This window comes from Thermobia domestica, chromosome 9 (assembly GCF_964235325.1).
Source record: "Thermobia domestica chromosome 9, izTheDome1.hap1.1, whole genome shotgun sequence".
NCBI classification, from domain to species: Eukaryota; Metazoa; Arthropoda; class Insecta; order Zygentoma; family Lepismatidae; genus Thermobia; species Thermobia domestica.
In genome coordinates, this window is record NC_137462.1 from 122,328,593 (window position 1) to 122,389,540 (window position 60,948).

A 60,948-nucleotide genomic window follows, 5' to 3' on the forward strand; every position below is an offset into this window, starting at 1 on the left:
AATTTCGTGCTTTTTCTGCAACAGTTTAGAAAAAGCTTCTTTCTTCTGCATCCGCCATGTTGAATTCATCCTTCATTCTCAACATTCTTCCTCTGAATCAACCATGTTGAATTCGTCCTTGATTTCCAACATTCATACAAGTACATAAGATACTGACATTTTATGTATCAAACTGCCACAACCTAGCAAGGTTTGTGGCTCTATGTGGAACGCTTGAGAAGGAACATGAAATAATAATAATAATAATAATAATAATAATAATAATAATAATAATAATAATAATAATAATAATAATAATAATAATAATAATAATAATAATGGAATTCCTCTTTTGTTAATACGCGCTCGGGTGAAATTTCTAAATTCATGGAAATTAATGTGATATTCATATCTCACATATATCAAAAGTCTTCATATACCAAATTTTGATCATGTCTATTTTGGTAATCAAGAAAATCTTTTCTCGCTCCCTGCGTTTGCCATATTGATTTCTCAAAAGTGGAATTTTCACAAATACACGAAAGTGTAACTGGATGTAATCATTGGCGCTAATCTGTCTTCAACACTGGGAGGAGAAAGACGGATATGACCGTTTCCATATTTTTTTTTTTTAAAGCGATGTTCAAAATGTTTATGAAGTAGAAAAATAATGTTATGGAGGATCAGGGGAGCACAGATGTCTTCAACATTGGAAGGCGGGCAGATTTGTGGCTTATTCTAGAGGGGATATGACTCATATTACGGTAGATGAATCTGATTTCTGAAGTAAACCTTTTGTATATTATACACCCTCCATTCCAAAAGAAACCGAACTTTTGAAAACAAATAGTACCACTAGTGCCATCTGTTGTAATATTTTACCGGTAGATGGCGTAGTCCCTCATTGACAACTGGTATAAATGTCATGACATTTGGATGCACGGCAACAAAGTTATTGCGTTTCAACTGTCAGTGTGTTGTGTACATCAGTCGGAAAATGAGTTTCAAACAACGAGCTGCAATTCAGTGTTGTGTTAAACTGGGTAAAACTTTTAGTGAAACGCACCAAATGCTACAAAATGCATATGGTGATGAGTGTCTATCCCGTACGCAAGTTTACGAGTGGTTCAGGCGATTCAAATCGGGTAGAGAGACGCTGGATGATGACGAAAGATCAGGCCGTCCCAGAACCGGATTATCGGAAGAAAACATCGAAAAAGTGCGTGAATTCATCAAACATAACAAAAAATCGTCGGTGAAAGTTATTGAAATGGAATTAGGCATTCCTCAAACAACCGCATACCGCATTTTGACCGAAGTTTTGGGCCTTAAGAAGGTTAATTCGCGTACCACACAAACTCACCGAAGACCAAAAACTTGATCGAATTGCGCATTGCAAATACATCGTTCGGCAGGATCGAAACTTCTTGAAATCGATTGTAACTGGTGACGAGACGTGGTGTTTTGAATATGAGCCCGAAACAAAGCGGCAAAGTGCTGAATGGAGAGCGCCGGATGAAGGAACACCCAAAAAAAGTCGCTTGGTGAAGTCAAAAGTTAAGGTGATGCTGATTTGTTTTTACGATTCAAAAGGAATTATCCACAAAGAATTTGTTCAGCCCGGCCAGACAGTCACTGGAGAGTTTTACTTGGGCGTCATGAAGCGTTTGCTGGCAAGAATTCGTCGTATTCGGCCCGAATATCGCGAAATCGGCAGTTGGACTCTTTTGGACGATAATGCACCATCACATCCGATGATCCGGTTTTGGGACGGCCTGATCTTTCGTCATCATCCAGCGTCTCTCTACCCGATTTGAATCGCCTGAACCACTCGTAAACTTGCGTACGGGATAGACACTCATCACCATATGCATTTTGTAGCATTTGGTGCGTTTCACTAAAAGTTTTACCCAGTTTAACACAACACTGAATTGCAGCTCGTTGTTTGAAACTCATTTTCCGACTGATGTACACAACACACTGACAGTTGAAACGCAATAACTTTGTTGCCGTGCATCCAAATGTCATGACATTTATACCAGTTGTCAATGAGGGACTACGCCATCTACCGGTAAAATATTACAACAGATGGCACTAGTGGTACTATTTGTTTTCAAAAGTTCGGTTTCTTTTGGAATGGAGGGTGTATATCAGGCGATGTAGATGAAGTGGCAGTCGGACACAAATCATCACATTTCTCCCCGAAGAACACTTTATAATCAGATTATTGGGGGGACTGTGTTCTTTGAGTGTCCCCTCCAGCTCCAAGATTGGGAGAACATGACCCCCTTATCCCCCAGGATTTGCGTCAGTGAATGTAATGTTCACTTATTACGCGTAGAAAATCCTTTATATTCCAAGTTTCGTGATTATACATCTAGAAGTTAGAAAATTGCTTCCCGTCCCTTTCCGTGCGCGATATTGAATTCGTGCAAGTGAATTTGTATTCTGAAGCAAGAATCCTCCATATACCAAAGGATGGATCATGATAAAGACCATTTTCTGCCTATCATTGGATTGTTATGAAAGTTGATACCTGTAATCTATACCATATTCTGCGTGAAAAGTCGTTTAAATTATGTTGAGATCATTTCTGATTGTCCCTGCAGAGCGTCCGGGAGTTACCTCTGACTCCAACCTTCGAAAAGTCGAGGTGGGTGCGTGACAGTAGCGTAGCCAGGATGTGTGTTTGGGGGGGGGGCAAGTGCTGTTATAGGTACATATAGAAAAATTACAAACAAAAAATATATAAAGATAAAAATATATAAAAAATTACAAATATCACAGTACCAAAGTACATTGTCGGACCTCTTTGGGGGGGCCGGCCCCTCTGGCCCCCCCTTCCCTACGCCACTGGTGCGTGATAAGCGAATTTGTGTGAAGAGCGGCAACATGACGGAAAAATCCGTAATAATATTTTGTTTTACTGATAAATACACACAAAATAACCAAATAGCAAGACCACAGGTTTATTTGTTACATTATGAGAGCAATTTGTTTAGGAAAAAACGTGTTCGTTGAACTTGTATTTTGTCATCAATATTCGTTTTCGGAGTTGTATTAACAATAGAGCGGACACTCAGAAAAACACCAAAACTATGTCAAACTGTAGTTTGATATATCTACTTAAAAATACTACAAACTCAGGTTGTTCTGGAAATCCGCTATATATGAAAAGAAACTTTGCACTTTAAGTCGCATAAAGTCGATGTTAATCCACAGTGAAGCAATAAAAAGTCATTTGTGCAAATAATAAACTACCAAAGGAAAATATGTGAAGACATTGAAGTTAAATATCATCCTAAAGAATGCTTAATCGTCCTCTGAATCGTCAGGTCAGTCATCCACCTTACTCTGGGCATCTTCGACGTAAAGCCATCCATCCAAAACGCCGCTTTGATATTCTCTTCTGCTCGTGCTGTTTGGGAGGAGGGAGACGTTCTTTCTGATAAGCTCACAACGTAGTATTATAAATATCGCTAATAGGGCACACTCGACAAACGGGCAGTTGCTGTTGTTAAGAATACTGTGGTGTGAAAATGTTACTTCACGTGTGTCCGCGAGGTAGATAACAGAGTTTGTTGAACATAGTTAGGTGTCGTTGTGGTCGGTTAGTCTTAGTCCAAACCAGGAGTCAAAAGTAAGATAGGAATAATGTCAATGTGCTGGATAAGAATATAGCCTACTGTGTGCTAGAGTTAATTATATAGTGTGGATAGTGTAAATAGCAATTACGTTGTTCATTTCTGTTTTATATAGACTACTAGACAACAAAGGGCCCCCGTCGAAGACAATGTGTGTAGAAGTGTAAAAGTGTGGATACTGGAACTAGCACTTAACGTTATTATACAAAGTGTGCAGGTATAATACTGTTAGGCACAATACCCCCAAAACCGAAGACAGTGAAATGTGCACAGCGTAGTGAGCATTTGAAGAATGCGACACCAAGAACACATGCTACCTGAAGATATACAGCGGGATGTGGAACGAAAGAATTCGTGTGCCTTCGCTGTTACAAGGAGATACGAAAGAACCCCAAAACGACTAAAACTGCTACGCAGGATACAACGCCCGACTAGCTTGCAACCTCGACTCAAAATAACTCATCAGTCTGTACCGCAATGCCAAAGACAAATCATCAAGCCAAATCTCAATGTCAACCCATGAACAACCATCAGATTCACCCTTAACACCGATCAGAGACAAACCAGAGGGAGGTCACAGTAAACTGTTTACCAAACGACGTTTCATAAAAGGCACGAATCAGGATCCCGAGTTTGTTCCAGGAGCAAATTAGAAGAATGTAAAAACCCCGAAAACGATAACACTTCCCCTGAAGAGGAGCTCTTCTGCTCACAACAAATGCATTATCTGCCCAAACAGTTCACAGTTGATTGTACTTCTCGCTCAGGCAAAAGCGACTTATGATGGTTGTCGACAGTGACGAGTATGTGCTATCTGTGTTGGGTCCTTACTGGGCTAAAGATTCCGATGCAGTGATTACGGGCAAAATGCCCCGTGCTGATGTTGAAGAGATGTATGCCTGGTTAAAAGAAGACGATGTATTCGTCGTAGACCGGGGTTTGAGAGACTCACTGCACCTACTGGAAGACCTCGGATTCCATAGTCAAATGCCGTGCTTCTTTCCAAAGGTACAGAAGTAACATACAACAATGGAAGCCAATCAGTCTCGTATGGTAACAAAAATAAGATGGGTTGCCGAATCCGCCTATTCTAGGATGAAGGGATGGAAGGACCTGAAACACATTATGCCTAATATCCAGATTCCATTTATTGGGGACTATGTGCGAATTGTTTGTGCGCTTTGCAATACATTTCGGCCTCCATTCATACTTGACACCTCTCACGACAGTATATTGCATTAAACATGCGACCTCTTCTTCACAAAGAAAACGAACTCCAAACAACACTAAACAATAAAGGTTGGGACCGCGAGCACAGCAAAATGAAATGGGCTTCGATGGATGCGACAGATCTCCCAAACTTTCCTGTATTGTCCAAAGAGAATGCTGCGTGAACTAACTCTCGGCGTATACCAGCTCAAACAAGTAAAATGCTATACTAGAGAGATATGAACACTGGAGGCGCCTATGAATTCTTTCTTAATCACCAAGACGATGATGTTATTCGTGTTAAAATCCAGTCTCGCCACATTGATTCCCGCACCTACACTCGGCGGATAAAGTACGATGTTGCTGATATCCTGGGATGGTACTGCCAGTGCAAGCCCGGTGCCAGAGTGATAGGCTGATGTGCTCATGTAGCTTCGGTTTTGTGGTGCCTTGCGTTTGGCAGGCATTACCCAGTCGCATTCCATGACTCTGCATCGTATGAAAATTACGTCGAAGATGCCCAGAGTAAGGCGGATCAGTGGCGGCGTAAGGGCGGGGCGAGCGGTGCCCCCGCCCCGGGCCACACTTGGTGGAGGCCCCCGACGATAGGTAAAAAAAAATTACTAAGGAACCTTGTTAGCATGAGCCGTACAAGGGCTGTCAAGGTTTATAATCCACACCTTCACTAAAAGTAAATGCAATTAATTGCCTATCAATAATAAACCAAATAACAGACGAAACGACAGAAATAGAATATGTCTAATATAGCTAATCAGTACGGGACTTCAGTATAAGCTAAACAAGCTATAGCTTCGGGCCTCACTCTCTTGGGGACCCACAAAGAAATTTAAAGAAAGAAGTGAATGTAGATTAAAAATAAATAAAATAAAAGTTTCATTGTCTTGGAGGCTCACAAAGAAATTTAAAGGAAAAGGCTGAATGTAGGTGAAAAATAAAACAAACGTTTCGCTTTCTTGGGGCCCCCAAGAAAATTAAAGGAAAAAAGTTGGTCATAGGTTAAAAATACATAAAATAAAAGTTTTACTCTTTTGGGGCCCCAAAGAAATTTACAGAAAAATGTATGGAAATTAAAAATATGAATAAAATAAAAGTTTCACTCAATAACCTCAGAGAAATTTACAGGAAAAAGCTGAATGTAGATTAAAATATAATAAAAGAAAGTCAAAGTATATTGTGTTGTTTACATTCTAATGTCGTATGATGCAAGTAATGGGGCCCCGTCTGCTAGCCTGCTTCCTAAAATATCACTGTTTATTTATTTATTTATTCATATATCAGTTCAACAGAAGGGTAGAAAGAAGGGGTCAACGTATATAATGCTTCATTAGGGTACTAGCGTTATGTAGCTAACTAAAACCTCTTTGGTGCAGACGCTATAGTAGCTGATTCACTTGTTTTCCTACCGTCTGTTTTCTTTTTCCTTTACAAGTCGAATTTTCTTCGAGAGAAACCTTTTGCTTAACTGATTTCCCCATTTCTGCTCTTGTTTTTTTGGCGTGAATTTACATTTCAGTCCACAAATTTAGAGTGAGAAAATGTTCAATAAGAAAACAGATGTTCAAATATTCAAAATACTTCAGCATTATATTTAATTCAACTCCTGGTTGTTCTCATGTGAAACAGTTGTCACAAATCATTCGATTTGTTGACACAACGTGATTCTATTCAAGTTCGGGAAGCATTTATTGATTTCATTTCTGTCGAAGGAAAGACTTCTGAGAGTATTTCTGCTGAAATACTGAAGGAACTTCAACGTGATAGGTTTGATATTAAGATTGCAGAGTCCAGTCTTGTGATAATCAGGCTGCAATGGCCGGTCAATATTCTGGAGTTCAAACTTTCATGCGGTATATAAGTCCTTTGGCCATTTTCATTCCTTGTAACAATAACTCATTGAACCTTGTGGCTTACATGCTGCGCACGTTAATGTTCTGGCGGTCACTTTGTTTGGCGCAATGGAACGTTTGTTAGTATTCTTCTCTAGATCTACTCACCGATGAAATGTGTTGCAAAATCACGAAAAGATTGGTCTGAAACGTGAAAGTGACACTAGATGGAGTTCAAAAGTAGAAGCTTTGAAGGCACTTTCTAGCCAATTGGATGAAGTAATTCATCTGTTGGAAGATTTGCGTGACACTTCGACTGAAACACTTGATACTAGAGGAGATGCTGGTCTTCTTCTTGCATGCATCCAGTCATTTAACTTCATCGCTTTACTATGTTTCTGGTCTGCAGAACTCTCATATATTGATCAGATCCAAAAATGCCTTCAATCTCAGGATATGAGTTTCAATCAAACTCTTATTTAGTTACAGAGCCTGGTTAACACCATCGATACCTGGAGACTTGAGCTGGGCAAGGAAATCATGTCCACAGCTGAAGGAAGTTGCAGGGCATGGAACATAACTGCGGGTACACACAGTAGGAGGAGATGCATTCCTGGAGAAGCAAAGAATGAAACCCTGTCCGCACAGGCTAAAGTGAAGCGCGCTATCAATGCAATTCTAGATGAGATGAGACAACAAATGTATGATCAGTTTACTCAGATGCATGACCTGAACGGCAGATTTGGATTCCTGTGTTCTATGGCCAACTTCGTGCAGCAGGTAGATGATTAAAGCGAGGAAAGGCTAAAAGCATGTTGCTCTGATCTGGCTTTGTTCTACCCGAATGACCTAGATGGCTTAGAATTATTTCAGGATTGTAAGGATACGTTCACTAAGGTGTGCTCAGAAAGCTAAGGAACAACTTGATTTTTCCCCACAAGGCATTCTGAAATATGTCTCTTCAATGGGGTTTGAATTTTACTAAAGTTTGGCAACCGCTCTTCAGATTTTGGTAGCACTGCCCTTATCTGTCGCATCATGTGAAAGGTCTTTCAGCAAAATGAAATTGATAGAATCGTACTTGCGTTCCACAATGAGTCAAGAAAGATTCACGAATCTGGCCTTCTTTCTATCACAGGCTAATATGGTAGTGGAACTACTATCGAAAGTAGTTTCATGTTTGAAGTAAAGGCAATAAAAATACAAGATACTAAAAGAGTAATAAAAAGCCGTCAAGATTTGTCAGTTGACTGGTGATAGGTGGTAATGAAAAGTAGGATGGTATAACCCGTAGTGGAATTCTGTGCTCACATATTTAATCTCCCCAATTATTCAATATATTCAGGATTTTTTTGTTACAATATATTCTAATACTAATGAAACAAGTGTGAAATCTGGAAACAATAGTAAAAAGACAAGCAGAAGAGAAATATTCTAGTGCTTAACTATTCATTGATACTTCGGCAAAAGCAGTGGGACTAAATAGATCGTAAATTATCACTGGAGAGAAACCTAGTAAAAGATAAATGAAGAAGGCACGCAGGGGAGAAATCTATTCTAGCCATTATTTACTGATAGTTCGGTTTAAAAAAATGTTTAATTATTATGTATGATCACTGGAGAGAAACCGAATGTTAAAGAGTGAATGGGACTAATTGCAGAAGAAAACTCTAATCAAATAAAACCCATGTAGCTTAAATTCAGACAGGGAGAAACTATGAATAAACTTAACCGTTTGAGAAATCGCACAGGAGAAACACCACAGGGGAGAACCGAACAAGAAAATTCTAGAAAACATAGAGCTTACATTTAGAAATCGCGTCGGTTAGATTATAATTTGCAATTTTTCTCAATATCAGCTCATTGTTAAGTTGTGTACGCAAATGTGTCTCTAAATGTATTATTAGGAGGATTACTTCCACTATTCCATCTAATTACAGTATCCGTTGATAATAGGATAGTATAGGTGTAGGATAAATTCTGGATTTTTTGTTGTTACGTTTTATTTGTTCTTCAGATTATGCTATTTCTGTCGTGGGATGTAGTTTCCGTTACACCTGTATCCCTAATACTTTTTCTATCGCGCCCTTTGTTTGAAAATTAATAAAAAAGAAAAAAATATGCAAAGATAGTCCTGGTCCAGTTTTATTTTTAGGTACCAGCCTGAAGGCGGTTCTAAACATTAAAAAACAGACAGGGATGCTGAATGTCACCTCTATTTATTTAATATATTACAGATTAACCCCCTTACCGCATGCCGTGCCATATATGGCATATACCCTTTTTTCACTTTAGCTTTTTTTGTGATTTATCAAAGGCATCAAATGACTGTTTTGTCTGCTGTGTGAGATATTGACGTGTATGAATAAGAGATCTTGGTGTCATCTGGCATGTTCTTTGTGAATTGTAAGTGTGTCATATATGGCACTTACTTATTTCTCGTCGGAATTAAGAGAAAAATCGAAAATTCAAGTTTTAATTCATTTTTCCAAGTTCCCATATGAGGATTTCCAATACTGATTATTTTTTTCGCTAAAAGAAAAAATCATGCAGAAAGGGGTTAAAATTATCTAAACACACACACCAACGGGAAAGGGAGAGGAGGAAACACAAAGAATGATTATATAAATGAATGTCAAAAATAGAAGTGTATAAATCACGATTGTTCGAAAAGGGGCCCCGATCTACTTCACTGGCCCCGGGCCCCAGTTTGCCTTACGCCGCCACTGAGGCGGATGATACTGGACTGACGATGCAGAAGACGACTAAGCATTCTTTAGGATGATATTTAACTTCAATGTCTTCACATATTTTCCTTTGATAGTTTATTATTTGCAATAATGATTTTTTATTGCTTCACTGTGGATTAACATCATACATGCGACTTAAAGTGCAAAGTTTCTTTTCATATATAGCGGATTTCCAGAACAACCTGAGTTTGTAGTATTTTCAAGTAGATATATCAAACTACAATTTGACATAATTTTGATGTTGTTTTGAGTGTCCGCTCTATTGTTAATACAACTCCGAAAATGAATATTGATGACAAAATACAGGTTCAACGAACACGTTTTTTCCTAAACAAATTGCTCTCATAATGTAACAAGTAAACCTGTGATCTTGCTATTTTGTTATTTTATGTGTTTTTATCAGTGGAACAAAACATTACTACAGATTTTTCCGTCATACTGCCGCTTTCCACGCAAATCCGTTTATCACGCACCCACCTCGACTTTTCGAAGGTTGGAGTCAGAGGTAACTCCCGGACACTCTACAGGGATAACGGGAAATGATCGGAACATCGTGTAGATTTCAGGTATCAACTTTCATAACAATCCATTGATAGGCAGAAAATGGCCCTTATCATGACCCATCCTTTCATGCCTTTATGTTCAACGATTAAAAAACAACATAAAAGGTTAATCCAATGTTCTCGTGATTGCTGCCAGAGTGAGAGCAACCCCGAGAATATTGGATTAATAGTAGACGCCAGCAAAGCTTCAAGATCATATTAACATAAAAGGTGCTTATTAGCTGTACACTTTGACTAAAATCGTATTTCCATTTTAATTGATAATGATTTTTCACTGCCTTACAAATGCAGCATGAACGTCAATGACCGGTCAACACTTTCTTAATCTTATTGCACACTTACCTCAAGTCAATCTTAAGTTTTCTCGCTGTCAACAATTGTTACATAAAAGAGAAGCAAAGCGGAACTGTTTTATGTGAACCATGGCCGTACTCGGAACAATTTTGAGGGTCCGCAGCCAGTGCCGCGTTTAGGCTGTTTTCGAGGGGAATATACCTTTATTTAGTGTACTAACTTACAGAATACTAAATGTGATATTAATTTGGGGTAATCGTCAATGTTAGGTAATCTTGGTGGCATCGAGCTACGCGATAATTTTTTTTCCTTTATCTTTTAAAAAGAAATCACTGTTTGAGTAGGTGCCATGCTTGCTTGGATCCTATTAGGTACACTGTAAAAAAATGAGGTGTTGAAACAACACAAAATGACTACCACTTTAGCGTGTTACTTGTGTGTTAATTCAGCACCAAGCACATCACCTACTGAGCATATCAGAAATAACTGGTTACTACCTGAGAGAATTTGCATTGTATTTGCCGTTTAATATGAGCAAAGCTTTGCGAGATATATTTGGCACTTATGCGAAGTAACGAATAATGTTCTATGTTTTCTGTAATCGGTCACAATAATAGTGTTGTAAACCTGCGAATCATCTGACAACTGTTACACAGGAAATAGTTCTGCCATCTTCTGTTCATACGTGCTAAGACACAAGAATAACAAATAAATAGAACAGATGGAAGCACTGCTATCTGTGTAACAGTTGTCAGATGATTCACAGGTTTACAACAATATTATTGTGATCGATTACAGAAAACATAGAATGTTATTAGTTACTTACCATAAATGTTAAATATATTTCGCAAAGCTTTGCACATACCAAACAATAAAAGACAATGCACATACTCACAGCTAGTAACGAGGTATTTCTAATATGCTCTGAAGGCGATGTGCATGGTGTAGAATTGACACACAAGTAACACGCGAAAGTGGTAGTCATTTTGTGTTGTTTCAACTCCTCATTTTTTGCTGTGTGTAGCTCTTTTATTAACAACAGGACCGTACGAACGAAATAAATGGCATTTGAGGTTTCCTTTTCTTAAATGACGAAACACAAAATGTAGCTTTAGTAGTAAAAGTAGTTCGAAAAGAGAGCGGGAGGGGATTTTTCCCCGATCGTCAAGAAACAAAAAATATCCCAAAATTTACCTTTCATAATAAAAACTTCAAGAGTAGATAAATGATAGTCATCAATCCTAAAACCATTTTCACATTTCGATAAAGTTGACAGTTCTCAGGTATTTTTAGGTCTAATAAGATTTTTTTCGAAAAGTGACTATCATTTATGGAGAATGGTGGGTCTTGAAAAATATCTGTAAACTCTGTTTGATAAGATGTTTTCTGTTCTTTTAAATTTATCCAGTTTGTGTTCTTTCTAAAATTAACCGTTTTGGAAAAAAATAGCCAAAAACTAAACAAAAATGCTTTTCCGTCCGCCATTTTTCCAAGATCTGGCTTTAGGACAAGTCAGATGAGTGGCAACTTAGAGTACGTTACTGAGGAATATAATTACAACAGTCCTATGAAGAATAAGAAGTACGAATCACCGCACTAAACTTTCTCGCTCCAATTCCTTAAACTAAATTTTGTCGTGCTGCAGTTAATAATAAAACGTTTTCTTGTGACATACGAACAAAATTATAAGACATTTTCGGAAAACTTCGCTCTAAGAAAACTCATTCCTAAAAGTAAACTATCTCTTGTAGATGTTTCCATAAGAAATAGCTTATGCCACATGTTAGGATTATTAATGAAATATTTGTCTATAAGTTAACAAAATCGTGGCGTGGGAGACCCGGGTTCGATTCTCGGCGGGAGCTCATGTGGTTCTTATTCCATGTTAATCAGTAGGTCCACGTCTCGTGTAGCCTCGCTGCTGAACGGAACGTTAAACTCAAAATCAACTCAACTCAAATTGATAAAGTCACGTGAGTGGTATTTTGCAAAATTGCCAAAGAAACTCACGCGAAGACTAAAATACCCCTTGTAAATATTTTCATGGAAGTGATTTTTACAAATAATAATAATGAAATTTGTTTATGAAATATGAACAAAATCGCCAGAGTCGTTTTTGAAAGAATAGTCTGGAAAGAAACTCTTCCTCAAGAGTAAAGTACCTCGTGTGATATTTTTTCGTAAGGAATAATTTTTAAAATAATATAGTTGTTAGTCGTGAATATCGTTACTGGGAATGAGACATGGATTTTTCAGTATGACCTATCGACAGAACGTCAAAATACAGAGTCTTAACTCTTCATAAGCCAAAAAACTGCGCCAGTCAAAATCCAAAATCAAGCTTTTGTTCATTGCGTTTTACGATAGTGAAAGCGTTGTGCATAAGGAATTTGTGCCTACAGGTCAGATAGTTAATACTTATTTTGCCTTGAGGTGTTGAAGCTGTTACTTCTACATATCACATTATGAGGCCCGAATATCGAGGTGATGTTCAGTTACTTCTACATATCACATTATGAGGCCCGAATATCGAGGTGATGTTCAGTGACGTCTGCTGCATGACAATGCCTTAAGTCACAAGGCAGTGCTTGTGCAAGACTTCTAGTCCTAAAAGGAAATCTATGTATTGTCTCACCCTTTCTATTCACCAAATCTTGCTCCGTGCGATTATTTTCTATTTCGTAAACTAAAGCCTGCACTGAAAGGTTTGTACTTTAATAAACGTAACGGCTGCCTAGAGTGCAATGACAAGGGTTTCCAACAGACATTCCACAAAAGGACTTCCAGGAATTCTTCTATGCACTGACAAGCAGGACACATACAAGAAAGTTGTACTTGGAATGATCCGGGTAAGAAGCTTTCTATGTTCAGTCTCCTTTTTTCTACAGCTCCAATCGTGCTTTCAAATTGCCGCACTGGGAAGAAATTTGAGCTCATATTTTCATAAATAAATATTTATTTATGAACAAAATCGCCTGAGTCGTTTTTGAGATCGTCCGAATATACTCACTTCCAAGTAGGTATATAAAGTACACTCGTTGATTTTTCAGGACAAATAAGTTATTCTATGTTGTCCGGTTATTAATGAAATATTGATTTATGAAATACAACGAATTCACATAAGAAAATCATCAGAAAAATTCACTCCCAAGAATGAACTATCCTTTCGCGATTTTCCCAGGGAAATGACTTATACCACATTATGGGGTTCTTATTGAAAAATTAATTCATGAAATATATACAAAATCATTGAAGCCGTTTTTGAGAAAAGTGCAATTTTTATTCTCACTGTTTAGTAAACTGCCGATATTTTTAGATGTAGAATGAAAAATCGCATCCCATCCTCTGGAGAATCACATAGAAACCTTAAGTTTAAAATTTGATTGAGATACTTTGAAACGTATGGCTTCTTGGTGAGTGTAGGATCTACACAGGACGAACGAATGAACAGACGGGCAGATGTCAATAAATCACTTTTTCAGCATCTATGGGCCATGAAACGTGTAAATCCGATAAAATCTAGAATTTGATTTTTTTTCACGAGCACCATCGACTGACTGATACAGGGTGTTTCAAAACAACACCGACAACGTTTGGGAGGTGATTCCTGACGAAAAGTATAGACTAACCTGAGTGCACAAGTGCTTCCTCTGGGAGTTATAGGCTGCCGAAAACATGAAAAAGTGAACTTTAAAAGTCCATAGTTCCAAAACTATGGGACCTACAATAGTCAGATCAAGACTTCACTTAGAAGCTAGTATGTGCCCTATTCAAATTTCCGTGTTTCAAAATCCTGTGGTACTTCCGCAACAATTTAGCGGTATAGCGGTAGTTGGTGAATACTTCAAATTATATGCCCGTAGCCAAACTCCCTCTGTAAAAATTGTTGCGTGAGTTCAGCAGGATTCTGAAACATGTATTTTTGGATAGAGAACATGTTAATTCCTAAGTGAAGTCTTGACTCGACTACGGTAGGTCCCATAGTTTTGGAGCTATGGACCTTTAAAGTTTATTTTATCATGTTCTTGACATCCTATAACTACGAAAGGAAGCATTTGTGCACCCAGGTTGGTCTATATTTTTCGTCTTATCTTGGTGTCAGAAATTATCTCCCAAACGCTGTTGGTGTTGTTTTGAAACACCCTGTATATAATTTTTGAACTGGTTTCAGAAAAATTTTTTTATCGTAAGAAGATTTTTAAAAATCATTTTCTTGGAATTTTGTACATAGAATAATTGTTTATTTAAATGTGGTGGATTAATTTTGCGTAGTGTATTATAGATATAATGAGCGCTGGAATATTTTAAAATATAAAACTTAGCCCATTTACTTAAAAAATATCCTCAACAAGAGCATAATACCCAGAAGGATATATGTGGACATAAGATAAATGCGATAAATTCAAATACACATTCGTTTCGATTCTCTCTTCACGCTATTTCATTTCTTTAATTCGTATCTTAATGAAATATAGAGATTTCTGAATGTATACAATTTGAATATTAGATCCTGCGACACCCATTAAACATGTATATAACATGAACATGATGAAAGTTGTATTTTTAAATGCAACTTTCATCATCTTCAAAGTACACTCCATTAATAGGCTACTAATACACTTATCCAAACGTTCATTCCATTGTTGGAAGTACCTCGCAAATTCAGCCTCTTTTACACTTGCTAGCGCCGTCGTGACATTTCGTTTGACTTCGTCAATAGCGGCGAAACGCTTGCCGTTCAAGTTCCTGTTCATCCGACTGAACAGGAAGAAGTCCGCGGGAGTCAAACATGTGAAGAAAAGGGCGCATTGAGACCATACACTGAGAGCTGAATGTGTGGGAGCATTGTCATGATGCAGGAACCACTCGCCGAAATTCCACATGGCCAGACGTTTTCGAGCCAGACCTCTGCGCAGTCGTTTTAATACTTCTAGATAGAATTGTTGGTTAACGGTGTAGTTTCGAGGGACGAATTCTGGGTGCATGATCCCTTCGATGTTAAAAAAAAAAAATCATTACATTCGATTTAACCTAACGAACTTTTTTTTTGGGGGGGGGGCAAGGGGAGCCAGGTGACTTCCATTGACTTGGCTCTTGTTTACTTCTGGGATCGTACTCATGGTACCATGACTCGTCGCTTGTGATGATTGTGGTGAAAAACTCTGGATCGTCTGTGACTGCGTCCTTCATTACACGACAGGCTTTCACGTGATGATCCCTTTGCTCTTCGGTGAGAAGTCTAGTACAAACCTAGCAGCCACTCGTCGCATTCCAAAATCGTCGTGCAAAATGCGCTGGACTCCAGGATAAGGCATTGAGTTGGTCGATTGTTCTGCGTCGATCCTCCATGATGAGTTCATGGATTTTGGTGATGGTATCGTTAGTTCGTGCACTTAAAGGACGACCGGAACGAAACTGATCTTCAGTGGCCATTTTCCATCTTTCCACAGAGCAAACCATTCGTACATTTGCGTTGTACTGAGAGCGTGTTTTTTTGTAAGCTGTTTACATCATCACAACAGTTTCTGCTGTGTTCTTGCTGAGCAAAAGACAAAAGTTCATGGGCGCACGTGATTCGTGAGAATCTGCCATTTCTTCGTGTCACGAGTACACTACAGACATACACAGAGAACTGCCAGAGAAACCACACGCGTCGTTGTCAGCTGACACCACTTGACTTACCGACTCTCTGCAGAGGTCCCCACACAGCCCCTTAGTGGCGCATCTTCGTACTACAAGTACACGATGTGCAGGAGTACGATTCCGGTTGGGTCCCCTCGAAAGTGGTAGATATGTGTCACTTATTGTTTCACTGTTAATCCATATAACAAGAACAAAAATGGTAGAGAGAGCAGGATTTTTTTATATGGTTGCAGCGTCCCAAGAGAAAATTTCGTGTCCGCCTTTATCCTTCAATCGAAACCGGAAATGATAGAGATCTGCCATTTCCGGTTTCAATATTGGATATCCATAGAGCATAAATAGTAAGAGAGCGAGAAACAGTTTATTGGCGTAGATTCAACGTTCTAGCTCAACAGTAATTCCTTCTCTCCCTATAGAAACCGAAAAAAAAATGAAATCTTTGAGTTTTACGTCCCACGATTATGCCGGTTAGGCTAAAGGAGACGGTGATGATGAGTAATGAATGAAATGGTGGAATGAAGGAAGTGGGAGGAAACGGGAGAACCCCGAGAAAACCCACGCACACGGTGTTTGTCCACCACAAAGTTCCCTTGGCGAGGGCTGGGATCGAACCCGGGACCCCAAGCACCAGAGGTGAACGCTCTACCACTGAGCCACCGCGGCCCCGGGCCTATAGAAACCGAAGGTAGTAGGTCTGTTGCTTCCGGTTTCACTATTGGATTCCTAGAGTTTGTAACTCTACAGTAGTTTCATAATGTGAAAGGAAGCGCATTTGTTGTAGTATATATTATCTCCTACATACGTATGTGAAGTATAAAATAGAATTCTTCAGCAGTTATACCGCATGATGATTAGGTGAAATGTTAAATACTCGAGTAGTCACACCAGTTGAATGCAAGTTAACTAGCTAACTTAAGTAATTGTCAAACATTAAGTAGAAATATACAAGAATTTAATTAGGAAGTGGTTGTTAGAGCTTTTATTGAAGGGGATAGTTCAGTAAAACTAATTCATTGTAAGCTATTATTCGTCACAAGAAAAGAAGACGGGTTTTTATGAATTTGGCCACGTTCCAAGCGCTTTTTTAAAATCCTTTGCCTTGCATGAAACGTTCATGTTCCTGCCACATTTCAGTGCTTTCCGTCAGTTCATGACAAGTTGAATTGCCCTATCAATTTCAGCTTTTGAGTGGAGAAAAACTGAAAGTGACTTGTGTTTTTTTTCCGCTTTAAATTGAGGAATATCTAAGAAAGATCTTGGTCGCTGTCACTTAGTTGTAATGTTATGTTATTTGCTTTTTCAATTTATGACCAGGGCAGTTATCTACAAATTTAACAATTTATTGAAATTTATGTGTTGCATACCAAATACATGTTGGTTCACAGAAGAGAATCTTTTAGAAGTGCATGTAGTATAGTAAAAAAAAAAAAAAAAAAAAAAAAAAAAAAAAAAAAAAAAAGTTTTGATGACCTCTAAAAATATTAAGCTTAGCGAAGAGAAGTATGTTTGTAAAAAGGTTAATGAAAATGTCATGTCTTGTTAGATTAAATAAAATTTGATGATCTGTATCAATGACATTTGACATGACTTCAATGGTGTGAGTCACTGAGCAGCATATTTCTATTTAACAGATATTACATCTCCGTTTCTTTGACTGACCAGTTGCAGCAGAGTTGCAACCTTTTTGGCAAGACCAAGCTAACTTGCAATGAAATAACTGTATTTTCTTGTATATTACACCCGAGATTACTCATCAATGAAGAGATCCCAGGTTCAAATTTGGAGGACGGTCATCTGACTGGAATTTCTCCGAAGTTTTCTTCAGTTCCAAAAGACAAATGCTACTATGGCATATTTAATACATTGTCCGTGGTCGACTTTGGAACTTATTCTTATTAATGGTTTAATGTAAAATAGCCTTGTGGTTGTTTGTGAAACTTAGTTATTAAATAAATAAAGATTTAAAGCTTATCCATAATATAGAGACCTGCAAAGGCCGAATTTCTCAACCCAAACCCAATCCAGCCCGAATGTACGTAGGCCCAGCCCAGCCCGGACCCGGAAAGTTTTGGATGTTTTTGGCCTGAGCCCGAGCTGCCGCACAATGGTCGAAAATTTGGAAAAAGCGGACAAAAATAGTTTATTCCGAAACAATGGAAGTTGACGGACGTCTTTCTATCGTTCTATACGTAATTGCCCATTCTAAATTGCGTTCTATACGTAATTGCGAAAGTGATTCGAAGAACCCCTGCTGCAATACGTGCAGTTATATATACATGGTGGTCCAAAAGCGTGAAAACCCTCGCATAAATGTCAAATACTTCAAAATATAGCCAAAGGAACAATGTAGGGGAGTAATAAAGATGAGGATAAATTGGGGAGGACACAGAACAATGAAAGCCGCTATCTTGAAATCCACAATCGTGAATCATACATACAGTTTATAAATTGAAAACAACATGTTGACGCTTTATGTAAATTGGACATCGCTAACCAGTATGAAGTTATGACAGGAGTTAATATGCATCCAAGAAGCGGTTACAGGTTCAATGTACTCTCCCTCTAATTGTATGTGCAGCTAATAAGACGGTGTAAAACAAATGTATTTCACCTTAGGATACAAAATTAAAATTCGCAGTTTTGCACTCGCACCATCTTCGAAGAAACACTAATACATACTGGAATGTAATTTAGTTCAGGATTTGTTGTTTCGGTAAGATTAAAAGATTCAGTATAGAATCTTATTATATACTACTGCATTAACGTGTAATATACAGCAGCTCTACATGACTGATAGTTTATCACTGCAATATGTATGAGACTTTCAGTATAACTTTGATTCAGGGACGAAGGGCAATCCAAATTACGTACAAGACAATATGCCTTTTCCCTTTGTAGGGCTCAGATAGCTGATCTCGATTGCGATCACAACATTACTCATCACGCGTTTCCAGTTAGATGGGGCTGAGTCCTTCAGCTGCACTTGGTTGCAGCTACTTCCAATGCTCAACCTTTGTATTACCCATGGTCAACTCAATAAACCTTATTTTGCAGATAAGCAAGGATAAGCTTAGACTGCAAAGCTACTAAGATTAGCGTATATGTAACTTTTTGGTAACACTAACAAATCTATGATATAAATTATATGACAATAATAACAAATAAAACCCTTCACTAAACATGAAGAATTTGAGTCTAATGTACTATTCAACCGCTTTAATCCACCTCAGGAACGATATAAATGGCTAAAACATATCATATTGTTTGATTCATTTTTTTACTGATTTTTCGGCATTTTTATTTGTTCATATTTACATGCATTTTATGGACAGCGAAAATATTCCTATGTCCTGAAACTCCGGGTTTGGAAGCAGGAGATATACTTATAATCAAATATCAATACCGATTTCATAGGAGACGAAGGTGACAAAATCGATTTTTGACCGCTTTTTATCAGTTTCCGACCACTGTGCGCCGGATAAGTTTTAAAAATTCTTGGCCTAAGTCCCGCCCGGTCCGAGAAGCAAGCCGCCGCTAAGAAACATCAATTGTAAATATTACATTGTTTGTTATACCTTTTACTTCACCTGCATACATACACACTTCAACGTTTGGTTTTAATCAAATTATCGTTTAACGGAAGTCAGTAATTAGTAAAGCACTGTAATTAATCGGCCCGAGCCGTTCCGACCTGAAAAGACAGCAAGCTGTGTCAGCCCGCCCAAGCCTGACCCGTGCAGGTCTCTACCATACTAAGGCCTGTGACAAACATCTTGGCATTTCTGCTAAACGAATAAAACGGAAGCTGTGGCGCGACGTTGCCAAGTGGTAAAGGGGTGTAGCTATGGCTAAGCAGACAAACTACAGCGCGATCAGGTGACGGGATAAACGTGGGATGTGTACAAAATAAACGTGGCAATACCGCTGGCCTCATTTGCTAGCAGCATTTAAAGGGAACTTGGAGCGCCGCCTTCAAATGCCAAGATGTTTGTTACGCCGTTCAATATTATAATAGAAGCAAATCTTTGAGTTTGTTACAGGCGATTTTCGAAACTATTAAAGTGGTTTGCATAAATCTTTTATCATTGGAAAGTATAATATACTATGTCCTCTGGTTATGCGCATGCTTTTTGATTCCAAGACGTCAAATGGCTTAAAACCTGAAGTAAAGTGCGCGAAAAAATATTAAGTATTTTGGTCCCAGTGGAAGCCTTAAAATTGGAACGCATTACGGTGATTCAGGTTTCGTCTTAAACTATAGGGTTCAAATCTCATACGGCTTCAGTGCTGGAAAGGTACACTAAACTCCAACCAATAAAATCAAATCAAATTAAGTAACTTTTGGTCCCTTAGCAAAACTTATACTTTTATCATATCACATTCACCAAATGGCGAATCCTTAGGGGAGTAGAGAAATTCAAATGTTTATACTGTACTAAAAATAGAATATCTCACTACCCAGTCAAGTTAAAAACTCGGTACGTAACCTCCTCATTCACAACAAAGGGGCACATGTTCCAGATTTTTTTTTTTTTTTTTTTGAAAATTACCGTTTTAAGCGGTACAGGAGGGAATTTCTACTTAAATAAAATGAATGTAACGATTTTTAGCTGTCAATTTCTCCTAATGTGATGATTTTTATACTAATGTATCCTAAAGTAAAGCCTTTGTAGTAGAGGCTTTTATTACATTTTTATCGACATAGAAATGGACAGAGGGTGACCCAAAAGTAATTGGAAACGACCGATATTAGTGTCTAATCCATAGTTTTCAGGGTCGCTGAGATGATTTAGGATTTAGATTTCTGGGCTTTCAGCATCTATCGCCATGTTAGTTCGTCATGTATGAGGGATGACGTCCCTCGGTGTCCACACTATCCGGGGAAAGGGAAGGAAGGAAGCGACCTGGGACCTAGTAGTTAGGTACTACCCCAGCATTTGCCTGGTGTAAGTGAGAAACATCCAAGAAAATCTAATTCAGAATGGCTGGCGTAAAAAAGCTTTCACTTTTTCAACCGAGTGCCCCAACCGTGAATCGAACTCGGGACTGTTCGGGTTGCTGAGATGAACAGTAACCTTCTCGATGCCGTTTCTATCCAAATTTATCCCCCGTTGGCATTAGAGCGAGGATGGGTCAATGACCTAACGGTACCTAGGGCCACCTCATTTAAATTTTGGCAATGGTAAGTTCGCCCACCCTCCTGAAGTTTTGAGAGGAGTGCATAGGACTACTTCTTACATTTTGAAAATTGCTAACCCAATTCATAGTTTTCGGGATCACTGAGATGAGTAGTGACACTTCCACTACCGTTTAAGTACAATTTCTGCCACATCGGCATGATATTGAGAAGAGGAGACATTACGAATTTGTATTGCAGCATTTTAATGAAATTCGTATCCAAAGGGTGGAGGGGTTCAGATACTTTCCTTAAACTTGTTCTCCCCGTGCAAAGAACGCACATTTTAGATAATATTTATACAGGGTATTTCAAAACAACACCGACAACATTTGGGAGGTGATTCCTGACACCAAGATAAGACAAAAAGTATACCGCAACCTGGGTGTACAAATGCTTCCTTTTGGAGTTATAGGCAGCCGAAAACATGAAAAAATGAACTTTAAAGGTCCATAGCTCCAACACTATGGGACCTACCGTAGTCGTGTCAAGACTTCATTTAGGAACTAATATGTGCCTTATGCAAATACCCAAGTTTCAGAATCCTGTGATGCTTCCGCAACGATTTTTATAGAGGTGGTTGGTGAGTACTTCAAATTATATGCCCGTAGCCAAACTCTCTCTATAAAAATTGTTGCGTGAGTACCTTAGAATTCTGAAACATGTATTTTTGGATAGGGCACATGTTAATTTCTAAGTGAAGTATTGACCCGACTGCGGTAGGTCCCGTAGTTTATATGCTATGAACCTTTAAAGTTCATTTTTCATGTTTTCAGCTGCCTATAGCTCCGAAAGGAAGCATTTGTGCACCCAGGTTGATCTATACTTTTTTTGGTCTTATTTTGGTGTCAGGAATCACCTCCCAAACATTGTCGGTGTTGTTTTGAAACACCCTGTATAAATACAAATAAATGTAACGACGTTTGACGTCTAACTTCTCCTAGGTTGCTGTACCAATTTTGATGATTTTTGGTATGTAAGTGAACCCTGCACTAACCTAGGTTTTTATTGTATCACATTTTCGACATGGAGAGTGAGAAGCAATAAGTGGGCAGGGGGAGGGTGACATGTAAACATATTCGAAAATGATCGATGTTAGTGTCCAATCCGTAGTTTTCAGGGTCGCTGAGATGAATAATGACACCTCGATGCCGTTTAAGTCCAAATAACACCACGGGCATTGGGATGAGAAGGGGTAAGAAGTTCAGTGGGAAAGGGGTGATAGGACGGATTTTTATCATTACGTTTTCATTGAAATATTGTATCTTAAGGGGGACGGGTTGAAATACTTTCAATAAACCTATTTTCCCTGTGCGAAGAACGGACATTTCAGCTAGTTGTCCTGTATAAGCTTTTGTGTTGAATAATACCAATAAAAATAATAATATCTACGTTTTACTGAAATGTATCGATGATAGGGACGGGTTCATTAGTACTAACTTCCGAAGGACCTTATGCTTTGTATGTAATGATGTAATTCTAACACGTGGAATGAGATTTCAGATGGGACAAAGTCATTCAGCCAAATATCAATTTAGAAAAAAAATCAGCTAGCGCAATTTTATGAGTTCAACGAAAAGGATAGGGAGAACATTTTACAATTATATGTTTCGAACCGTTAGGTACAAGTACACGAACTTTGATAGCTTTGTACTCCAGAGAATATTCACTATCACTACAGCTTTGTATTCCACAATAGCTTCACTATATATGTAGCTTCATTGTATATTCACTATAGCTTTGTACTCCATTCACTATCGTTATCCATATATTATTCATTACGAACACCTAGGTAACTGATTTAAGAATTTCCTTTAACAAGTTAATAAATTATAAATTTAAATCGTTATCGTTCTTTTAACTGAGAGAGAGTGAAAAGAAACTTCGTTTCTCTGGTGGCCAATGAATGTCGTTTTCACTCGTGTGAAATGAGTTTTCTTCCCTTTTAAAAAAGAGGGGTGAATCAAGGGGAATCTATGGGCGTAGGAAATATTAAACGTAATCCACCAACTAAGGGGTTCTTTTTTCTGGACTTAGGAGAAGATGAATGAGTTTCGTTGGTATAATACCACCAACAGCACCATACTTCTGTTTTCTTTCTTTCTTTCTTTTCCTTCAGTTCAAGTCTAAAGATCGATAGTTGGGACAATGCACCTGGTGGTAAGCAGGAGGCATCGAAATCTGACAAATCACGTTTTGATATTTACAACTCTAATCTATAACTGGCCTGAAAGTTTTCAAAGCTGTTTCCCTAATTTATATTGTTTATATTACATAACTAATTTCGCGCAAACATAATTGTGATCGTTATGTAACTTAGCGTAACCAGAAGTGAAACTTGTATCCAGAGATAGTTACTTTATTTCTTTTTTCCTTTTGAAAGTAAAAATTGCTGCTTGTATCATGTTTCAGGAGACCAAAATTAATATAACAGTTTTAAAGGCGAAAATCTTAGTTATCATTTACTATAAAAAATCAAACATAATCAAGCGAAAGTTTAGCGTTCTAGTTTCCGGTATCTTCTGTGTGTTAGCTGTATTTCCTGAATCTCTATCAAAGTTAGAAATTGCTTTTCATCTGTTTGTGAGATAAGAAATAGAGATCGTTAAATGAAATGAAATATCGTAACATTTGCCTGCAGTGTCTTACGGAAATCTAAGTAAAATAATTAGAATAACTAATAATGAACTCAAAATTCGTCAATGTTGAACCCATACTCTACTCATGTTTGAAGTATAAATAAGATGAGCATGTTTTCATTCAGTTTCTCTCCTGGATGCGGATGTGGAGTCAAAAATAGTTTTATTTCAACTAACAAGAAATATTCAAATCTGCAGTGATACATAAGTTTAATATTATTTTCCTGAGTGGGATGCATGATAATCATTTCTTTAATTTTTCCTGGTGTATATAGAGTAGACAAAAATGGAGACTGCATAGGTCAAAATGAAGGGAAAAATACCTATATTTTATACCTTTCTGGTCCTCACTTGAAGACGCAAATATTACTATGTGGCAATGCTGTGTCGCTTCGCATCATAGTTAAGGGACCAAAGTTTTGACCTTCCAATCCACCAAATAGTTACTCTCAGAAATTTAAAAGTAACGGTGATGAGAATTGTATGTTGATTGTATATCATTCAACTGAAAACTGTCAAGCAGTTTCAGTCCAGAATATTTGTTACAATACGTATATATTTCATGGGTAGGTCTGCGGGCTCTTTCTCTCTCTTTCTGGACACTATCTTGGGAGTGAAGGGAAATTTACCAATTAAAGTTCTTGATTAGGCTGTGTTTAAATTACATCAATGATTACGAAAATAGCTTAATGGTTGAAAAAAAAATCATTTTTTTCTTCATAAACAAGACATACATTCTTTGGTCTCTCGTATTAAGTTCAATTACGAGGTACCTTTATAGTAGTTTCTCGTCTTTCTTCAATGTTTCTTACCATATTATCCGCTACTATATCCAATAGCTGCTTCCTTAATATTAATAATGTCTTACTAATGTATATTCTGTGTGTACAAATGAATATATGTAATGAATTTGTAATCATTCAATTCTTTCGTAAAAACTACATTTTTCCTAATTCTTATTCTATCACCCCACTCCTATTCGTAAGTTCCATTTTTCATGCACTGGGTGCGTGGGATTTCTGGTTCAACCCCAGCTCGCGCAACCTTATTGTGAACTACGTGGGTTCCCACATTTCCTTCCACTTTCTTAATTCTATCATTTCATTCATTATTATCACCGTCTTTGTTAACCTCAGTGCGTAATCGTAGGATGCTAAACAAAACAAAAAAAGACATACCTATTAGAACCTGAGACGTTTTTTTCTGTATGTGAAATGCACAACAAGCAAACTCACGATAACGGTGTAATACAGGTTGAAAAGTTCCTGAATGTTGTAAAGGAAAATATAATTTTAAAATCAGTTTACATGAATCAAAAGTTATAACACTGAACGAAATATTTCTGAGGATTGGCATTTTTAGGTTTCACAAAAACTACTATCCTTGTAGTGCTAATGTAGAAATGGTAAAAACTAAGTTATTTTTTCTTTAACTGCTTCTACCGTAAATCTGCTATCCGTTACAATTCAAACTTTGCTACAACTGAGGAATCACACAGGTTAAGGTTCTTTTATCATTTCCTTATCATTTCTCTTCTAAATAGCTAATTACCAAATGATAATAATCGTGCACCCCTACGATAGAGGAAATGGGTACATCCCAGTGAGAGTGAATTGCATTTGGAACAGTGATTCGACAGACATAGATATACCTCACAATAATGCATATGGAACGTTCGTCGATAAGGGCAATATTGTTGAATGTAACTTTTACTTTATTTACCAGTAAGATACGGTAATCTGACACGAAAGTCTGCGGAGTACTAACTTCATATTATCGTATCAATACAGAACAAACTTTCCGCCAGCGTGTGTGGAGAAACAATGGAAATAAGTCATTTGGGTTAGATTTCTTCGCTCTGATTGACTCAGTTGTCCTAAAAGCATAATGTGGAATCAGGAAATAGTTTTCTAAATTACCGAACTGTATTCCTTTGTTATGAACCCTAGGATGTTGGTTGATTGATTTGGAGTTTACCAGCCCGTTCAGTACAGAGGCTATATGGGACATGAACCTACAGCGTAACGTAGGAACCAAATCACATGAGCTCCCACCGCGAATCGAATCAGTATGTGATACGCTAAGAATCCTTTGAATTGATAGGAGGTAACTCAGGTGATAGGATTTCGTTATTTTCTTAGAAGCGCTGCTTGTAAATTAACCAAGATGAAGTTGAAGCCAACTAATACTGTAATTCCAATTCTATCATGAACGTTTTATTGTAGAAAATCAAGAACTATTTTATGAATATGGCTATAACATCTGGGTAGCAATCGTCTTTGTGATGTTAGAGACGAAAAAGGAAAGGGAAAGTAAACTGTAACTCCTTTGAAACTACTGTTGCCAACGAGACAAGAAATGTTTCGTAGCGTAAACAAGACAAAAGTCGAGACGAGAAGTGCATTTTCAAAGTCTAGACGAGACAAGAAACAAGTATGAAAACGAGATGAGAATCGAGACTAGGTAATTGTATTAACACAAAGAGGATCATTTATCAACGTTTAAAGATATACAAGTCATTACACGATATACTACAATAATAAATATGGTTTAAGTGTTGTTGTATCACACCCTTCGTGACTTTTCATGAGGCGGAAGCGTTCAGACAACTTCTAGATTAAATTAATAAGAAAATTAGGACATATATTTTGTACATAAATTACAAAACGGACGGAAAAGCTTTTCGGGAATTGAGATGAGATAAAAATTCAACAAAAAAATCTTAAACGAGACGAGACAACCTTATTTATCGTCTCGTGGGGAACATTATTTGAAAGTGCGTGATTGAGCTCTAATTTAGTTGATTCCCTCCCTTTCATATCCTGTCCTTTCTCCTCGCTCCATCTCTGGTGAGTTCTAATTTATACTACAAATGCACATGGTATTTCCGTAATTTTCAGAGCTCCTGAGATAAAACCGAACTATGTAGGCAGACTAGCATATACGATGTTACTCTTCTTTCTTTTGTTTCCTAGAAGATTGATTAGCCTGTTAAAAGTAATTATATATATACATTTAACAGACTATATATGCATATTTGAAAAAAATCTTATCATTGCTGCGAAATGAAATTGTAATAAAATATTCCATTTTTTTCTTTTTATCCTTTTTCATTTTGTGTTCAAACAACACGAATGAAAGCATTGGTTTTGAATAGTGCCAGGATTGTCCCTTGAACTCAAGAGTAATAAAAAATGTTTACAACGTCGCACGCAAATAAATAATAAATTGAGAGAAAAGCAAGGATACTTAGCATTCAGTGAAGTGCAGAGGATTCGTGTGTCAATTGAACAAAAGAAAAAAGAAATGGAGCTTCCATTCCAATAGAATTATTTCAGTGCGTTACGCTTCGAGATCTCAGTAGATAAGAAACGGAGGGTTGAAAATCGAGACAAATCAGATAAGCAACACGCTATATTAGAAAAAAAAATCACACAACACATACACATACAAATGGAGAGCTGGAGCTGATTCAGTAGGATAATAAAGCATCTGCAATTTGAATTCTACATTGAAGGTAGCACATGTTATGAATTGTGAAATATTTATTTCAGGATTATTTGTTATTTAAAAAAATCGTCAGTAGATGTTGATCGTTTTTTACATATGCATTTGTATAATTGATTGAACTGTTTTATCTTTATTACGGACTACAGATATTAAGAGTAACGATAAAATTTATTATGTAATATTTCCGTTCATGTCCCGTAATTGTTGCTTACTTTTGTATTACATCATACTCATATACATGCACATGGTATAATTTTACGAAAGCAGACATATTTGAATTTGAATGAGTGACAAGTTGTAATAGCATGAAATATCATTGAATATTAAAACAACATGCCCCATTGATTCTTTTGCAGCGTCTTATGGTATAAATAAGCATGTTGATTTTCAGGTTATTTCCTTTTTAAATCATGATAGTGATTAAAAAGAAACAACTGTCATTTCATACTTAAATGTCCTTAGCAAAGTGAGGAATGCAGTCGTAGATATTGTTTCTGATTAATAACTACATTTTTAAATGTAATTGTACAACATACTTGTCTATGTCATTCTGCTACATTAGTCTTTTGATCTACTCTTATCTTCGTTATTAACAGATCTTTCTTTAGTGGTTTCTACACTATATTAAATTCTTAATCACTATTATTTTCTCTTTACTCTAACTGCTATTCGTCTGAATAACTTCTTTCTTGAGATCTTCACATCTATGCAATACACACACACACTTTTGAAACTCTATTTCCACAGGCTACTGCGCCTGAGAACCGCAAACGAACGGTATATGCGTGAATTAGTAATACTTTCCATCCAGCAATAATATTATTTTGGTTTTACTTTTTTTTTCGCATCAGTTATCTGCAACATTTATGTGTTATAGTTTAATGAAGGGATGATCCCCATTAGGAGTAAAATTTGGAAACATGCTTATCCAAGGCAATCTTGAACTATAGTTAAATAGCTTTTAACTTTGTTGCAATGAAAGCCCAAGTTATCTTTATTTTGAAAAGGAGGTGTTAAGTCAACCGAAAGGCTTCTTCAAAGTTTCCAGGTTGATTCCGATTTCTGTCGTTATAATTGTAGTTTATAACCATGTAATTAACAATTGATTTGAATGAAATAATCTAATTGAATCGGCAGTTGGAAGAAGGAAATAAATAGCACCTTGAAAATAGAATTCTTCCCAGGATTTTCTTTTCTTTACGTTAATTTCCAAATCTTATTGTATGATTGAGGTGTAGGAAAGTAGGAATTTTTTTAAGATGGAGAAAGGTAACTCGATGTTGAGTTTGGCGTTTATCTATTTCTTTCAACAATCCGTTCAATTATTTCTCGTGAAAGTCATGTTGTTAAGCTGTCTAACTCATCAATTAGAATGATTTTCCGTTATGACATGGTATATAGCTCATAAAAGTTGAGAAAGAAACGTCTATGTTTGTACGCTTAAAGGAAAACGTTTAATTTAAAAAAATAAAAATAAAAAATAAAATGAAAAATTTACTAAATCGATATGTCACTATATTGTTAAATAGAAAACTTACCTTCTGCGTCAACTATGAATTTAAATTCATCAGTAAATTGAATGCTGCATATTCAGTAATGCTGAATGCTAATTTTATCTCGCTCTGTGTAGTGAATTTCAACTTCCTGATCTCATCATAGTGTATACAGGAAAGCTGTCAATTGCTTACCTAGATGCCCTCAGTGTATATTTCAATTATCTTTCCACAATCATCCACTAGTCCATGCTCAGCTTTGTGAAATCCAGAATATTCATCTCATAATATGAAGAAACTGCTTTCCTTAAACTAAATTGTATGACCTAAATACTGTTACGTTTATTTGTTGGACACTGAAGAATATATTAAATATATAACAATATTAACATTTTTTTTCGAAAAAAAAAAAAAAGTTATTACTGCAATATTTATGAACTAAATTATTTATTATGGAATTCCATTATTTATCAAAGATTCCCTTTATCTAAATTTGAATTTGGATCTTATTTCAGATTTAAGATTTAAATGCAATTCATAGTTGATGAAGTTCTGTGTAAAAATGTTTTCAATCACACATATGCTTAAATAGTCCTGATTATGTTAAACTGTTTCTTTTTTTCTTTTTTCCCCCTAATATGGTTCTTTGTTTTAGTTTTATATTTATCTTTGTCATACCGATGTCGGTTAATCACAATCACATTTAACTTCGTAGACACCGGAAATCACCATTTCATTTATGTAGTAATTTTTGTATTCTGTTAGTGATTTTTCTAAATTTTTAAGGAATTTGGTTTACCGAAACTCCTTTAAATATTTAGTCTGTCTCCGTACAGGAGATATAAAATCTCAAGAACTATGGGATGGATCAACATAAACTTTAGCTCGGATGTAGAGGGTGGAAAGTAAGAAATCAAGTTTGTTGATGCAGGTTATCCATCCAGTTAATCGCAAGATACGGACAATCAAAAATCTATTCCCCATGTATTATATATTAAAATTATCAGTTTGTAGTATGCCATCCCAACTGTGCCTAAACGCCAGGTTGGTTGTATACAATTCAGTTACTTCCAATATAATCAAACTTCACATGGCATACACGTGACACCGCTACTTGTTGATAATGGTAATAAAATATGTGAACGATGAAAACTTACATCTCTTTACAACTCTTATAGTGTGTCCACTGCTACAACTTTCATTTAAAACTCATGCTATAATAATTGTTTAAGTTGGAATTTTTTTTGAACTTAGGAATAAAATTATGTTAATAAAATGTTAAGATTACCTTCCTTTATTAAAATAGCTTTTTTTCCGTGGTGAATACTTCAAAGAATAATCCAAGTCTTTCACATTTGAATCCTATATTCATTATGATGATTTTTTTTTTTTAAAGCGAAATGATTAATACTATGGATTTTAAGTAACTCTTCATTAAATATTGAATGAGTTTTGCGCTAATGTAAATCTTTAAGATAATATGAAAAAATTGGCGATTAATCATTTGATTTGCTAGAGTTTTGTATTTTCGACGTAACTCACCTGCTACTTAGATGAGCATATTTAGCCTAGTCATTCGTGTTCTCTCCTAACATTTTAACATTCGATATGTTTTTGTCTTTTCTCTGATCACATACCTAAATATGTACTTGGCATGTGTCTGAAGCAGATGTGTGAAACATACGGGTACTTTAGAAATTTCTGTTATAACATTTTGGAAAGTGACTGTATTCAGAAAATAATCGAAAAAGAAAATTCGTTTCTGAATTTAGCTATTAGCAAAACGGTTGTCAGGAAAAATATTTTAAAAAATAAAGGTATACTCAATAATTATTTTTATTATATTGAAGTTATATTTATTAGAATATGAATTTTATTAATAGGGAACTCAAGTTTGCATTTTTAAAAAAGTTTGTAAGCATCGTTCATACAAAAGTTTATAAAATGTATATTTCATTTATTTCGTTTATCTGTACATATATTGTTATTTTATCCAATTCTCTGAATTTAAATACTTAAATATGTTATTTTATTCTTGTATAGGTTTCCAATGTGAAGAATGAAGCGACCAATATGTGGTGGATCCGAAGTACATGACATGGAAGATACTCCATCCAACACATGGAGCCGTTTACTATGATAGTGTGACTATGGATTTTGTGTCCCATGTCTCAACCAATATATCAACACTTTAAACGTACCTGGCACCACCACCCGCCATCTTCACTTGATCATGGCTTCAGTTGTGAAGAAGAGAGGCAGCTACCAGTCGCGTCAACGGAGGATGGGACCGGCTCCATTCGCTTCTTTTGAAGACCTTAGTGACGAAGTAGAAAGCCCTGAAGAGAGAGTCTCTTGCCCTTTGCCCGAAATAAAAGAGGATGTAAAAATGGCGTCCGACGGAACATTGATGTCTCCTGTACCTGTTGCTCCAAGCCTCCAGACACCTTCTACACCCAGAATTGACATATCACGAGCCAGCAGTTCGTCTCACCACGAGAGTGGTGACAGCAGGGATAGTACACCAGAACGAGAACTGTTTACAGGGAACATGGGTCTTGGATTTAAAGAAGAAGGTGCAGAAGATCTCCGCTCCAGCACAGAAGAGCTTGACTACCATGGCGATGAGAAAGAGGCACAAAGCAAAAGAGATCGACTGTTGAGAAGAAAAGAAAAAGGAAAACAAACTATTTTTAAGTATGAATTAGAGGCACAGAGTGAAAAAGAAGGCAAAGAAAGAAAAGATTCAGCGTGTAGTGTGTACAGTGATGCGTTTTTATCAATAAGCGGTAGGACAAGTCGGTTATCTTCAATAGGTTCTGTTGCATCTGGTGGTTCTGGGGCTTCAGGTGCATCTGGTCTCTCAGTTGCTTCAGCAATGTCTGGTGGTTCAAGCACCTCTGGACTGTTAAGTGGACGCAGATCACCATCTCCTCATAAAATGCTTCTTGAAACATCTTTTTGTGGGAACAAACCTATCCCTACGCCAAGTATGGAACTCGATTCTCCTCCTGCAGAACCTAAACACGAAACCGAATCTCTTGAAAAAGTTCTTCTGTCCAAGAAAGTAGAATCTGCAAAAGCTGCTGTAGGTAGTGAATCTCATAAAAGAGTTGATGGAGAAATTAAAGCCGATATTCAAAGTGCTGCACAAAAAGTTGGTGACTGTCACAAAACACAAGCTCTGGAGAGGGAAAAACCTGCCACATTGGATCTCCAGAATTCTGGGAAGGTAACTAAACCAGTGCAATCTTTTCCTCAGGTTTTGAAAGAAACGCCGCCAAAGCCAGTTGATCCGTTTAGAAAATCACAATCTCGTCCAACAACTCCAAAACCAGTGTCAATGTCTTCAAGCATGGGAGAAATGGGTTCTAAGTCGCTAACCGCCACTCCTTCTGCATCTCCCAAACTTGCAAGGCATACTTTCCTTAAGAAATCGGGAAATGGTGAAACAGACAAAAGTTCAAGGACACCATCTCCCTCTACATCACGAAAAACTTCATTAACTAGTCTATTTAAGAGGTCAGATGGTCCTCTGAGCCCCGAGTCACCTCCGTTGGGTAAGAGAAAGAGTTCGTTGACCAGTAAACTAAAAGAAGCGAGTGAAGGTTTGCGTGAACGTAGTAGATCAAGAAGTAAGAGTAGGGAAAGAGGCGCAACAATAGAACAGACAGATAAGAAAGTGGACACTAAAGGGAAGAAGGATAGTAAAAACAAAAGTGTGTTTTCATCGTTGTTTAAAAAGAAAGATAAGAAACGCGGTAAGACAACAGATAGTGATGTGGTTTCACCTGAAATTGCATCACCCGAATCCAAAATAAGTGACACAATAACCAATGTCGAGTTTACTTTTAATTCAGAAGGGAATTACCAACCCTCTGAATTCGGGATGATTCGAAGTGAGGCTGAGAGTCAGCATGTTAGCGCGTCCACAAGTGTACTTTCCCAAGTGAAACGACATCGTAATACAGAAAAACCTAAACACGAAATAGAAAGGGTTGAAGAAGAAAGTGAAAAATTTAAAGCCACGGATAAATCTATTATTTCGAGAGAATCTGACGGCAGCCAAAAGTCTCCTCCGACGATGATTAAGAGAGAGGAGAATAAACTTGAAACTATACCCACTTCGAAACCTCTGATTGACCGCATTGATGTTCCTAAAGAATCACTAGAGAATCAAGAAGCGGATGAGGATAGAGTTGTAACACCGGGTTATGAGATGCATAATGGTTATTCACACTCAGAAGATAGTCAAAAGCTTTCCGAAATGGATGGTGCTACGAAATTTGAAACAATACCGGATTCTGAGACTAAAACATTGTCACAGGAAACGTTACAAAACATTCCTTCCGTACCTGAAACCGATCATCATTCGTCAGAATCGGAGAAAGAAGTGGATGTTGAATATATTAAAGCTAAAGAAGGCATTGCAGAACCAGAGGTTGAAGCAGATCATGAAAGAAAAGGTCTTTTCTTACAGGATTCATTTGAAGACGAGCTTCCATATGTCCCAACTACTCTTCCTTTAGAAAGATCGGTAGCCGTACCTATTATACCTGTAAAACAAAGAATTTCTGAGGTCAAAACGTGTCCTATCGAAAGACCAAGAAGTACAACGCCCATAAATCCTTGTTCATTAGAAGATTATATGAGTCATACGTCAAGTAGTGATGAAAAAGAGAGCATAGAGAAAATGCGAATATGTCTTCCCCGTGAAGATTCTATAACGAAAGCGAAAAGTCCACGACGAATTACTGCCAAAAGTTGGGTTGAGTTTGCTGAACAAGGTCTTCAGAGCCCAAGGGAATATAGGAAAATTTCAAAACAAGATAGAGTGGGAGATCCTTCTCCGCCAACTGTAAAACAAGAGGCACCAGAATCTCCGCCGCCGCCGTTGCCACCGAGAGCATCTCAGCCGCCGCTTCCGCCAAAGACTTGGATCAACTTCGAAGCAATTCCAGAGAAACGAAAACCTCCGAAAAGAATACAAACTATTCCCTCAAGAGGTACTATAGATATTCCCGAAAGTGTTTCAGCTCAGGGAAATGGTCACACTACAAAGACCGTGACTGACGGATCAAGTACATCTCAGGGAACCTTGGTCACAAAAGGACATGGACACCAGCGAGTGGTGTATAGTTATGTGAATCCAGAAGACTGTAAGTGTGAGTGTCATGAAAGTGTAAATAAACAAGTATCTGAAAAGGATGTTGATAAAGATGGGGGTGCAGCCGACAAAACGACTGACAGTGATAACAATTCTCCCGTTTCTGTTCACAGTGAAGTAGATTCAGTGGAAGCCAACGGGTTGCCTTCAGAAGAAAAGGATCTTTCAGGGTCGAGGCTAGACGTAGACTATGGTGCTGACAGACGCTCTTATCAGAGGTGGCGTAGTATCAAATTTGTTGTTATAATGTAGTACAATATTTTGTGCCAATCCTTCTTAGTTAGTTTCGAAAGTAGGGTAGTTAGTGTTAAATTGTAAGTCCGATATATTTGTGAATGTTATGTTAAAGTAGGTACCAGATTAAGTCCTAGCATTCTTAGTGATGCTCCAGTAAATGAAGTATTTATCTAGATAACATTTGAATATAGAATTCCTATTAAGTATCTTAGCTATTGTTAGCTCCCCTTCATCGATCAAACTTTTTACTTTAATATATTATTCTTGCTAGCAAGAGCCGCACCATTACATTTTTTTTTAAATATATGTAGTAATTTCTTCAAGTTTTGTCCATTTCTAGTTTAGATTTTTGATTGTGATTCGAATAGTGAATTAACCTTACAAATCTTTAATAAGTATTTACAAATTATGTAATAGATAAGTACCGGATTAGCTAATTGTTTTCATTATTATTAGTTAGAATACATGTTGCAATAGGACATTTATAAATTCAAGAGTACTAAATTCTCATATGTTTAAACTAAAACAATAAATGTTCAGATGATGATGATGATGATGATGATTATTATTATTATTATTATTATTATTATTATTATTATTATTATTATTATTATTATTATTATTATTATTATTATTATTATTATTATTGAAAAACAGAATTTACTTGTTCACTTTATTTAATTTTGTCTGGAATATCTTAAGCCTGATTTCCATTTTATTGAGGGTTAGAGAGTAAGTCGTGGCAACCCAGTAATATTTCAACAATCGAAAAAAGTATTAAAATGTGTTATATAGAATAAAATAGAGTATCCATAAAGAATATTTTGTTGGTAGGAAACATATATATATATATGTATATATATATATATATATATATAAAGCAGTCCTGTGATACATACGTGTATTAATGCATATATTACAAAAACTCATCTCATTATGGTAAACCCTCAAAATAATCTCGCGCACTATCCACAGTACGCTGCCATCGATGTTACAAAACCTTGTCTAATTATGATAAACCCTCAAGATAATCTCCCGCATTGTCTACTGCACTATGCCTAAAGCGGCTGATCTGTTGGCGCACAGCATTTTTAATGACCAGGCGCATATTGTCTTATCACTCAGTGGTTTCTTCACCTTGGAGATGAGACTAAAATAACATGATGACAAATCCGGTTGGAATACGGTGAGTGTTCTAACTCCTCCTACCTCCATTGGCGCATAGCTCCCGTACACAAGCTGCCTTATGTGGCTTTGCATTATCGTGCAGTATGATTGCATTATGTAGTAGATCTGGACGCTTCTCCCTAACGGCACTTCATAGATCTCGCTGCAGGAAATCTTTGTAATACGCTGATGTGATTGTGGTGCCATGAGGAACGAAGTGGCAAGCAAGTACTCCCCTTTTGTCATATTGCACAATCATCATCGATCGTGTGTATAGGCGAGAGATTCTCCCAAAACTTCTGCCTACGCGGTGATCGTGGTTGTCTCCACTTTGAGGACTGTACTCAAGTTCATACGTCCTGGCTGCCCAGAGTTTGATCATGACAATGATCTTGGAAAAGAATTTGTTGTCTTCATTCTCATAGCATTGTAGGCGATCGGAACAAACAGCATATCGTGTTCATTTTTCAATCCGTGAGGGCATGTAGGACCCATTTTGATGCAACTTTACGTAGGTTTAGAACTTAGGTCAAACTTTTATGAATGGTGTGCTTCTCAATTCCTCAGTCTCCGTCTCTAATTCAGTAAGTGTCCATCGTTTCTCATTCTGCAACATGGCATGTGCCACATCGGTTCACAAACTCACAGGCTGGCCTGACCGTCCCATGTCATTGGTTGCTTGGCGTCCTCGCTGAAAAACTGCTACTCATCTTGGGACAGTTCAGTATGGCAGAGTGTTATTCCCTAACACTTCTACTTATTCTTGGTGACACTTACTCGCATATCACCCCCGGAGAACGGCCACTTTGATTATGAACGCTGTTCTACTCTAGTTACTTCTATTTTACACCGCGACTGACTCAAAACTATTTCCCCAGCGTGCCGTGCTCATCCGTACAGCACACAGATCCATCTATTGACTAGAGAGTAAAGTACTGATGTTAGGCTTTCTTCCGCAGTCTTCATTTTGCGTCCACATTTACATATCGTTAAAAATTATTGGATTGCCATAACATATTTTGAGGGTTTATCATAATGAGACGAGTTTTAGTAACATGTGCATTAATATATGTGTATGCCACATGCTTGCTTGGATTTCTTTTATGATTCCTACCAACAAAATATCAATTATTAATACTTTTTCAGCTGTATATAACACGTTTTTAATACATCCTTCCATTATCGAAATATTACTGGGTTGCAATGACTTATTCCCAACCCTCGTATTATATGCAATAAGTTAATGAATCTTAATTTATTTAGTTTACTAAGAATTGAAGGTAAATGCACAATTCAAATATTTACTTTGCATACTATTAAAACAAGAAAATGTATAGAAATGTGAACCAGTGTGCACCTTCATCATACGATATCTAAACTGTTTTGCAATTTTATTTTCTTGAACTTGTTTCAAAAGTGTTTAATTTCTTGGAATTGCGGAGAAATGTTCGACAATGCATAAGTCTCGTATAGAAAACATGAAAATAAAACCACTAATTTGACAGCTTGGGATCAGCATTTTATAGAAATCAATCGGCATAATTTAATTATTAAAATTTTTGACTAAGATTACAGTATTTTAAAATATTAAAATTACAATAAAATTGTTAACAAAGCAATTGCCAGAAATATATTTTCCACGTTTTTTTTCATATCAAGATAATTTGGATAAGTCGATATTAAATATGAAAAAAATATATATAGTGGTTACACTGCACATTGAAAACACACAATGATAATCTTATCATATTAATATTTTATTTAGGCATATATTTCAAGGATCATACGTATTGAACTAAACGATGTATGAGTATATTTTTAAATAACAAATTGCATGCGAATCTTCTCCAAGTTGCTCTTGAATAATTTTTTCATTGTCGTAATAATAATATCCGTAAACATATTTATTTGGATTATATCATACTTAGCATTTTTCAAAATATAACAGAGATGAAAGAATAACATTAACAGTCTACAACATAGCTTATTACTGAATGCTATGAACTAAAGTAAATTATTTTTTCATGAAGTTTCCCATTTTTGAAGTACAAAATCTAACGTCACAGTTAGTATTGAGGAATTTTTAAAATTGTTTGGGTATTTTAGAAATTCAACCAACACCACTAAAAGTCTGAAGATTTCGTTATTTAATTCTTGTAAAAGAAATTTCAGCACCAATAAATTTTATCATTAAAACTTGTTCGCTGTACAGAAATTATTTCAGTGTAATTTTCGATTGCCGAAATAAAAATTAAACCTTTCTTGAACGTACAATGGATGAATCCATTATCTGCAACCTATGCAAAAATTATTCCTTTCTTCCTTAGGCTATTGAAACACATATTGTAAAAACTATGCAGCGGACAACTTTTAATGACAACTTGTAATGACAGGAGTATACAGCCACGTACAAAATAATGCATTCTTCGTTGTTGTTTTAAGCATCTTGTAGTCTAACGTATGTGTAAAAGAAAAGATTTAGAAAAGCACATTAAAGATTTGAAAATGATAGAGAAAAATAATGGAACACGTGCAAGGCTCTCGTAAAATCATAAGTGAAGCAAAACTTATTTTGAAGAAGACTAGAGCACATTTGCTTATCCAAAACATGGAGGAAAGAAGAGATGATTAATTTAAATTCATTTTTATGTAAAACGAATGTTATCTAGATAAATCTCATTGCTGTGGTTTATTTACAAAATCTTGTAGTAATTTCAAAATTCTTGTAGTATCTTCGAGTGGTGTGGTTTCCTTTCAACGTTAAATAGCAATAGAATTTATGAAATAGTACTGTTGAAATACAAGTAAATACGTACTATTAAATTTAACTTAGATAAGAACAATAATAATCATGATATAGTTCCAGATGAAATGGCATGTACGCTTTCAATCTCTTTTGTTTAGTATCCTGTTTATTTTTTTTTAATTCAATATTTAAGGCAATGAAGTTTCTCATGGTGATTCGTCAAGTGTCTTAGTAATAAGATATTTATTAGTGTATCTAGGATTTATTATTAGAAATTAATTCGTAAACTATAATTTAAGTTGCGGTTATTTAGGTGTGACTTTTTTAAAATGTGATTGGTTTTTAAACTGCTAAAATAATTATTTAAATTTATTTAACTAAACAGCATGCCGGTATATACTCGCAATAGAATGTTAATATAATAAGAATATTCCTATTTTCTTACTTTTTAAGTATGAATTACTGTCATTGATATACTGTCAAATAATTTTATTGAAATTTGAATTTTTTTGTGTGTGTGTTAAGTAATATACATCTATTTTACTGAAATGACTCACCTTTAAGCGTCCATTAAACCATTAAACATTTAAAGGACGCGTAAAGGTAAGTCTGTTTAATACATAATATAAGTCAATTATTATTATTATTAAGCATATTTTTTTATTTTTTCATTACTAACTGAATTTGTATTAAATTTCGGCAATTTAGGACAAACCATTCACGTTTGATTTTGGAAATGCTCTTTTAAGTATGGATTATTATAATCTCTATACAAATATAGCGTTATTATGAAAGAATGTTGGGGTTTGCTGCACTTGGCATAGATAGGAAGCGTGTAACATGAAGAGAATTGTGTTTTTATTTCATAGAAAATACTTTTTGTAGAAGTTTTTGTTCGAACATTTACATTTTCTTGATTTTGGTGTCTTTGGTTACTCTGCATATATTAATTTCATAGTCCATTTCGTCACTATTTTTTCTCAATACATGAATCGTGATGCTGCCAATGGCAGATGTATTTTGCACTTTTCTTTATGAAATACTTGCAGGAATAGGAGGTTATCATTTGCATAACTTTACACAAAAACATCGCATGCTGTTCAGTTTGGAGAATGGAAAAGCCAGGAAAATAGCTTCTGATTATTTCAAGTCCACTCCTGGTCCATCGCTGTGATAAACGGTGGTTCAAAAATTCACTGACATCACTACGAGAATAGGATGCACTCTGTGTTAATATTCTTGTTTATTTAGGGAAGTAGCCATTCCATTTATTTCTTCACTCTCACAGTTGACTTTCTATAACTTTGGAAAATATCCCTTAGCTGGCCCACTTACTCTTTTGTTACTGAGGATGCATCACTTCTCTTTCCTTTGCATAGAAACCTTTTTTCTCGAAACTGAGTACATCATCTACGGATGGAGTTAGCAGACGGTGGATCTGTATAAAATGAGTGCTGAAGTGTTTTTGGACAATGATGCTCTAACTAAACGACTCTAATGAAGGTTGAACACGAAATGCCTTCTATTTGTAATTTGTCACCATCTTGGAAAAGCCATCTTCTGACGATCAAATCCGCAACTATTGAAACCAACTTAAATGAAGAAAAAGATTTCCTTGTTAATATATGGGGATTATACAAAGCAATACTGAAACCTCGACAATCTTTTGTAATAACGCCGTAGATTGAATATCAGAAGTATTTCGAATTGGAGGTTGTGTAATTGTAAAATGCATTCATAGGTAGAGTACATAGGTAGAGTTCATTATTCATAGGTAGAGTACACACTTGGACATTAAAAAATTTAGCTGTGTGTAAAAATTAAACAAAATAATCAGTTAATTGGCAGGGAATTTATAATGTAATACAGTTATGAAGAAGAAGAAAGTTTAAAATAGTAGGCGTATTTTAAGTCTAACGAAGATAATTTTCCAGTGATAAGTATATAAAAATTAATAGGGAACTGTGGTCCACCCTATGGTAAATATTAGTGAATTCCATTTAGTTCGAGCATGGAAGCATGATGAACAGGTGTTGGTAGAGATCTGGGCGTTTTTTATTTTATTTTTAATTTTTTTTTTTATATATTTGATTATTTCATGTTGTTTTCGACTTGAAAAATGTTGTGATCAGCTGAACGCAAATACATAGGCCTACATTGTATATTGTAAAGTTTCAGTCTAAACATAAACGGGTATAAATTGCACTGCATGATTGGGAGCACGCAAATTTGCAAACTGGAGAAAACAAACTTGAAGATTTATGAGTTCTTAAAATGTAATAAGGATTTATATTAATTTTTATACACATGCTTATTACATGTAGAAAAACTATGATTCTTCTTCGTAAGACTTAATCGTAGATGACGGTTGACATTACTGAGTGCCAACGACGAAATTAACAGAGAAACTATTATTCTTTATGATTTCTTTTCTAAATTATAGATGTATAAAATAACAGTTTCTTTCACTTCTTAAACCGGAAACCATTAACTGTAAACATAAGACCTTCGGATATTTTTTGCACTTAATTATTATGGTTGCTATCGAAGGGCTGATAAAAATAAAAACATATGTTTAGTTTCTATATGTTAGATACTGTCTTAAATGTAATATATATGAATATGGTTTAAGTGAAAGAGTGCAAGTTAGTGGTTAAATGGTTTGTGAGGTGTGTATATTAAAAAAAAAAAATGTAGTGTAACCATTGTTATGATTGTTACGTATATAAAAATATTAAGCAGCTTAAAGTGAGTGAAAGAATAATAGGAAGTACTATTGTCCCTTAATTATAGATTACCAGTAAGGAAAGCTGCAATTTCATTCTGGTGATGTTTGCCTGCTGTACTAGTTTTGCATGTGCATGGAGTAGTTATTGCATGGGCATCTAATAGTTTTATTATTTTTCATCTTGTTTTGCCATTTCCTGTGGTTGTGTTGATAAGAGTACTATTTCTAATAATTACATGTATTTAGTAATAGTCTCGTTATTTTTCTCTCATACATATTTTTCGCTTAATATGAAAATCACCTTTAACGTAAAGTAAGCATGTTCAGCTTTAATATGTACAGTGCTATTCAAAGAACCTGGCCGTCAAATTCTCTCACAACCATAGGTACAATTTTAATATTTTAGCTTCAATAACATCTGAGTTAGCCAAAAGGAATCGTTTTTGTCTGATTTAGTTCTATTTGTGGATAAGAATACAAAGCTTTTTGAAGAAGGTTGGATGGTCAGGTTTTCAACAACATAAACATAATAAAGGCTTTTAAATTAAGTTACAACAACATAGAAACAATAACAAATCATGAAACAAAATATTATTACTTTAGTAAGCTGTTGTTTAGCTTTCAGTTTAGTTGCCCGTAACCAGAGGGGGGGCTGGCTCCCTAAACTTTTCGTGGCCCTTCCAGACCTCAACACAGAAAACACAATTTAGATATGTGTAAGAGAATCTATAGTGACTTGGCCCCACCCAAATCTCTGTGGCTGGTTGCGGGCCTGTATATATATATATATTTAAAGTGGTTCCTAATTATGTGGAGATTTTTTTCGAATTTCTTTGGTTCCAACGCCTAAAAGTTTCCAATTCCTAAGTTGGTTCCATGTCGGACCAAAGTAACTCGTGAAAGAAATTGGCTTAATTGGAGAATATTTAACTGACCTCCAAGCGACCTAAACTTCTAAATGCATTTGCAATATATGAGGCCCTTAGAATAGTAAAGATGTATGCGCCCAAAGCTAGTTTTGAGAAAAATGCGGTTAAAGTTTTACTAAGGTTTAATCGAAAAAGTGTGAAACGATTATGAACAAATAATTACTTCCGTATAGTTGAACAATGAGCCATTACATATACATACTGTATTTTTTCATAAAACCGTCTCTTAATTTTCATAAAGTTCTTATTATATTATTATTAGTTTTTTTTATGGTTATACTTGGACGAAGGGATTTGTTTCGTAACTGAGTAACCGTTTTCGCAGTGGGAAGCATGTAGGAAGGACAGCGGGTGTATAACAAATGAGAGATGTAGGGCGCCGAAAGCGTAGTAAAGTGCACGCAAATGTTGAAGTGCATACAATGTACAGGTCTCCATTAAGCGGGCTTATAAGATAGTAGTTTTCCATTTTTTGTTATTTTTACCATATTACTTTAGTTAGGATTATCCACCTTGAGTATAAGTGATTCTTGTAAATTGGTATTTCATAGTGACATAATAGTTTTTTTCCTGTAAATGTTGTTCAACTCCACCATTTCTTTCCTTGTCATTCTTGCAAGTGTTAACTTTTGGTGTAGATTAAGAATATGGAGACACTATTTAGAAAATTTACGAGTAAAATCTATAGATTTACAAAGAATGAGTAACATCTAAGGAACTTCATTACTAGCGCAATATGGCAGAAATAGTCCAATCAGTATGCCTGTAACTGAAGTAATACAGTAGAACTACAACAACTATAGTGTCATTTATGTGTAATCTACCGTACAGGAAGCATTTATACCCAATATGAACTCTCTCCCAAAGTAGGGCCATATTATTGTAAATAGCGCTCCCCCTCAGTAGTCCTAACGTTCTTGCTATTTGCCTACTTTCGCTTGCAATAAAACTCCTAAGCTACTTTGCAACAGTGTCATCAGCGCCCTAATCACCAGTGCTACTGTTCTTCCGGGGGATTAATGAATATATCAGCAATAGTTTAGTGGTTTTTACGCAGTTACGAGTTTATTGTGCACATAAGACAACACACACATTATATACAGTGTTGGTGTCTGATGAAGAGGACGTTAGGTCCTTGAAACTGTAACACATTGTAAGTATAGTTTTTAATATATTTCATTCTGCTCTGGTCAGAACTGTGTTTTATTTGTTAATATATATATATATATATATATATATATATATATATATATATATATATATATATATATATATATATATATATATATATATATATATATATATATATCCGCTCTTGTCAATCTGCACGTGAAAGATCGCAAATGACAAATATTTGCAGGTACGGCAAAGCTGAAGCTGTTGCATACATGAAAGAAAGTGTCATTTTTTGGTTACCCCATATAGTCAAACTGTACGATATGTTTATCTTTAATATAATTGGAAAGTCATTCATCTTTTTTTTTTAAAAAAAAAATCTAATACGCGAAATTGTCCCTTCTTTTGTTATCAATATTACATGTTCCACCACGATGAGGCGTTGAAATCAAGTGCAGATCAAAAGCTAATTTGACGAAGTGTACACTATTTAGTGTGCACTCCATTTGTAGACTTCGAGTGTGCATCCTCGAAGTGTGCACTATGCACTTTTGGACACGGCCATAGAGAACTGTTCGGATGTGAATCTAACGCGTTTATACAGTAAATTATGATTGTAAAATGCTATTTGACATAGTCAAGGTTTTTGAACGCTAACTTTATACACAATGTTGCTTAAACAAATAAAGTATGCATTCGTGTGTATTGTAGCTAAAACTATTTTCTTGTAAAATTAGCAATTTACAAGAAATACTTTAACTAATATTAATATTTTTCAAATATTAATCTAATATAAATAAAATAAAGAGTTTGTTTGTCTGTATGCGGCCTGGGGACCAGACTTACCAACTTTTGGTCACCGGCACCTTGGTCCAAGCATCAGACCAAGACGAAGTTTTTTTTTCAAATTTCGAACCAGGGGGAATGTCAGGGGGCCGTTTACCGTGACATGTAAAAGGAAAATGACCGATATTAGTGTCGAATTCATAGTTTTCGCGGTCGCTGAGATCAATGGTGAAACTCGGATCGCATTCACCCCATTTGGCTGCGAACCAGGTTGAGGGGGAGGAGTTATACCGAGATATGTAAAAATGATCCAAAATGACCAACATTACTGTCAAATCCATAGTTTTCGCGGTCGCTGAGATCAATGGTGACACTTCCATTAGCGATGACTTGCAAATTCAGCTACCATTGTATGCGGGCCGGGGTTCACTTGCAGCGAGGGGGAAGGCGGGTTACCGAGACATGTAAAAAATAATCGAAAATGACGGATATTAGTGTCAGATCCATAGTTTTTGCGGTCGCTGAGATTGATGGTGATACTCTCACAGGCGTTGACTTCCAAATACAGCGTCATGCAAAGAATGGGTATTTCAGCTAGTAAATAGTAAAGCGAATATAAATAAATAAATAAACAAAAAGTATACATTTTATCTCACCGAAGTTGAGCTGGTCCAGGTTGGGCTGTGCTGTGAGGAACCATGAGTATGTCAGTAATAATTTAAAGTATCATCATCTACTGCCACCTCTTTCTCTCCCTCTGGTGCGTGATCCATATTTTCTTGACAAGTAAATATATTATTGAAGTATGCATTATGATTTGCGGGCATATATAAGGAAGAAGTAAGTGAAAATCTGCAAGTTTTTCTGGTGAAATAATTACAGGTTTAGTGTACTTATTCGGTAGATTGACTGTCGAAAGGTTGAAATGATGAAAGACTTTACATGTCTTTCTTTCTTTCTTTCTTTTTTTTTTATTAATTTACCTGATAAGGTTCTCCGCTGTAAGTAGGTTTAATGCCATCCTATTGTGTAGTTCCTGGATAAAACAATAACTCTTCCCTGTGAAAACTTGGCGTCAAGAACTTCCCGCTTCATTATGTGATGTTGCAAAATTTCTACATCTTTAAACTGTTCTTTCTTTACCATAATGACATCAAAAGAGTTCTTCCTTCTGAAAATTCTTAGAAGTTGGCCATATTGAATCCCGGTAAACAGTCTGTTCTCCTAAGATATAATTCTATATTCTTAAAATCACGATCACAAGGAAGATAGGGGTGGACGGGAACCATAAAGACGTGTTCAAGTTTTTGAGAAATGGTCAGCATGGATGTATCTGAGGCAGATCAAAACCATATTCAAAGTTTTATTCTGGCCACTGCAATTATCACTGAAAATGCATAATGTCTTTACGTCTGGTGGTATTTTGCTTTCAACATAGTGTATAAAACACGTTAAAATTTCAACAGAGCCTCGTTTTCCAATGCTTTCATCCCAAAGATACATTGAAGCTGTTCTGTCCTTTATAATGTGGATACCAAATTATGTAAGTCCATAATATCATCGTGTAAGATTGGATTCCAGAATTTATTTTTGTTGTTGGAAGTGCTTATTTCAGTTGTGGATCTACCTCAACTACCTCTATCCGAAATATGTTCCCTTTCCCTTCAGCCGTTTCAAAGTTACAAGTGTCTACTCCAAACTTTCCATATATTGTAAATGCATTCAGAAGTTAGGTCGCTTGGGGGTTGGTTAAATATTCTTCAATTGAGCCAATTTTTTTCACGGATTAATTTGGTCTGATATGGAACCAATTTAGGGATTGAGAAAAAAAAAATCGGAAATCGAAAAGTAAGGACCACCCTAATATATATATATATAAGGTGTAACCTAATTAAGTAATAAACGACGGGAGGTGATTCCTGATACCGAGATAAGCAAAATGCACTGTAAGCATATAGAATATTGGCAGATTTAACGAGGGCCGAAAGCGTGGGAACATTAAGTTCGAAGCCGTAGGTATCGACATGCAGAGAGAGACAAACGTAGGTTCGTCGAGCACATCACAGGAGGTGTTCAAAGTGTCCGCCGTAGACAGCAATGCATGCTTGACAACGCCGGATCATGAATTGGAAAACCCGTTCGAAGATACCTGGGTCATAGAGACAGCTACACAGGGGTTATGGATACGCTGTTCCAAGCCGTTGACAGGAGTAACATACACTATACCTTTCATTTGTCCCTACAGATAAAAATTCAGTTGATTCAGATCCGGAGACTGCCAGGTCAATGCACTGAACAGCCACGCCCGATCCAACGTCTTGATAATTTGTTGTTCAACCACAGGCGGACATACACAAAGAATGGGGAAGACCCATCATGCATTTAGCACATGTTGCAGCGAATCGTTAGGGGAACATTTTCCAATAATTCGGGCAGTGTATCCTACAGGAACGTCAAATACTGTACTCCATTCAGTCTTCGGGATAGCATGTATGGGCTAATCAGCTGATCATGGAAAATACCACACCATACATTGCGTCCAAATTGGTGTTGATGATGAACAACAACACCGTACCATGGGGATGTGCATCTCTCTACATGATCCCTTCCAAACATGGCCTCGTCATGGCAATCATGGCCACTGGCAGAATGCTTCAGGTGGTTGGAAATCCTCTTCTGTCATTTCTTGTACCCTTTGCAGGTGGTATGGGTACAAGGCATTTTCACGTAACGCACCTACAGTCATGTGACTAACATGCATTTCGTGGCTAAGTTCCCTCGTACTCATACCTGGCTCGTTGTCCAGAGCTTCTAATACACTTCGTCCATTACAGGTGTCTGTACACGACGGGGTCGACCAGTATCCAGATGGGCAGATAATACGGTCCCTGTTTCACACAGGCACCAATAAAGACATCCTGTATGATGGTTGGCGTCTGTTAGGAAAATGTTCCTAATAGAGTCGTGCTGCTTTACGCCCATTATCATCTACAAGATCGTACATAAATAGCATGTCGGCCTGTTCGCGGTTTGAATAACGCACCATATTTCAGTCGAGCACTGCCACTTATCCTATTCAACATTCGCAGCACAATGACCGCACTCTTGTACTGTAGCGTCTTGAACACAAGCGCCACCTGTGTGTATGAACCGAGGAATTACGTATTGAAGATCAGCGCTACCTCTAGACTTTCTAGACCGCCATCTCTAAGCTTGTTTACTTTCTATATCTACCGCTTCAAACTTACTGAGTTTTCCATGCTCTCGGCCTTCGCTAATTCTGCCAATATCCCCAATATGCTGTGTTTTTATAGGATCTTTTTTGGTTATCTCGGTATCAGGAATCACCTCCCGACGTTTGTTACATTAATTAAGTTACATCCTGTGTATTGAAAAAGGTAAAAAAATAGTTTCATAAGTATTTACTAGAGTTTGTTTGTAGGTATGCAATTGACAATAAAAATCTTGTCTTCCATTTTTTTTAAAGATAAAAAAATTAGGAAAAAATTTACAAGTTCGTTACTTTCCATTAGATTTCGATTGAACAGAAAAGAAAAGAATAAATGGTCGAATGAATCGAAATAACCATTGTTTGAAAAATATGTGAAAATCAATCAAGAACTAAGTAATCAGTAATCAAATTCGTTAACAACATGGTTCTTGTTGCACAGACTAAATTTTTGACACTTACTTTGTTTCCCATTTATTATTTTACTTTTATCTTCTACATGGACAGTTTTCAAATTTTTATATTGAAGATAAATAGAAGCAAAATATGCTATTGAAAAGTCCCCTTAAAAGGATATTAAGGAGCGTTTTCACTGGCTTCCAAATTTGTTTTTGAGAATGTAATGTTTTATTGTAGTGTTACACAGTAGTGAAAATTATGCATTTTTTAAATGTTGTGTCACAGTATTATTGCACATAATACATTTATAGATAGGGTAGAAAATTGAAGTCTCAGTATATGTTATTGAAATTCGAAATATAACTACAAGGCCCGAAACATAATTAGACAAAACAATACATATATATATATATATATATCAATATTGAGGCCGTGGACTTTGTACAAGTTGTTAGTTACCTTTTTATTATTATGGTTATTATCATTATTATTATTATTATTATTATTATTATTATTATTATTATTATTATTATTATTATTATTATTATTATTATTATTATTATTATTAGGTAAAACTTGGGTCACAAATATTGACTTAAAGTTTAATAATAATGGCATACACCCATCATTTTTCTATAACGGATTTCCAATAGCTGAGTTAGTCTGTATATAATTTACAATTTCCTCAGTGCAACAATAGGGTTTGATTATGGTTTTGGCTGCAAAGATTATTTAGGTCATATGTAGAGATCATGATTAAAACATTATTATTATACATTTTAAGCTTTTATAGGTCTGCTATCAATAAGAAGTTTGCAATTACATCGTTAGTATTTAAAAAAGAATATGAGAATATAATAAGAAATAAATTGAAAATAAATTACATGAATGCATATAATCACATATTGTCTATATAGAGCGTACTTTCACTTCTAAATAGAGAAAAGTTCTCCCTAAACTTCAAAATAAATTAATAATGACTGGTGCGATATATATATATGATACGTAAGAACTATTTAGGCGTTCCCAAAGGTACACCAAAATTGGTCTAGAAAATAAAATGATCCGTACTAGAAATAGGAAGATGTTAGCGAGAGAAGTGATTATCTGTGAGAAAGTGTGCGAGGAATTCAGTTGGGAATTCAGATACTAAATAAGATCGAAATTATAAACTCCTTCAAATTATATTGTGTTGGAAAACATTAAATATGATAAAACATACAGGTAATTTATTGTTTTGATATTGCAGGAGAAACTTAAAAACTGATAAATGTCACCAAAGTTAAATGTAGAGCAATATGAGAATTGAAGGTGAAAACTCTTACAAAACTGTATCAGTAGTCGAAGTGAGAATATGCCGTACCAACTACGCCTTTGTAGGATTGAAAGTATCCCATCTTGGAATAAACGGCATACTAATATCGAAAAACGAAAGGAACATATTATATATAACTTTTAATATTCTATTATTTGATCAGTGGACAAATTCTAGAATACATGTATTCCGAATACTGACCATATTTTGAATTCAAGATTGCCATTACCTTTGATAATACGTTGTGATTGGCCCCGAAATGAAGAATGAATGTTGCATGGAAGTAAGATTACGTTAACCCTGATGTCAATAGAAGAAAGTTCATATGTAAAGTGCAGTCACGAATTCGATTCTTATGCCTTACAATATACCTTATAGAGGACAAGTATAACTTGCGTGGGACACTTTTCATTATATTTCTCGTTCTTTTAGTCAAGAGGCAGAGAACTAATCAAGTACAATTATATACCTGGTGAATCTGTCTAAAGACTGTTTTACTATTGCTGTTGTACGACTGTTTAGTATATATTGCTAATAGTAATTAAATTACTTTTATTTCTAAACTGAACGCCTTATGTATTTATTTTTTATTTCAATTGAAACTGTTATACTATACTGGATGAATCTTTTTTTGTATGTGCATGTTGAGTACGTCAATGTCAAAATAATGTTGCTTTTGTTGAGAACAATTCAAGGTAATTTTTAATAGTAACTGTCAAATCAACCTCAGCTGCTGTGTGATAATCATTCAGTTTGCTAACTTGCTGTTAAACAGTGCGTTCAAAGAATTTCCGTAGTGAATATAGGTACTTGTTATTGTGAGAAAAGGATTGAAACTTTAACTCTTCTTGTGTATGTGGTTGTTGTTTTGCGAATGTCTGATACAGACAAAAATGAAGCCAGACTTTAACGTTCAACTCAATAGAGACGTATTCTGCACAATAAAGACGGTTCGCGTTACATTGTAACCAGTTATTCTGCTCAAAGGTCAGTCAGAGTTCTGTTGCATATTTAGTAATACAGATGTGTTTTACATATGTTTCATGCAGATGACAAGCATAGAGAACATGTGAAACACTATTCATTGAAAAGTGGTTCTATAAGGTACACACAATTTATCTATTACCAATCTTTACTTCGAGTGTTCGCGAAAAATGTGTAGGTGGATTGACTTGTGTTTTCAAACTAAGATGAATAATTTTCAACATTTACTGTAGTGGAGTGATTCTATACATCTTTTTGCCACAATCCACTCTGGAGCGACTTTTTGAACGCACTGTATATGTATTAGTTATCCTTAAGAAAAATGGGACAATTTGTTGAATTGTAGTAAAGTTTGCGAACTGACTTTATTGAGTAATAAGAATCCAGAAGGTTTTTCATAAGGAAATATTTTACATTATCACGATGTATAATGTTGTAGAAGTAATTAGCTTCTTTGTCATTTCAGTGATTCTTCTTACGAGTATCCCAGTCCATATAACTTAGAGCAAGAAGGTGATTACTCTGACGGTTTGAAACCCATGAAACCATTTGGAATGGACTTGGATGTCAAAAGCAATAGAAGCAGTATAATTTCCCAAGTACGTGCCAAATATGTTTTGCTGTAAGCAATATCTCAAATGCTACAACAATATTCCAAACAAAAATGTATTGTAGCAGTTGCCGAATTTTTAATAAAACCTAAATATATTTTATTTACGTTAGCGGTTTGCGTTACAAATTAAAGCGGACACGTAAGGAATGGAATACTTAATTACTTAGGATATACGTATGCATTTATAAGTGCATAACTTTCAGACCAGAGTCCAACACACGTGTTTATTAAAACTAAAATAAAATGTTACAGTTTCAACAACTTAATGTTGTCTTCATCAGACAATCTGTTGAAATGTAGCACTTTATTTTAGTTTTAATAAATGTGTTAAGCTTTGGCCAGAAAGTGTTAATTGTTTATGTAATAAGTTCCAGAGTTGCAATGGCTTTATTTGCATTTATCTCCTGTCTTGATCACTTCCGACGAACGACAGGAGAAAATATGGAATCGAAAAAGAAAAGAAAGAAAGAAAGTCAAGATTTCAAAGGATTTTCACTTTTTATGTTCCCCACATCCTTTTCCCTCCAAAAAAAGTTACTTTTGGATGTCTGTTTTTCGGTCACAGTGTATGTAATATACACCCGCCTATTGTCCATACCGTTCAGCATGCCCGAACCAAATTTTAAACTTAAGAGCTCATTATGGACTCATACAAGTTAACCATACATAAGTAATTTAAGGCTTGTTATTAACAATTGTATTAGGCCTGTACTGGTTTTTGTAAGATTTTCTAGAAGAGCTTTTTTAATTGTCTTCCTATCCCCAAAACTAAAAGTAGTTGACTGAAGGGTGAAAGTAAAAAGTCGCTGATTACTCGAAAACTGCTCTCAATTTTGTTTATATTTCATAAATCAAATATTTCATAACAAATTTTGTAATATGGTGTACGTATTATGATATATTGCTAATGGTCATTTTTCAGTCAAGCCATTTAAAAAAAATGGGGGGGGGGGATAATTTATTGTTGGGGATATATTCTTTTCAGCCAGTTTTCTCAGAAGCAACTCAGGCAATTTTGTTCATATTTCAAAACTAAATGTTTCACTAACAACCTTACAATATGACGTAATTAATTTCTGCAAAATTCATACATAGTAATTTAATAATTTACACTTTTTTTTGGAAGATTTTCTCAAAATTGACTCAGGTCATTTTTAATATAATTCTTACCTTATGTGTTTGAGCAGTGATGAGTAAGCTTTTGGTATTGAAGACTGTATAAGAAGACACGTTTTTAAACTAATTTTTTGACAAGTTTCTTCATATAGGTATCGTCAACTTGAAATAGTTCTAATCCTGTATTGACTGAAAAAGCTGCACTTTAGGATAATATATAATATACAGAAAATAGACTCATTTTATTGCTATAGATAGTCTGTTACTGTTTAAAGAATTGTGATAAGATTAGATTTAAAATTAGTGAGTGCTACCGAAGTTAATAACTAACATCGTTAGAATTTATCTTAAAAGCACGACATTAAAACACCCCGATGAAGGACACGAGATTTACGCCAGAAATATTAATGAGAAGTTTAAGAATGAATATTACTTATCACTGCTGGAACACATAGAGTTAGTATAATGTTAATTTTATAATATATTCTATGCGTTCAGTTAGTGACTTAGGATATTTTATTCATATGTCATAAGTAAATTTAGTAGTATCTAGCATAACATGATTTTATTCAAGAAAGAGAAGCGAGAAAGTTTAGTGTCGTGATCGTACCTTTTATTTGGACTAAGTGCCATAAATCGGGGTATTCTGGCCGATTTCGTAAAACTTTATTTTGGTTCTAATTACACAAACCAGGAACGCTGCGTGTTAATTTTAATATATTTAAAGTACAGAACACACAGCAATATATTCATTGTCTACTTTAAAACATTGGGACAAACAATTCTTAGAAATGTATCACGAGACTGCACGATAAAGACTAGTGTACATTTTGTGTTTCTAATCCGACCAGTTCTGAACTAATGTCAAGCATAAACTACAACGTTTCTCTGGAGTGTGAAAAGATTTGACTAATTTACTGCCGTTAGTGTATAAAAATAATGGGCCTTAGTGAAATTTCGCTACTAGGTGGGATTATTTCGGCCACGCCTAGGAGCTGTACTAAAGTGGTTTTCGGACGCAGCTATCTTCAGCTACAATGAAGAAAGGATGATTTTTGCAATTCGAGAAGTCTTACAAGGGAATTAAGCATGCGGAAGACCGTCGAAACCGTACTTAACTTGCATAGACAAAATTCACAAGCATCAAAACAGAATGATAGACACAGAAAAATCTTAACTGATAGTCATACTAGTTGTGAATTACCTGAAAGTTGTTATGGACTCGTTAAAATCAAGTACAAGCATGTTGATAGGTCACTGAGGGTTGGAAAGGTCCATTTATACAGTGGAAATGTTACTAACCGATTCACTCCTATGTCCTATCGAGACCTTTTCATGCATTGAAGATCACTTGCAAAGTGTCATATTTCATCTACCCTGTGAATGATGATGAATCCAAACAGCTTGTCACAGATTGGTGGAATTTAAGGTTCACAGGGAGCTGTGAATGAATAGCTATCTCTTCACTGACATGAAGTGCAGTAGTTTTTGTTTTCGAAAGTGATGCTATTTTCAGTGTGGCTGAAGCCACCCCGCGATGGCCGGTGTATATAATTTTTACCTTAAATTTAGATCACATATATTCGGTCATTGCAAAAGTAAGAAACAAATGTATTTAAAGATTAATTTTGCAATGTTTTGGTCAGAAGCTTAATTTTTGCCCCAGGAAAACTCAAAACTGCTTCTTCCCGAAGTCAATCCATTTTACTTTTCTGCCCATAACCTACTCACAATCTCTAGTCTTGCTATCCCTTGTTTCCACAGAAACCAGATTGTCGACTACTGTGTTGTAATCATACTTTGTGATAACACAAGAGCACTACACTTGTTGAGAGTACCTACGACACTTAGGAAATACCACTAATTCCCCGTAGCTCCAATTCGCTAGAAAGTTGCTTTCGCATGGCAACAGCGCGAGACTGTTAATTACTTGTACCATAGTCGCTCACTTTTCCACTTCGCGAGAAATGTTTCATGTAATGGATCGGTCTCATTCTTTTCTACTAGTCTCAATATCAATTGATTTTTGTACATTAATTGCAAATTTTTATTTTAAGAAGGTGCTAAATTGTGATATTATTTGTGTTTAACTAACTAAACAAAAAAGGAATTGTATTCAAAGAAATGCAATAATTAACACAACATTAACATAATTTTGAAAGGTCTTGGCTACCACTACTGTATGCAGCAGTTGTAAACATAATTACAATTAGTAGAGATCCTTTGCAAGCCAAGAATTAACTTCCGAGTGGACCATTTTTGAAACATCGTTGTCGAAACTTTTAAACTAGTAGACAAAATTTGATGAAAATTTTGTAACATACAAATATCGATAGGGGGAACATTGACACACGCTCCAACCACCAGATTAACAGTGTTACAACCCGACATAAAGTTGTGTTCTTTAAATGGCGCTACGTCTGCTTATTAAAAATCTCAAATCTACATGTTAAGCGAAAACTTATAGTATTATATTTATTGTTTAGTGTTACAAAAAGGACGCTACATTATCAAAAACATGTCTTAAACATCCAAATTTTGGAGACCTTTACAACAGTAATAACACAAGTAACATGGGCTTGTCAATGCATGTCGAATACTATGTTCATGTTATGACGTATTCCTAACAAGTAGGACCAAAGTTAGAAAGGATTCAGAATTTACTTTTCTCAAATGGTTTTATTTCGAAAAAGTGTTTAGATATGTCACATCGAATCTCAGATGGTTTACAATAGGTCTCGATAGGAGGGATTTATTTAAGGTGAAGATCATAATACAGTTTACCGCAATTTGACATCTCGTGCGTTTCCAGAGATATGAAAAACATGGCCAGTGATTGCTATACTTCTAAAATGGCGTAGTTGTGGGTAATTATTTTTTTTAAAAACCGTCGTTTTCTTCTTCTATAACATTAGGACAATATCAAATTGCTGTAAACAGAATTACGATCTTTAGATCTATTGAAAATATCTATGTGATTGATTGTCGTACTTATATAAGCAGTTTTTTTAAAAAATAAATCCCCCTTTAAAAAAGGCCAAATTTTCGATCCTTTGTAACTTTGTTCCTGTTTCTTAGAAAAACACGTCATATCAGGATCATAGTATTCAGTACTAAGATACAAATTATGTACATTGCCTTGTCCATCTTTCTCACGTTATTACTGTTGTAGAAGCCTACAAATTTCGGTTGTTTTTCCATGTTTGTGACATTGTAGTCCTTTTAGTATGTAATACTGAAAAATAAATATGGTATTGTGAGTTTTCATTTAACATGTAATAAGCTGACGTAATACCATTTATAAAAGCAACAAGTTTATGTTGGTTTGGCAACATTGAAAAGTACGTCAAACAATGTTCCCGTGTCGGTATTTGTATATTTGCAAACTTTCATCCGACTTTATCTCTTAACTTAAAAGATACAAGGGCATTTTAAGATAAATGGTCCACCTTGAATTCATCAGATATCCAGCACCTTTTCCTACAGTGTCTACAATGCAAAATTCAATCTATATTATCTTGCTATTATTTAGTTGTTCTCTTTATTAGTTTTTTTTTTTTTTTTTTTTAGTACGAAGGATTTACGATAATTTCGTACCTGTCGATTGATTTTTAATGCATATATTCACGTGCTATATATATATATATATATATATATATATATATATATATATATATATATATATATATATATGCATGCACTTTCATGTGTTCTTTGAACAGACCATATTTATAACAAATTACGTCAATGAGTGTGCTTTCTTTTCACTATCATACCTTTGAATTTACCTTTCCTGTGCTGCAACAAAGACCGCATTATATACTGTATGTATAGATTAAACAGTAAATATATTTTACATATTTCTTCAGTATTTATTCTTCAGTATTCAGTATTTACATATTACATTAAACAGTAAATATACTTCACTGTTTATTCGAATTTCCTTTGTTCTTCTTTCAACATATAATTCTTTTATTGCAGGACGAACCTCAATCACCGGAAGAGGGATCACCTAACGGCAACGAATTAAAATCACAGTAAAATTAGCCTTTATAATAGAGAATAAAAGCGAAGAAAAAATAATAGTAATAATTTTTCATATTACTGGTTTTTCAATGGACAATCTTTTTCCTGTTTTTCATCTGTTAATTTTTGTATTACATGTTTTCTGCTCAACCGGTTATCAAATGCGTAAATAATAATAATGAATAAAGTTTTTACTGTAATTTCTTGTTATTTTTTCTCTGTAGGAAAAATGAAATATGTAATGTTGATGCAGAAATACATACATATTATATAATGTGTTCAGTAAAACAGTTGGATCGTGAATAGCGTTTTCACAAGACCAATAAAGAACTACTTACAAATACCAAAGAGAAAGATAAAACTAAATCCCTGATCTAATAATTACAGGGACATAAAAGAAAAATAAATATATACTATAATATTCTGGTCAACTTGCCAATGTTAAATAATTCTGTGTTGTATTCCAGTTGTTCTCCTATACATATATATATATAAATTATATATATACAACATCTCAACACAAACTCCGCAATACGTGCAAATAGCTTAGTTTCAGTTTCATGATAACTTGATTATTTGGGTTAGACAAGTCGTGAATGTTGAAGAAAAAAATATTCAACTGAGTTATGAAAGTGCTTTGTGTTTATTGTTGAAACTGTGTTGATGGTGTTAAAAAAAAAGAAGTTTCTGTAATCAAAGGGCTTATGTGTAAAAGAAAAATATAAGCTGTTATTTTGCTGTTTGTAATGTACTTATATAAATATTGTACAGTTACGAAAAAAGTAAGGATGTTTTAATCTCGTAAATGAGAAATAAAAAGAAAATACAAATTAATTCTTGCACGTGTGTTATTTTTATAATTCATATCGTACACTGGATTTTCTTTAAGTGAACTCAGTGAGGTGGTGGGTATTGGTTTTTGTGAACTGTTATACAAAATTGAATAGTATAAATCCAGCGTTTTATATAAGCAATATCATATCACAGTTTGGTACACAAACCCGCAGATGGCAACGAAAAACAGCATTATGATCGTAATTTATTACCGAAGTAAACTGAAGGATAAGGGAAAAAAAGAAGGAATGTCACAAAAGTGCATTTTCGAGAAAATGGCGTTTTAATATTGAAAACCGCGTACAAAGGATAGGGTTATTAAATCTTTTGCCCCTTTTTACATGGACATTTCTACATCCACGCATGCATGGCATATACAGTCAAATAGTACTAAGAGTCGCCAACAGATAGGACAAAGCACATGCATGGACATTCCTTGTTTTTTCCCCTTACCCTGCAACTACCTTTGCAACAAAAACAGCATAGCATCGTTTTTCGTTGATGAAAGAATGGTTTTCTTTGATCTTACGTATTATTTTTATAAATCTCCCTCAAAAACCCGATGTTCCCCGTAAGTGCCTGTTAGGTTCTCAACAACAAACACCAATGCAGTCTGGACCACACCCACACGCAGAGAATAGTTGTAGAATTGATGACAGAATCCATATGCACTTCGACATTTTATAGCATATGGAAATAAAGGGCTTTCGAAATGAAAGACATATTACTTTTCGGAAACTAGGTAACCGGTGAAAACAGAAGTTTAGCAGTGCCCCTTTACCGCCCTTCTGTTCTTTCAACCTCTGATAAGTTTATAAATGACATATTTACATAGTTATTTCGTAACATCGACCCAGAAATAGTCTTTTGGTATATTTTCCTGTTTTCCGTTGAATGCGAAAGACAATGAGTGTTTAGTTTACAAGATAAAAAATGGAAAATGAACTAGATCTGTTCATATTTGTGAGATAGGAAATTAAAATTTACGTGAAATTAAGTTATCATGCTTTGTTACAAAATGAAGGTCCATTGGTCCATTTTATGGGCTACATAATGCCAATTTAACACACACATACACACACACACACACACACACACACACACACATATATATATATATATATATATATATATATATATACTCCATATGGACGCTTTTAAAACCGGTTATCATCTCACAAGGAACCTCTTGAGTGCGAGGTCGCAAGTGCAATCCCTAGTAAGGCTCATTTAAAAGTGTATTGTAAACAATGATGAAAAATATTAGCTGCTAATGATTCACCACGTGCATCAGAAGGGTGACAGAAAATACGTGTCCGGGAGGTGCAGAGATCAACCTTCTATGAGATGTATGTATTATTTTATTTATTGTTGGGGGGGGGGGGGTGTGACACAAAATGGACATCGTGACCATTAACTTGTACCATGAACACCGAATGAGAAATGAGACCTGGGTTCGATTCCCGGCGGGAGCTCATGTGGTTCGGATTCCACGTTAATCAGTAGGTCCACGTCTCATATAGCCTCGCTGCTGAACGGGACGTAAAACTCAAAGTCAACTCAACTCAACCGAATGATAAATGACGCGCCACAGTGATCACAAACGTTCGCACCATCAAGATCGAAGGCGAACTCCTTATGAGTTACAAACCGTTCAGGACATTCAGCTAGGTATCCATTCTTAAAGAATGCATATGGAGTCATATTTGTATATCAAGGAGATCAGAACTGATGGAATGTGATAGTATATATTCATTTCTGTTATAGGTTTGATTCTGGTTGAGATGGAACAGTGAGATCTCGGAAAAGCCTGATTTTTTTTTTTTTTTTAATTTTTAAATTTTTTTAAGAGATTGTTTGCTGAAGTGGTTGGCTCTCGGAAGGGCCGGACTTCTATGTTTTGTACTTCCTTTTCAGAGTACAAGGTCGACCTTACTGGTGATGGGGCTACTCTTGATTCTGCTTGTGAGCGTTACCATTTTGTGTTAAGTGGTCATGTGTACTAGCCAGTTTTCTGTTTCGGATTTGTTTGTTTTTACTATATATATTAAAAATATATATAATAAAAACAAACAAATCCGAAACAAAAGACTGGCTAGTACACATGACCACTTAACACAAAAAGATAATGTTCACAAGCAAATTAATATTATATATATATATATAATATTAATTTGCTTCAATATATATAGGTTCCCAACTTTCAGCAGAAGCACATGTCAATACAACACGTGTTATTGATTACAAACAATGAAGCAGACGAGAAGTCAACACGAAAGACACGAAACCAAGATGCGGAGCCCGAGGAGGAACAAACCACCAAGAGGCCTTCTATAAAAGCGCAGCCTGGGGAGGACCAGCTATCAGTCTGAACGCTGATCAATTAACCCAAACGTGCTCCGAGGTCGCTTTGGATTAGGGGTACGCCTTTACCTTAACCCGAGGTCGTTTTGGACTAGGGATCCTCACCACAACCAAACCTCGCGAAGCTGCTTTGGGCTGAGGGGGTTTTCCTTCAAGATTCGCCAAAACCCTGCATGTGCTTTGGAGACTGCTTTGAGAGAAGGGGCACCGTGCAAAACACCTTTCTCCTTCATCCAGGTCACTTAGAAGGAAGGACATTAATAGATCAATATTTCTAATTCAAAGACGTATTTAGAATTTTATTCGATTCTATATAACTGAATATGTAATATGTATATGTTCCCATGAGTAGAGGTGATGTTCAGGTTTTCTTCGAGGTTTGCTTTGAGACTTTTTGGATAGCTTTGTAAAGTTGTTTTATGATTTCTTGTATTGCTTGCTATGTTGCATCCTGTATAAAGGGTTCCATTGACTGGTTTGTTTTGGCTTCATCTTCAAAAGGGTCTGTTTCAGCTGATGGAGGTGTTTGTGCTTTGTTTTTGATTATATTAGGTAGTCTAGTATGGCTGTAGTTTTCGTCTCCCTTAGGTCTTGCTGTGACCGGTGCGGTGACCATTTTCTTGCGTGTGGCGAAAAAATGTGGGCTGGGTGGTGTCTTCCAGCCTTGAGTGTGATTTTCTCCGCATCTGAAGCATATTCTCTGGTTTCTGTAGTACAGGTTCGTGTCCGTACTGATAGCATTTACACCATGGCGATGGCCATCCTATCGTGCGGGATGTTTGTTCTGTGAATTTTGTCGAAAAGTAGAGTTCCTTTGTGGATGAGCTTGTTGATCTGATCAGGATCTCACGAAAACATCCTGACTAGTGGTACAGGACCATTGTTTCCCTATGTTCTTGTTGTGTTACCGAAACTGATATTTTGCTTCTGTAGTTCTTACTTGATGTCGCTCATGCATGCTGAAGATCTACTCCCTTTATAACGCAGGTAAAGGTAATGGCGTTTTTGTGAAGCTTTTGTTTGTGTGATTACGTCTGTATTAGCGGTTTTTGTGTTTCTTTTGGTGTTCTTCTCTGTAATGTTTGTAGTTTCTGTCTTTTAGTTTTTGATAGTTATACATGGAAGAGTTCTCCTTTGTGTCTGGCTTGTTTTGTGTTCTCTGGTAGTGGGGTGTTCTTTATAGTTGCCTTCATCTTTTGCCCAGTAGGAGGTTGCTTCATCTCCGAAATCATCTTTTCTGTGAGTGTAAAAAGAGCTGGAAGTGTTCGATGGTCTTGAAGATAAGTATAGGTAGGCTTTGCCGTGTTTTGCCAATTTGTTGCGTATTACGAAATCTGATCTTAGATTAGCCTCCTTTTTGATTGTCAAAGATGACGTCTACTTTTTCATCTTCTCGAACGTGTACGTTCTTTCGGCGGAGTTGAATATTTTGCAGTTGCGATATGGCTCTGATTCTTCCTCTTCGGAGTCCTCCATGTGTTGCCCTACACCGGCTGACTACTTCCCCGCATCGGAGTCATCTGTGTGTTGGTTTGTCTGCTATGACTTCTGCTGGGGGTAAGGGTAGCAGAGTTGGTTTTCTTGTTTGGTTCTAGTTCGTCCCTTACTTATAGTTGTGTATGTAAACATCTTGATTCTGGTATGTGTGGGTTGATCCTGCAAAGGGCCATACTTATTGTTGGGGGGGGGAGGTGAAACTGGAAATTCTCGAGGAAGAAAACCTCTTCTTCGATCTTCTCCAGCGGCCAGCGCCGTAACTTAGATTTTTTTCTGGGGTCGGGGCAAGCATTAATATTTGGGCGCCCTAGAAAAAGTTTATTTGGACCCTCCCACAAAATTCGAAAATAGCCCCTTCTTTCCATCTTTGCCTTACTCTCTGTGCCCCCCCCCCCCCTTTGAGCCTGTCTGGTTTGTCTGCTATGACTTCTGCTGGGGGTAAGGGTAGCAGAGTTGGTTTTCTTGTTTGGTTCTAGTTCGTCCCTTACTTATAGTTGTGTATGTAAACATCTTGATTCTGGTATGTGTGGGTTGATCCTGCAAAGGGCCATACTTATTGTTGGGGGGGGGGGGGGTGAAACTGGAAATTCTCGAGGAAGAAAACCTCTTCTTCGATCTTCTCCAGCGGCCAGCGCCGTAACTTAGATTTTTTTCTGGGGTCGGGGCAAGCATTAATATTTGGGCGCCCTAGAAAAAGTTTATTTGGACCCTCCCACAAAATTCGAAAATAGCCCCTTCTTTCCATCTTTGTCTTACTCTCTGTGCCCCCCCCCCTTTGAGCCTGTCGGCTCTCCCGCACGCCCCTGGGTCCTTTTCATACATGGCAAATTAAGGAGACAATATTGACAAATCTCAAAGCCATATGAATAAATATTGTTTCTAGGGCTCTTAAAGTAGACTCATTTTTGTTTTATTTAACTTTTATGTGTTGTTTATGTAATGTAGCGA

General features: G+C 35.9%; 1 protein-coding gene across 1 annotated transcript; it reads left to right on the top strand.

The window, feature by feature from the left end:
- The first annotated feature begins 30,757 nt into the window (after positions 1-30,757).
- LOC145694982 (uncharacterized) lies at positions 30,758-56,133 on the top strand. The gene is made up of 3 exons (XM_081771809.1): positions 30,758-34,132; positions 50,017-50,149; positions 55,261-56,133. The coding sequence occupies exons 1-3, from the start codon at positions 30,981-30,983 to the stop codon at positions 55,318-55,320; spliced, it is 3,345 nt and encodes a 1,114-aa protein (XP_081627935.1). The 5' UTR covers positions 30,758-30,980; the 3' UTR covers positions 55,321-56,133.
- Positions 56,134-60,948: the final 4,815 nt, after the last annotated feature.

What these genes read in the sequence shown, in the direction of transcription:
- LOC145694982 (XM_081771809.1), top strand. Translation starts at nt 30,981, where the DNA reads ATGGCTTCAGTTGTGAAGAAGAGAGGCAGCTACCAGTCGCGTCAACGG. An exon ending in GACAGACGCTCTTATCAGAG is followed by an intron (nt 34,133 to 50,016) that starts GTGGCGTAGTAT and finishes TTGTCATTTCAG; the next exon opens with TGATTCTTCTTACGAGTATC. An exon ending in GAAGCAGTATAATTTCCCAA is followed by an intron (nt 50,150 to 55,260) that starts GTACGTGCCAAA and finishes CTTTTATTGCAG; the next exon opens with GACGAACCTCAATCACCGGA.